We start from the raw sequence: 72,089 nt of genomic DNA, 5'->3' as shown, positions 1-72,089 counted from the left end.
GATGTCCTTATACAGTGCTCCAAACGAATGCCGTTTCAACTTCCAAGTTTGCCGAGAAAGCTGATGAGTGCTACTTTGTAGGCTATTTCGCCGAAAAAAGTGCTTATTGAGTCTACAACAAGAAAACCAGAGTAATCTTGGAATCATTCAACATTGATTGGCAGGAATTAAACCCTACTGATGCACACAACGGTCAAAACTGGATGTTCGATTATGAAAGTTTGTTTAAGCAGTTTCGTGGGATGTATGTAACACCAGTTGTTTCACCTGTTTCCCCTATTGTTTCTGCTCCTGTTCAATCTGAAAATGATCAATCAGTTTTGATGCAAGCTGTAATAAGAAGTCTGGAAGATGTTCATGTGGCTACCCATGCACCTGTACTAAATACTCCACTCGTGGCAAATCAACCAACAGCGACAAATGAGGTGCAGCCACTTATAGTTACTACTGATATGCCCACAGTCGAAGACACCTCCGATTCAAATACCTATTCGTATGTGTCAGCTGACAACGGGGAGAATGACTAGACTGATAAAACAGTGAATCCTCCGTCAGAACCTATTGTGGTGGAATCTGTTTCCACACCTCCCTCAGAAGAAAAACATCAAGGTGTTACAGAGGAGACAAATGAAGATGCAGCTCAGATTGAACCAGCCAACAACGACGCTTCTGACAACACCGACTCTACATCAGTACCAGCCATCGTTGTGCCTTTCTATGAGAATCCGTGGGAGGTTCCCATTAAAAAAGAACATCTGGGTGATGAACCTGAAACCAATGTTACTCAACCAAATGTTCTTGTTAATGTGACTACTGTTTTTCATCCCATAGATAGCTTATCAGTGGAACCAGAGGCAACACAAGTCGAGCATGTCGAACAGATTCCTCAATTGCCAGTTCATAGAAGACATCCGACTAAGAACATTATTGGAGATCCATCGACCGGTATCCAAACACGTAACACTTCTGGTAACATCAACAGGTGTCTTTTTGCTTGCTTTATTTCACAGGACGAACCCAAAGACTACAAAGTTGCATTGAAAGAAAACTCTTGGGTTGAAGCCATGGAAGAGGAACTATTGCAGTTCAAGAAGTTGAATGTTTAGAGACTGGTCAAGAAACCAGAAAATAAGAGACCGATTGGAACCAAGTAGGTGTTCCGAAATAAAAAGGACGAAAAGGGGGTTATCATAAGAAACAAAGCCCGACTTGTTGTACAAGGCTTTGGCAGTGAGAAGGAATTGATTATGATGAAGTTTATGCACCCGTGGCCAGATTAGAGGCAATCCGTATCTTTCCAGCCTACGCGTCGTATATGAACTTCAAAGAATATCAGATGGATGTGAAGACAGCCTTTTTGTATGGAAAGGTTAAGGAAGAAATCTATGTTAGCCAACCACCAGGTTTTGAGGATCCGGATCATCCTGATCATGTTTATCGTCTTGACAAGGCACTTTATGGTCTTCACCAAGCACCACGTGTATGGTATGCCACTTTGGCTAACCATCTGGTGAAAAATGGGTACAAAAGAGGTATTGTTGATCAAACACTCTTTGTCAAGAAGGTTAAAGGTGATCTGATTCTAGTGCAAGTTTATGTTGACGACATCATCTTTGGGTCTACGAATGAGAATCTGTGCAAGGAGTTTTCAGAAGTCATGCAAAAGTGATTTGTGAAGAGTTCATTGGGAGAAATAACTTTCTTCCTTGGCTTGCAAGTTGAACAGAAGATGGACGGGACTTTGATTCACAAAGAAAAGTACGTCCACGAAATTGTTCAAAAGTTTGGGTTCAAGCATTCATCTGCATTTATGAATCCAGTTGCTACACGACCTATCCTCGCTCCTGATCCATCGGGAAAGCCAGTCGATCAACACCTGGATAGGTCCATGATTGTCTCACTGATGTATCTCACTGCAAGTAGGTCGGACATCATGTTCCCTGTTTGCCAATGTGCATGATACCAATCTGATCCAAGAGAATCTCACATGACCGCTGTCAAACGTATTTTTAGATATCTCAAGGGAAGACCTCGATTGGGACTCCGGTATCTAAAAGAGTCTCCTCTGGAACTTCATGCATACACTGACAGTGATTACGGGGGATGCAACTTAGATCGAAAGTCGATATCAAGGGGTGTCAATTCCTGGGTGATAGATTGATTTCTTAGCAGTGCAAAGAGCAAGTCACTATGTCCACATCCACCGCTGAAGTTGAGTACATTGCCGCATCCAGTTGCTGTTCCCAAGTCATTTGGATCCCGCATCAGTTGCTGGATTACGGTTTGAATATCTATGATACCACGATCAAATGTGATAATGAGGCTGCCGTTGCGATTTTTAAAAACCCGGTCAAGCACTCAAAGACATAGACATCCGAATACACTTTATTCGTGATTGTTTTGATTGTAAGCTTGTCAACATAAAAAGGGTCCATACTGAATAAACTTTGCAGATCTCTTTACAAAATCTTTTAGTTGTGCCCGATTTTTGTTTCTCGTTGAATCGTTGGGCATGATTTCCTTTGAGTAAATTTTATCTTTTATTTTAAAATTGTTAATATTTTTAAAATATGTCACAATTTTAGAATGAGAAAATTGAGTTATCATTAACTCACCAAAAAAAAAAAAGATTTTCAAATTTACTTTAAGAAAAACAAAAACAAGTCATTTGACTTAACAAAAAGATTTTATATAATATTAATTTCATCTTTACTCCTATTCCAAGAAAATTCAAAAAGAATTCACTCGTTTAGAGGGAGCTCCTGCTTAGAGGGAGTCGGATAATTTAAGTTTTTTCTTAAGAATTTGATCCAACCTTTGGAAAATGATAGTACATTGGCATTTAATGATCCTAGCTCATGAAAAGAGTAGATAAAAAGGCTACAAGGTCACTCAATGATGTGTAGATAGGCTTGACAAACAAGTAAGTGTTAAGTGATATAAACCTAAATCCTTGCTGGTACTAGTGGCTACACGTTTAAGAAATGGTTGCATGATTCCGTTAAAGTCATATTCATGAAGGCAGAAATGTAACTAAACATGTCATACCCAAGCCTCTCTTTATCTGATCACCGTTGTCTTATGAAATAAGTGTCATTTTTAATTTTCATTAAGTCAATGTAAAGCCAATTTAAATGACTTGCGATATCAAATGAAGAAACCCCCTATATATTTATGGTCAAGATAATATTTAATGTCGGTGAGCAAAACCGGACACGAAACGAGAGCTTCGGGACGCGTGTTTAGCTTCAACGGAGGAGATCTTCTAGAATGGTTTATTTAGCTATAAATAGGGTCTTGTAGTCATATGTATGTGTGTGTTTGTATGGTGTAAATCACCCACCCAAAGGGAGCTCACCTTGGGTGGGGTCGGTTCGTTTAATCTATAAATCTTTCAACCGATAATGAGATCGTTCATATACGTCATATTATCTTTATATTATGTTCGGTCGTTTGATTTACCGCACCCGTCTCGAGCACTTATCAAGAACAAAGCCGTTCGTTGTCGGATCCGGTTTTGGAACCTACAATTGGTATCAGAGCGGGTCGAATCTTATGATTTAACTTTTTTCTTGATATTCGGGTTCTAATTTCGCGATTACCCGAATCGAGACGTTAAAGACCCGTTGAAGTTTGAAAATAAAGTTTGAAGATCTTGAAAAAAAAGTTGGAAATAAAGTGGGAAATAAGCGTGTTTGAAGATTCTCCTTGAAGATCCGAATGTACGGGATCTACAAGTGCCAGATCCGGGTGTTTCGGGAACCGTTCCGCCATACGCCGAGAATCCGGCGACCCTACGGTCCTTCCCGGCGACGATTCCGAGGTTGAAGATGTAAAAATCAAACTTCGATGTGTGTGAGCATCGCTGATCATGGCAACTTTTGGATAAAGATGTGACCGAGGGGTTTGCCGGTAACTGCGGGCGGTAGTGGTTGTGGCTGCATTTTTTCGGACATTCATTTTTCTGGCGACCCATTTTTCAGCTGTGAAGATGAACAGGGGCGGTGCCGGTGGTTGCAATGGCGGTAACTGAGGTGGCTATGGAGGAAGCCGTGTCGCGGTATGGTGAAGATGGGTCGTCGAAAACCTGAGGTAGTATGTGCCGGAATTCGTTTTTTCGACGAATGACGCTGGTTGAAGGTGTTTTCCCGGCAAGCACAGATGTGCTTGATGTATGCATATGGTGGCTGACATGTTGTACTAAGCTTCTTTCTTGGTCTCTTGGTAATTTTTTTGGGCCATGACCTACTGGGCTTACCCTTTTAATGGACCAACAAGCTCTCATCAGTTTCAGGCTGTAATGTTGAGTTTTGATTTAGGCCTGATTAAAAATATTGTCATGGGCTGCTAAACTAATTAATTTGGGCCGATTACGCAAAATAGTTTTGGGCAGTGAAATTGATAATGTTCAGATCGACCAAACTAAAGAAAGTCAAAATTGATCAGGTTTTCGTTATTGTTTAATTGTGTTCAAAGCTTATTATTTCTATATTATTTTCAAGGCGTTCGAGAAGTTGGATCCGTGTGGTAAACTTTGAACAAATTGGACAAGGATTTGGATTTAAAGAAGAAATATTGAGTTTTGTCATTTGATCGTTGAATACGGTTATTCGAAATCGACTTGCGGATATTTGAGCTCTTCTCGCTTAAGATCCGAGAGAATGGACAAAAAAGCTAGAATTACTTCATGAATGAATTAGGTGGGTCATACCTTGAGGGGGTGAATTGAAACGAAGAGGCTTCGATTTATCGGGTGATTTGTGAAGATGCGAGTTTATGGTTCAACAAAGTTTTTGATATCATAAGTCAAGGGGGTGATTTTAAAGCCAATTTAAATGACTTGCGATATCAAATGACGAAACCCGCTATATATTTATGGTCAAGATAATATTTAATGTCGGCGAGCAAAACTGGACACGAAACGAGAGCTTCGGGACGCGCATTTAGCTTCAACGGAGGAGATCTTCTAGAATGGTTTATTTGGTTATAAATAGGGTCTTTTAGTCATATGTATGTGTGTGTTTGTATGGTATAAATCACCCACCCAAGGGGAGCTCACCTTGGGTGGGGTCGGTTCGTTTAATCTATAAATCGTTCGACCGATAACGAGATCGTTCCTATACTTCATATTTTCTTTATATGATGTTCGGTCTTTTGATTTACTGCACCCGTCTCGAGCACTTATCAAGAACAAAGCCGTTCGTTGTTGGATCCGGTTTTGGGACCTACAGTCAAGAAAAGCGTCAAGAAAAGAAAGAAAAAAAAAACAAAAGAGACAGAAAAGAAAAAGAAAAAGGGTTAGAAATAGAGTTAGTTCTAGGAATTTTAACTTCTGCTTTATTTCTTCATTTATTTTGACTCAAGCCTTGGACTTTCTACGTTTGTAGTCATACAAGATCTGATTGTTAAGGCCCTGAGTCTTCTACTTTGTTTTATTTTCTTTCTTTTGTTCAAGCCTTGGACTTTCTCTGTGCGATAATATGGTATTATCCAACCTGATTGTTAAGGCCTGAACTTCTGCTATATTTTAATCTTTCTAGATCGAGTCAAGTGTACAAAGTGAAAGTGTCCAAAGTCTTAATAAGTGTACTGTGATCAAATAAGAAAGGCTTAAGTCAAATTGAGGTGATATGTCAACACAAACTAGGCCCGAGATATGATGGAATCAGTAACATGTATGATTAAATGGGGACCATACAAGTACCGTGCGTAATTGAACCTCAATTGTATCACGTTGACATCAAAACACTTTTCAAGTTTAAACAGGTGGACAATATCTACAATCGATGATGAACTTGTGTCAAAATTATATCAAAATTGAAACGAGATCTAGGGCTTTGCAAATCAATATGATTCCACGTTGCGATCGTTCTTATAAGTTAATCAATTGATCTAATGAAAATAATTATGTAAATTAAATTAAAATTAACTTTGATTTTACATACGTTTTATTTTTATTTTTATTTTTTTTTGTAAAATATTATCTATATTAATATTTTAAATTTTCATTTTAATGTTATTTTTAAATTTATTTTTAATTTTTGTTATTTTTTTTTGTTTTATTTTACTTTTAGTTTTACTTTATTATCCTTAGTTTATTTTATTTTACTTTATTTCATTTTGTCAAAGAGATCGTTGTTGCAAATGTTAACGGTTATGGACCGAAAAAAGAAAATCTAAAAATAAAAACAACCAAGTGCTTGGATTCGGTGATTAAATATTTTTCGAGTTTAAGTTTGTAAATATTTTTAAAGATCGTGTACTGAGAGTGTATTTTCGGTGAATACTCGCGATGTTTTGACCTTATCGCGAGATAGGCTGACCCTATATATAAGGGCCATGATGTTCGGTTTATTTGTACATATATTAGTATGTTAACTTAGTCGTTTTACTTGTTTAGTTTAGTAACTTTGGTACTTCATACATGTTTATTGTGTTTCAGGTCACAGGTACTTAACGTGCTTAATTTGGACCAGTACGAGCATGGAATGAAGACCCGAGATGTCTAGCACGCTTACCGAGGCAGTCATTTGGATTTGCTGAGAAAAGAGACCCATCGCGTAGCATGGTGGGTGTTGAAGGTGGGGCATCGCGCTACGCGATGCCCTGTAATTTGGCAGCGTTGACTTTGGTCCATCGTATAGCACGATGGACCAGGAGAGGAGTCCATTGCGCTACGCGATGGTCCCCAGAATCGTGAAAGTTAGGATTTGAGTTTATATTTCATTTTGACGACCCTAAACGCCATTCTTCACCTTCCAGGCGATTTTCAGAGCAGCAAGGAGAGCCACCATCACTTTCAATCATCTGCAGGCATCATACATGTCCTACTACATCATAACCGAAGCCCGAGAGATGCCGAGACGCGGCTAGATCTTTCAAGTCATACCCGGGATGTATAGTTTGTAATCTTTCCGTTATTTTCTCATATACTAGAATGATTGATTTCTAATTATCTTGATGTTAATCTATGAGTATTGATGTCTAGTATTATTGTGCATAAGTCAGTTTAGGTTTATTTCGATCAGAACGATTGGTGTGCCAGTTGCTATAATAATTACTTATAGGATTGTTTTGACCTGTTAATTGTGAGAAAGCATACGTTTGCCCTTAGTTGAGTCACACTGGCAGGGACTGTTTGATAACCCGTGCCATGTGTTAGCGAGCGTGGATGCCTAAGGTTTAACTGGTTAGTCAGTCTGTAGTTGACACAGGATAGTTTATCTGTTATGTGCATGAGTTTGCTGTTAGTTTGCTTACTTGAATTCCCGGGCGTGATTTGTCTTTGTTAATTGATTGAATACTTGATTACTTGTTTGCTTATTATAAAACATAAATTGTTTGCCAGTGTGATCAGCACTTTTATTGAACTACTTCATAATGTTAGGAATTGATTTCACTTCACGCTGACCACATAATCCTCGTGTTCGACACCCTACTTACCCTAGCTTGCTTAGGTGATTAGGACATTGATTTAATTGTTTTTGACTAGATATCGACAGTCTAGCATCAGGCCACCTAAAATATTTTTCGCTATTCACCATTTCACTTTACCAAATTCTCTCACTTTCTCTCACTACTTTTCTCTCAAACCCTAATTCTTTTATAGAGAATCACAACAAATCTAGCCTTGTTTATCACATATTGATCTTCAAGATGGAACCCACACCCTCAGTATACGATCATTCCTATCCATCTTTTACTTTTCTTTTCTGGGTTCAACCAGATCTAGACGAAAGGTTAATAGAACCGTCGCTCAGATCTAGATGTTAGATCTTCAATAGTGTTGTTGATATCATGCTATGCTACTGTCGTTAGGTCTTTGGGACATGAAAATCATCTTTGAATCTTAGTTTTAGTTTCAATTTGTACAGTTTGTAGATCTAGGGTTTGTTCATACTTACTGGGTGCGATTGAAGGTGTGAACGAAAGGGGTTTTGGTTCAAACTCTCCAGAAAGATAATTCGGGTCAAGGCGATCAGCTAGGAGGAAAAAGGAACAAAAATGGGCTAAGTAAAAGCTTTTTGCATAAGAGGATTTTTCGCAAAAATGTGAAGCGAATAAGAAATCTATTTCGCTTCGCATCGCCATGCGAAGCGAATTCCATTTCTCATTCACTTCGCACCACCATGCGATGCGAATTACACTCTTGTTCGCTTCGCATGAGCCATGCCAAGCGAATAGGAAATCTATTTTGCTTCGCATGTCTATGAGAAGCAAAGGGAAATTCTTATTCGCTTCGCACACCCTTGCGAAGTGAATTAAGCCTCATGCGAAATTCTAACACTTAGTAAAATTTTCAAGGATACTGGACTGTCTTGCTACTGGACTGTTTTGGGACTTATGGACTGTTTAACTCTAAGACCCATGTGGACATACAAACTTAATCTTTTATGGACATATTAACTTATGAAAAGACTTAAATTAACTTTTAAACTTATTAAAACAGAATTGTATATAATTAATTAACTATAAGTATATAATTAAGTTAAATACTTTGTGCATACTTAAAGCTTTGTATATAGGTCATCTTGTTTTTGTTTAAGTTAAAAATGATGATTCTCATGGTTTGATTTTAGGGGCATAACTTATTTTGTCCTCTCGAGGAGCCGAAAGACAGAAAAGATAAGGTGCTTACTTCCATGATCAAGGGGCTAAGGTAGTCACCTCTGGAATATGCCATTACTGCTGACTCTGCAATTTACTCTAAGTAGGTTACAAAATTTTGGGCAAATGCAGCACCTGCAGATGATGCTCTTTCAATCAACACAAAGGTGTCAGGAAAGACATTAAAGATTACGGAAGGAGACATCAGGCGAGCATTGAAGATTAAGGATGAGTCAGATTATCTATATGAGAAAGGAGATAGGGCCAAGCTTAGTGAGTTTGTGATTGATATGGGATATGATACTGAATGGAAGAGCTTTGAGAAGAAGCATCTGCCACAATATTGGAGATTCCTATTCCATGTGGTGATTCATAGTTTGTCAGACATGCGTGGTGGATTTGATTGTATGTGTGCAGATTGGGTACGAATTATGTATGCACTAACACATCGGGAAAAGTTAAATTATTCTAGGAGGCTGTTCTTGTGCATCCTAGCGAATGCAACCAATGAGTCTACTTGGCTTATGTATCCCAGATTCGTACAGCTATTACTGGATGATATGATTCCCAAGGTGCCCAGGCCAGCTCATAAGAAAGCTAAGGATAAGAAGTTGTTGCCTGAGCCTTACCATGCCCATGTAATCAGGCAGACAGTTTTTGGGCTTATGTTGAGTACTAAAGGAAAGGGTCATGTATATCAAAGAGAGAGACCAGGACCCAAGTTTGGCTTGTTTGAGGAGACCGAGCCTGCTGGGGATGAGGCTGATGTAGAAAGTGGGGAGCTTGTACCGTCTGAGCTAGAGATTGAAGCTGAACAAGGTGACTCATCTGGTGAAGCACCTGAAGATAGAACGAAGGCGAAACACAATTTGAAGCGGAAGGCTACCGACAAGCCTTCTGTTGGTGGTATTTCTGGTAAAAGCAAAAGGGGGTGAAGAAGAGGAGGAAGAGGAACATCAGCCCATGAAGCGTCTGAAGAAGCTTGCAGACTCCTAGAAGTCTTCCAAGCTCATTGTCAAGCTTTCCAGCAAAGGTAAGCCTTCCTCTACATCTGACCCACATGTAGTTTCACCTAAAACCTTAGCTAAAACCTTAAGAGACCTAGATATAGTAAAAATAAAGATTCTCGTTTACAAGAAACCGAAGCCCAGAGTCAAAACCAAAGCCAAATCAACAAAGACCCTACTTCATGATTCACCAGATTACTCACCTGAACCCTCACCCACACAACAAGACCAACCCATTTCCACATTCCTAGAGAACCTACCACCTTCCCCACCTCAACAACAACCTCAAACCGATCAACCACAACCAACCGAACCCTTACCCACCTCACCATTCACTTCACCCATATTTAGTTCACCAATTAAATCAACAAGCCTATGGACACAAACTTTCATTTCCTCACTACCAACATAATCTACACCACCCACCTTCACAACTTCACCACCAATTCTCTTTGAAACTCCTCCAGCCACAATCTTTTCACCCAAACCCATAGCGAAAGAAAGTATTCGACACCTCTAGTGTATGCTGATCCTATCCTCGATAGGATCATCGCCCTGGAGGAATCAAATGCTAAAAGGGCTGAACGTGAGTTGGTGCTGCTTGAGTATATTAAGACTCAAAAGTAGAAGGAGCTGGAGAATGCTGAAGAGAAAGCTGCCTTGGTCAACCGTATTGTGATCCTGGAGAAATCAAGGGATATGCACAAAGCCCTAATTGATAGTCAGAGATTGTGGATCAACACCCTCCAAACCAATTGTGACATTTGAGCCAAAACAAGGTACACCTCAGTACGTATTTACCGATTAAGCAAATAAACGTCTTTTGCGTAACAAACGAACGATTAATCGAACAGGTCGGGTTATGACCCAGATATCTCGGGGGGCCATCTATAAGTGATATACGATCTATACAAGCTAAAACATTATAAATATGGCCTTATTTTGAGAGCAAACAAGTTAAACGAAAATATGCTCGTTTAACTACCCGCTATAAATTTAAACGCGAAAGATAGTTACAAACCAAGCATTGTATCATCCGTTAAGCCGAAAAAGACTTACCAAACACTTATTTGAAATGTTTTAAATGACCCGTGAAAATATTTTTGATTTTTACAAACATATAGTATGTTTTTATAATTTTACACAAAACTAGCCAAAAAACATTTGTTTTCGCGTTGTTTAACGCACCCGATAAGTTTTTCGCGCCAAAATCCGAACCCGAACTAAATTTGGACTGGGCTTTTCGTATTTGGGCTTGAGAAACCAAATTATTGGGCCAAAACAGCCCATCATGGGCCCATGAAGGCTTCCGATCGGACAGCCCAACCCACCCCCCATTCTTTTTATAAAACTTGTTTTGGAAGCTTGTTTATCCATTTTGGTTTATAAAAACTGAGGTCCAAGCAGCTGCAAGCTGAAATTCCAGAAAACCTTCAAACCCTAAGGTAAAGAGCTTAAATAAGTAGCTTTTGAACTTGTTTAAACTTGTTTAATACCATAAAAACATGTCTTGGTTAATAAAAATCATTCCTAACCGTGTAAAAATCCTAAAAATGGTCCATAAACATGTTTTGATCATACACATGGTAAGGAACCTGTTTTGATAGTTTTTTTGGCCATAAACACGGATTAAAGGGTTGAAACGGCATTTTTACGGTTCAAAAGTTCGTTTTTGTGCACTAGCCGAAACCCTAAGTTAAGGGCTGTTATGTTGATGAAATATTGCTTGGTTTGTGATATAGGACTTGTACCTAGCTTTCTTAGAAGCACAAGAACCTGAAAACTTGATTAAAAAGTCGGAAACGAGCCAAACCCGCTAAGGTAATGCCGAAACACTCGCTTACGGGCTATTTAGGTTAAGATTGTGATGTGCATATTGTTACACCTTAAAATTTTTCAGGGACATCAGGGATCATGTCAATGAGTCTCTATTCAAATTTGGTAATTTTTCGACAATCCGAGAATATTTGGCGAATTTATTACCAAATTGGGACTTTTATTTGGGAAAAATAGCTAAAATACTTCAAAAATTATGAAAATTTTCTGGGAACTCAGATTTGATGTTATTTGATCACATATGAATTTTGGGATCATTTGGAGAAGTTTAAAGGTGTTTTGTTTATTTGCGTTCGTGTGAATTTTTATAGCCGAATTTGGGCCGAAAAGAATATTGCACGAACTTTTTACATTCTGGAATTGATACAGGTTGATTTGGGTCATTATTTGAGCATTCAGGAATTTTTGTGGAATTTTTGGAAATTGTTTGGGGTAAACGGACGATTTTCAGGCGAAATATAGCTGATAAAATAAATTTTTATAAATTAATAAATCGGTAAATAATTCCAGAAATATTTTTATAAAAATGTACATATTTTAATTGATAAGTGACTAAATTTTCATAATTTGATGATTAACGGTTAATTAATTATGCTAATTTGAATATTAAACAAATTCAGTTTTTATAAAAACCGGCAAGTTCGCGACCAACGAACCTGCGGGAACATCAAAACACCAAGAATGATCAAAAATCATATTTTTGGACTAATTAAGTGAAAACGAACTTTTCTATGAAAAACCTGGATAATCCGGATGGATTGTGCGCGTTTCTTCTTAAATCAAACTGAATAAACGGAAACGGGCCCCGTGGCTAATCCGGGACCCCAGTATGTGATCCTTCTTTATAAATTAATCATTTTATTAACCAATACATTTACCCAAGCTTATTTTCCCATAACTGTTTTCTGAACGCGTAAACGAACAACTTGGCCCAGCTGGGAAAACGGGAATCTGAGCCAAGTTCGGTTTTAAGTATTAAACATTGAACAACATCACAACCTAAGCCTATTGCCACTTTCTGGGCGTTCCAGTTACACCCAGATTAGTTATACAGCCCAGTTTAGTATTGAGATTATAATAATATTAAAATATTAATATTATTATAATATTGATTATAGGAACTACTGATAGCAGACCGATCAAACCACGAGCTGATACAGTACTGAATATCTACTAAACCGTGAGTTTCATGACCCCACTTTTAAACTGTTTTACGAACATTGGGGGTGAAAAGCATGTTTGCTTATATCTATATACTTATCTGAAACATTGTGATGATGTGAATTATCTAAGTGCTAACACACGAAAGTCCCCACTAACACAGTGATTAACTTCGAGCCGGTGGCTTGTGAATAGTACTATTGGTTTGACAAACCCAGGCGGGGCCAGCAAGGTTGCTGAAACATTATCCCGTTTGCACATGTCCATATTTTTACAAACCAGCTATGTAGTGTTAGACATAGCTACCGGGACATGTTTGGGCGGAAAGGGGCCACAGTGGTTGATTGAGCGTGGGAAATGGAGGCACGTAGCATGAACAGTCCAAGTTTCACTATAGCTTAGCATAATTACATCACATACATCATTTACATACATACATACTTATTTCATGATTACAAGTGTTGACTTGTGAATACTCATTACTGATTTCTTGAAACTTGTTAAACTCACCAACTCTAGTAGTTGACCCGTTTTAAACTGCTTTTCAGGTGTATCTAAATTGGAATGATTTGGTGACCTGTTACTTGCCTGAGGTGTGTGGTTGATGCTACGTGAATAGAAGCAAGGGCAATAGTAGTAAGAATGTATAGTTAACGAACTAGTTTTGTTTGTATCGCCTAGACTGTAAAACAATGATAGAACGAAGAAATGTAATATATTGTAAATTAGTTTGTAATGTTTCTTTATAAACAATGTGTTGATATCAGAGGTGTCTGTTACATTCCCGTTTTACGCTTCCGCATTGTGCTAGTCGGGGTGTGACAGAAGTTGGTATCAGAGCCATTGGTTATAAAGGATTAGGTTATCCATTAGGGTACCTAAAATATAACTGTAGGCTCGATTAACTCTGGGAAATATTTAAATAATAAATTAATATAATATACTGATGGATGTCGGGATGAACTTGTAGGGCAAGTGAGTTATTGTGGTCCGGAAATAATAACAGACTTGCTTGTATGAGGGAATTCGGGGAGAAATCGCGGAACGTGTGGTTAGGTAAAAGTGGCAACATATGTGTATAAAAGGTAATGTGAAAGTATATGTATATATATATATATATATATATATATATATATATATGTAACACTCATACGTGCTTATGTGAAACAAGGTGTATGAATACGTGTACGTACGATACTGTTGATGACGGTAAATTTTACTATGAATATTATATTCAATTATATTCAATATTGATTTAAATAATAATAATTAAAAATTTTAATAAAACTAATATTATATTCTGATATAATTAATATTAAATTTGGCTTAATTAATTAATCTCCTCGACAATAGTTAGCGATAACAATAGATATTATCCTTATAACTAACCTTTGTGCAGAGTCATGTCAAGGAATAACGAGTACGTACCGGAAGAAGAACCGGTAATGTAACACCCCGTAACCGCAGCGGAAACGTACACGGGATTCAACAGACACATCTGATATCAACAGCATTGTTTATAAAGAAAACACCACTACATTAATTTAAACGTATTACATTGTTCTGAGTTTCATAACCATCTAAGCATTATCACATGAGTGTTACCGATAATACATTATCATATTTAATGCAAAATATAGATCTCTAGACTTCCACAAAATAGCACACAGCATCGAACACATATCACTCATTCCGATTTGAGTGTACCTAGAAAGCATGTAAAGAAAACGGGTCAACTACGAATAGTTGGTGAGTTTCACTAATTTAAATAAACCATGACAAATCATTATAAAAATCATAAGTAAGTGATGTAATTATACTGAGTTCACAAGTGAAAAATCTATTAAGCCCAAAACATATCGATTAACCTCCGGGAACTCTGTTACCCCAGAATACCTTCAAATACCCCTGGGAACTCTGTTACCCCAGAAACACATTTAATAACCTCTGGGAACTCTATTACTCCAGAAACACATTTAATAACCTCTGAGAACTCGGTTACCCCAGAACACTGTTTCGGGCCTTACAATATTAGCAACTTAGTTAATTACCATCTTAATACATTACCGTACGATTTCCGTACAATAAACATTATATAAATACATTCGTTTCCATGCGATTAGCATGTACTTAAACACTTTGATAGAAACATGCTTTCCGCCCCGGGAAAATATTTAAAACAGTTCAGTAAAAAGGGGCTCGTGAAAACTCACCTTCTTGTGAGCAAGATGTACTACGGTGCACAGCTACTGGTACAGATCTGTAATACGATCCCCAAATCGTTACTACACAATTTCTATCAATATAACTTAAATTCGTGTTAACCGGTACGTCCGGGGACACTGTTAACCCAGTACCGTACACGATCCGGGGACCATGTTAACCCCGATACACTACTCAGGACTTAGATTGTGATATCACTTAGAGTTCTTTAGTCAAAACTACCGATAGTTTGTTTTCTCGTTTTGCGTGCCTAGCACGGTTATTCGTCTTTATGTTTTCAAAAAAATGAGTTTGACCACACACGACCCGAAAATAGTTGTTATTGATATTTCATTAAAGTGGTGAAATTAGAGCTCGGTTAGACACCTCGTTTGGCCGCGGGGCCCGTTTCCGTCTTTAATACACCGGAAACGGTTAAATCGGGTAAAATTACCCAAATCATCCGAATTATTTTCGGATGATTTATTTTTACTTGATTAACTTAGTTTCATGAAAATAGTCCATTTTTAAGGTTTTTATGCACCAGTCAGCTCGCTTAGGCGAACTTTGCCGGTTTTCTCGTTTTAAGCTTTAAAAGTTTGTTTTTAAGTTCCATTTAGCACAAATAAATATCCGTTTAGTCTCGGACCTTGAAATTTTGTACAAACCATATTTTGACAGTAAGGAATTTTATAAAATTTTTCCAGAATTAATTTTTATATCTAAGATTTATTTAACCATTTTTAAACGTCATTTAAACACCAAATATGTCGAAAATACCAAACGACCTTAGAAAAATCCCAAATTTTTCTGGGATGACCCCTGTCACCCACATAGTTCCCTGTAATATTTCCAGAACCAAAAATTCATTTTTCATGCCATTTTTACCAAAACCGAGCTAGAAATCCCTAGAACTCGTTTTACCGAAAAGCCTACTTAGACTTCTCCAATGAACCTGAAATTTTGTGTGTGACTTTTATATGTTATAAAAAGCTTATCTTAAATTTTCCAGAATTTTTCATGATGTTTAGCTATTTTTCACCATTTTTGGCCAAAACCGAGCATTAAATTCACCAAATATTCATCCTTTAACCAAAAATTACCAAAAGTTCACAGATCTCATATTTTCATGTGTAGATCATCTCTGTGAAATTTCGTGACCCAACTCTAGGTCTATCACAATCTGTCCAAAATCTCTAAATCACACGAAAACCGAACTATCTTGTGTTTTCTAGCGTTAGATCGCAAAGATCTTGGTTTCTAGCCTTTGCTAGCCACTAGATACAACACTTACAAGCACAACAACACCACACCAAGCAAGTTATACCCACAATCAAGCCATTTCTTTCATGGTTTCGATTAAAACATCAAAACATAGATTTTGACCGTAAAAATTCGTTTTTGACTCTTTTAACTACATCCTTGGACCAAGATCCTTTGTATAACTTGTATACATCCCTTGATCACACGAGAATCGGTTTCATCTCGGGTTTTCACCCATTTTTCATTTGAAACCTCATTTTCTCAAGATTATGGAATTAAAACTATGATTCAACCATTAAAATCATGTTTTACCTTGTGATTCTTGCTTAAACACTTGAGTTTTTGGATGAAGAATTGAAAGAAAGTGGTGGAGTTTGTTGAATGAAGTTGGAAAAAAGAAATGAAGGCCAAGGGGTTATCCCCCTTGGTCCGATCGGTATCATAAGGGGTGTGGGGTGGGGCCCACACCTTCAATACTAGCCACACATTCAGATTACGTAATCTGGATAATGTTGTGGATAATCTGGTTCAGTTCGTTTTTCGGTTAAATGCTTAATTCCGCTCAAAACGAGTCCAAAACAGTCGTTCTTTGGCTTAAAATTTAAATTTATATAAAACTGATTTAAAAACTTTAAAAACTTAAACCATGACGTTTATTGACTCAACACATCATATTGTCGGTCATTGTGCATCTTTTTCGGCTTGATCGATCGTCTCTTGCTTGGTTTGATGTTAAAGGTTTCGTTTAACGTACCGACGTACTAATAAATCGAAATCCTTTTTCTGTGCTATAATTCACTTATCCCGAAGCCTTAATACTTCGTAAACCTTACTAAACATTATATATTACATCTATGACGTAATCCCCGATTCGTTCGGGTTTCAATAACCGTTCATCGGTTAATCGTAATTCTAATTCGACTAACTGTTCATTCGAGTATAATTCGTACTGTGAATCTTATATACTCGTATAAACACATTATAATTCATATATTCAGTATTGAATAACACGTAAATAGTATATTCCGGCTAGGGTATACCTGAATTTGCCGGAATCGTTACATTCTCCCCCCGTTATAAAAATTTCGTACTCGAAATTTTACGCGTCAACTACTTCCTTTTGAGGAAATAGGTGGGGGTATTTCTTCCGAAATTCGTCCTTTCGTTCCCATGTATATTCTGGGCCTCGTTGCGAGTTCCATCTAACTTTGACCAACGAGATCTTATTGTGTCTAAGTTGCTTGATTTTCCCGTCTACAATTTCTATGGGCTCCTCTACAATGTTGAGCTTATTATTTATTTGAACACCCTCTAAGGGTAACACCGATGTCTCATCCGACAGACACCTTTTTAGGTTCGACACGTGAAACACGTTGTGAACTGCACTCAGTTCATCAGGCAGTTCTAATCGGTATGCTACAGGACCGATTTTCGCAGTAATATCGAATGGTCCAATATATCTAGGGGCTAACTTCCCCGCCTTTCCAAATCTAACCACACCCTTCCACGGTGACACTTTCAAATACACTTTATCACCTTTCTCGAATGATAACGGTTTTCTACGGTTATCGGCATAACTCTTCTGCCGATCCCGCGCGGCCTTCAGATTGTTTTTAATTTCAAGGATTTTGCTGGTCGTTTCCTGGACCAGATCTGATCTAATAACCTGTGTGTCGCCCACTTCAGTCCAGCAGAGTGGCGATCGACATTTCCGTCCATACAATGCTTCGTAAGGCGCTGCCTTTATACTGCTATGGTAACTATTATTATAGGAAAATTCAACAAGTGAGAGATGTTGATCCCAATTTCCCTTAAAATCCAGTACGCATGCACGAAGCAAATCCTCCAGTGTTTGGATGGTCCTCTCAGACTGACCGTCGGTCTGAGGGTGGTAGGCTGTGCTTAAATTAATACGCGTTCCCAGCGCTTCTTGCACAGCTTACCAAAGCTTGGAGGTGAAATGGCTATCGCGATCAGAGATGATTGAGATGGGTATCCCATGACGAGACACAATTTCATTTATATAAATCTGCGCAAGTCTCTCAGTGTTATAATTATTTCTAATCGGAATAAAATGTGCCGATTTGGTTAATCGATCTACGACTACCCAAATTGCATCATGTCCACGGGACGTCTTAGGGAGATGTGTCACAAAATCCATCGTGATCTGCTCCCACTTCCATTCGGGAATTTCCGGTTGTTGTAACATTCCCGAAGGTTTCTGGTGCTCCGCCTTAACCCTCGCACACGTCGTACACTTGCCGACGTATGTGGCTATATCCTTTTTCATACCCGGCCACCAGTAGAACTCCTTCACATCCTTGTACATCTTATCCGAACCCGGATGTATGGAATATTTTGATTTATGCGCTACGTCCATGATTAATTCACGAAGGTCATGGAGGGTCGGGATCCAAATCCGATTTTTAAAGTAGAGAATTTCGTCCTTGCGCTGTTCGAAATTCTTCTCGTTACCGAAAAGTCCCTCTTTTTCCAATTGTTCCTCTTCCAACGCCTCGCGTTGAGCGACTCGAATCAAATCCGAAAGGTTCGACTGGACTATCATTCCCAGCGCTCGCACTCGCAATGGCTTAATCCGATCCTTCCTACTCAAGGCATCGGCTACGACGTTAGCCTTGCCGGGGTGATAACGGATGTCACAGTCATAGTCGCTTAATAATTCGACCCACCTCCGTTGTCTCATATTCAGTTCTTTTTGATCGAATATGTGTTGCAAACTTTTATGATCGGTGAAGATGGTGCACTTTGTACCGTAGAGATAATGTCTCCAGATTTTAAGTGCGAAGATAACTGCTCCCAGTTCTAAGTCATGAGTGGTGTAATTTTTCTCGTGTATTTTTAACTGTCGAGAAACATAGGCTATGACCTTATTATTTTGCATCAACACGCATCCTAACCCTCTCCGGGATGCGTCACAATACACGACAAAACCATCGTCTCCGTCGGGGAGACTTAAGATCGGCGCTTGGCACAATCTTTGTTTTAGCGTTTGAAACGTCGTTTCCTGCTCTTCACCCAATTCATACTTTCGATCTTTTTGGGTCAGAAGGGTTAAAGGTTGGGCAATGCTGGAAAAGTTCTCTATAAATCGACGATAATATCCAGCTAAGCCTAAGAATTGGCGGATTTCCTTTGGCGATTTAGGCGCTTGCCAACTCTTAACTGCTTCAACCTTACTTGGATCAACGTGTATTCCTTGATGGTTTATAACGTGTCCAAGGAATTGCACTTCTTGTAACCAGAAGTTACACTTGGAGAATTTTGCAAACAACTTCTCCTGATTTAGAAGCTCTAAAATTAATCTCAAGTGTTGCTCGTGCTCTTCTTTACTTTTCGAGCAAATCAAAATATCGTCAATAAACACGATGATGAATTTATCGAGGTAGGGTTTACAGACTCGATTCATGAGATCCATGAATACTGCTGGCGCATTTGTTAGCCCGAAGGGCATAACTAAGAACTCGTAATGGCCGTAGCGAGTCCGGAATGCAGTTTTTGGGATATCCTCCTCCTGGATTCTAACCTGATGGTATCCCGATCTAAGATCTATTTTTGAGAAGTAGCTCGCACCTTGTAGCTGGTCGAACAGATCATCGATTCGGGGGAGAGGATACCTATTTTTGATTGTCAACTTGTTCAGCTCCCTGTAATCAATGCACATTCTAAGGCTTCCGTCCTTCTTTTTCACGAATAGTACCGGTGCACCCCACGGGGAATAACTAGGACGTATAAATCCTTTATCCAACAATTCTTGCAATTGGTTGGATAATTCTTGCATCTCTGATGGTGCAAGTCGGTAGGGTGCCTTAGCAACAGGGCCAGCTTGCAGTAATAGATCGATTCTGAATTCGACCTGTCGGGTTGGCGGTAATCCAGGAAGTTCTTCTGGGAAGACTTGTGGAAATTCGCGTACCACTGGAATATCGTCCACCCGTTTTTCCTCAGAATCAGTGGCCGTCAGGCTCGCTAGATACGCCACACACCCCTGACGTATATATTTTAACACCTTGAGGTGGGATATAAATGGTATCATGGTGCCGCATTTTTCTCCTTGCACTAATACCTCCTCGTCCTCCGACACCCGGATTTTGACGATTTTCTTTTCACAGTTTATTTCTACTTTGTTACGTGCTAACCAATCCATTCCCACTATCACGTCAAAACTACCCAATTCTACCGGTAACAAGTCAATCAGAAAGAATTGTTCGTTCAGAATAAAAGGGCAATTCCGAACTATCTGATTAACTATCATGGTTTTACCGTTAGCGACTTCTACGGTGTAAGGTTCTATGGTTTCACCAATAGGAAGGTTTGCTATCGAAAGGAATCTAACGGAGACAAAACTTCTATCGGCACCTGTATCAAATAATACAGAAGCGTAATGATCAGAGACGAGGAATGTACCTGTCACTACACTGGGGTCCTGGCGTGCCTCATTCGCCCCCATCACGAATGCTCGGCCTCGCGCCGGATTGGACGACGATGTCTGACCCGAGGGTTGCCTCCCGTTTCCTCCCTGGTTCAGTTTCGGACAGTGTCTTTTAAAGTGATCCGTGATGCCGCATTCATAGCAAGCACGGCTGGTGGTCACCATTTGGTTTCCTTGCGGGTTCTGCTGTCGGGCTGGTTGGGTCTTAAATGGCTGCGCACGGATAGATTGCGGTTGTCGGTTCAGGTTGTTCAGATTTGTCTTACAATTTGGTGCGTAGTGTCCAAACCTGCCACACCGGTGGCACACCACCTCTTTGCACACGCCACCATGGTGGTAACCACATTTCCCACACTTGGGAAACGTTCCCTTCTGCGGTTCTTGCCTTCCGCCCGAACTAGTCATGGCGTAGTTCTGGGCAGTGGGTCTAGCACGTTTACCTTGCTGCTTTTCCTGGGTCCTATGGTCATGTGAACTCCGCTTCCCCCCAGCGGACTCTCCTGCCACCTTTAGTGACACGCTTCTTACGAAATCATACGTGACGATACCAGCTTGCGTCACCGCACCCTCATACATCTGGTGTCCCCCAGAATTGACTATACTCCTTACTACTGGAGTTAGTCCCCAAATATAACGCTCCACCCTCTTCGACTCTGGGGTGACCAACCATGGTACCAATCGCGCCAACTCATTAAACCGGTTCGTATAACCCAAGTGGTCCGCCCCCTGCATCTCCAGATTCCACAATTCATTTTCTAATTTCTGCAATTCGTTTCTCGGGCAGAAATGTTCCAATACAAGAGCCTTGAGCTCTGTCCAGGTCATGCGGTTTGTCGTCGCCTGACCGCGAGTCTGCACTATCGTGTTCCACCATGTCAAGGCATGGTCCGTGAATGTGCAGGCAGCATACTTAACAACACAATCCTCGGGGCAGTTGCTGATATTCACCACGGATTCTATTTTCTCGATCCATTTAACTAATCCATTTGGTCCTTCAGACCCGCTAAACTCTAGAGGTTTGCACAACATAAAGTCCTTGATCGAACATCCCCTGGATGCACGAATCGGTTCCGTACGGTTCGTCTCTACCGTAGGTATAGGGCCATTACTGTCTGTAACGACCACCCTAGGCGGTGCGTCATTATTCGGAATCGTGTTATCATTCTGCGGAGGATTAGTATTTCGTTCCCCATCAGTGGTCGTTTGATTGCTCGGAGGGTTTGGATTGGCCGAATTGTTAATACTGGCGGCGATGCGCGATACTATATCCGGTATCGCCGCCTCTAACTGTTGAGCAATCAAACGACTCACGTCCACTTCCGACAATTGGGCTGAACGTTTTGGTGCCATTCTACACAACATCAAGAAAATATATATAATCAATACAAGTTCCAATCATAAAACACAACAAACATTCCATTCATTAATAAACGTTAATACATATTACACAAACATCCGTTCATATTACTTTCCTGTCACTATTACATTAGATAAGTTTTCCTACATAGGGCCTATGTCGGCATCATCTGGACATAACCCGCAACGGGTCAGTGCTTGAATGATACCCAAAAGTATCTATACTGATATGCCCCAAAAGAGACCCACCCTAAGGGCCAGTGGTTGTATTATAACTAAACAAGATTCACTCCATGTTAGCATCACCACTAACTGCTTACACAGAGTATCAAAAAAATGGTCCCTGTCTATCCCCAACCCAACACAACTAAACACGGTGGTAAACCAACCCCACCAACATCGCCACCAACACCACCAACACAGCCATCATAACCCGAACCCGCATCTCCATCCGGCCAAGCATCCATTGGGAGTATGAGCACTCCCTCTTCAGCTGGGCAATCGCATACTGATGGTCCAGTATGCAATCACCCAAGTACATCCTCCTCTGGACTCCTACCGTCAGGGCGGCGGAGTGCTCATTCACCTGTTCGGTGAGCACTCGGAGCCAGGCCGCCGCGTCCCGTTCCTGTCTCGGAAGACCCCACACAGGTGGAGTCGCAGGCTCGGGCCGAGAGCTGGAGAACTCGCCCCTGCGAGTAGCAGGTCTGGGTGGGGGCGAGATAGGTCGGACAGGTGGGATACTGATCCGCGCCGTGAGGCGGGGTCCGAATCCGGGGGGTGCAGGGGCGGCCTGTGGTGCGGGTGGGGTCGGGGATCTGGCAATCCTAGCTGGGGAGGACTGGCCGGAACTCCTAAGGCTAGCCTCGCTAGGCTCTGTGCTAGATGCTACGAGTGGGCTCCCGGAGTCCCCGGAGCTGACCTCCTCCGGGTCCTCCTCAATCGACAAACTGGGGGTTCTTGACATTTTACCTGCACACAAGTTAACAAACATATAGTTCTTTCCATAGTGTAAATCATAATCAAATTAATATACACTTACTTATACAACTTGACCACATAACAATATTATCACATATTTGCACGTATGTTGCCAATGTTACCTATTAAAATCCCCCGTGACTTTCCCTGAATTCCCTCGTGCAGACAAGTCTGTTATTATGTTCCGGACCATAATAACCCACTTGTCCATCCAAGTTCATCCCGATCTCGTCACAATATATTATTAGTTGATATTCAGATTCTATAATACTTGAGCTACTGGTTATATCTTAGGTATCTTTTAAAGACATCCTAATTCTTTATAACCAATGGCTCTTATACCAAGTTCTGTAACACTCCGTAACCGCAGCGGAAACGTACACGGGATGCAACAGACACATCTGATATCAACAGCATTGTTTATAAAGAAAACACCACTACATTAATTTAAACGTATTACATTGTTCTGAGTTTCATAACCATCTAAGCGTTATCACATGAGTTTACCGATAGTACATTATCATATTTAATGCAAAATATAGATCTCTAGACTTCCACAAAATAGCACACAGCATCGAACACATATCACTCATTCCGATTTGAGTGTACCTAGAAAGCATGTAAAGAAAACGGGTCAACTACGAATAGTTGGTGAGTTTCACTAATTTAAATAAACCATGACAAATCATTATATAAATCATAAGTAAGTGATGTAATTATACTGAGTTCACAAGTGAAAACTCTATTAAGCCCAAAACATATCGATTAACCTCCGGGAACTCTGTTACCCCAGAATACCTTCAAATACCCCTGGGAACTCTGTTACCCCAGAAACACATTTAATAACCTCTGGGAACTCTGTTACCCCAGAAACACATTTAATAACCTCTGGGAACTCGGTTACCCCAGAACACTGTTTCGGGCCTTACAATATTAGCAACTTAGTTAATTACCATCTTAATACATTACCGTACGATTTCCGTACAATAAACATTATATAAATACATTCGTTTCCATGCGATTAGCATGTACTTAAACACTTTGATAGAAACATGCTTTCCGCCCCGGGAAAATATTTAAAACAGTTCAGTAAAAAGGGGCTCGTGAAAACTCACCTTCTTGTGAGCAAGATGTACTACGGTGCACAGCTACTGGTACAGATCTGTAATACGATCCCCAAATCGTTACTACACAATTTCTATCAATATAACTTAAATTCGTGTTAACCGGTACGTCCGGGGACACTGTTAACCCAGTACCGTACACGATCCGGGGACCATGTTAACCCCGATACACTACTCAGGACTTAGATTGTGATATCACTTAGAGTTCTTTAGTCAAAACTACCGATAGTTTGTTTTCTCGTTTTGCGTGCCTAGCACGGTTATTCGTCTTTATGTTTTCAAAAAAATGAGTTTGACCACACACGACCCGAAAATAGTTGTTATTGATATTTTCATTAAAGTGGTGAAATTAGAGCTCGGTTAGACACCTCGTTTGGCCGCGGGGCCCGTTTCCGTCTTTAATACACCGGAAACGGTTAAATCGGGTAAAATTACCCAAATCATCCGAATTATTTTCGGATAATTTATTTTTACTTGATTAACTTAGTTTCATGAAAATAGTCCATTTTTAAGGTTTTTATGCACCAGTCAGCTCGCTTAGGCGAACTTTGCCGGTTTTCTCGTTTTAAGCTTTAAAAGTTTGTTTTTAAGTTCCATTTAGCACAAATAAATATCCGTTTAGTCTCGGACCTTGAAATTTTGTACAAACCATATTTTGACAGTAAGGAATTTTATAAAATTTTTCCAGAATTAATTTTTATATCTAAGATTTATTTAACCATTTTTAAACGTCATTTAAACACCAAATATGTCGAAAATACCAAACGACCTTCGAAAAATCCCAAATTTTTCTGGAATAACCCCTGTCACCCACATAGTTCCCTGTAATTTTTCCAGAACCAAAAACTCATTTTTCATGCCATGTTTACCAAAACCGAGCTAGAAATCCCTAGAACTCGTTTTACCGAAAAGCCTACTTAGACTTCTCCAATGAACCTGAAATTTTGTGTGTGACTTTTATATGTTATAAAAAGCTTATCTTAAATTTTCCAGAATTGTTCATGATGTTTAGCTATTTTTCACCATTTTTGGCCAAAACCGAGCATTAAATTCACCAAATATTCATCCTTTAACCAAAAATTACCAAAAGTTCACAGATCTCATATTTTCATGTGTAGATCATCTCTGTGAAATTTCGTGACCCAACTCTAGGTCTATCACAATCTGTCCAAAATCTCTAAATCACACGAAAACCGAACTATCTTGTGTTTTCTAGCGTTAGATCGCAAAGATCTTGGTTTCTAGCCTTTGCTAGCCACTAGATACAACACTTACAAGCACAACAACACCACACCAAGCAAGTTATACCCACAATCAAGCCATTTCTTTCATGGTTTCGATTAAAACATCAAAACATAGATTTTGACCGTAAAAATTCGTTTTTGACTCTTTTAACTACATCCTTGGACCAAGATCCTTTGTATAACTTGTATACATCCCTTGATCACACGAGAATCGGTTTCATCTCGGGTTTTCACCCATTTTTCATTTGAAACCTCATTTTCTCAAGATTATGGAATTAAAACTATGATTCAACCATTAAAATCATGTTTTACCTTGTGATTCTTGCTTAAACACTTGAGTTTTTGGATGAAGAATTGAAAGAAAGTGGTGGAGTTTGTTGAATGAAGTTGGAAAAAAGAAATGAAGGCCAAGGGGTTATCCCCCTTGGTCCGATCGGTATCATAAGGGGTGTGGGGTGGGGCCCACACCTTCAATACTAGCCACACATTCAGATTACGTAATCTGGATAATGTTGTGGATAATCTGGTTCAGTTCGTTTTTCGGTTAAATGCTTAATTCCGCTCAAAACGAGTCCAAAACAGTCGTTCTTCGGCTTAAAATTTAAATTTATAAAAAACTGATTTAAAAACTTTAAAAACTTAAACCATGATGTTTATTGACTCAACACATCATATTGTCGGTCATTGTGCATCTTTTTCGGCTTGATCGATCGTCTCTTGCTTGGTTTGATGTTAAAGGTTTCGTTTAACGTACCGACGTACTAATAAATCGAAATCCTTTTTCTGTGCTATAATTCACTTATCCCGAAGCCTTAATACTTCGTAAACCTTACTAAACATTATATATTACATCTATGACGTAATCCCCGATTCGTTCGGGTTTCAATAACCGTTCATCGGTTAATCGTAATTCTAATTCGACTAACTGTTCATTCGAGTATAATTCGTACTGTGAATCTTATATACTCGTATAAACACATTATAATTCATATATTCAGTATTGAATAAAATGTAAATAGTATATTCCGGCTAGGGTATACCTGAATTTGCCGGAATCGTTACAGGTAATCTCTGTTGAGAAGGATCCAAAGGAGGAATCCGAGGAAGAATCAGAGGAGGATCCAGAAGAGGAGGACCCAGAAGAAGAACCGGAGGAGGAGGAGGAAGAGGTGGAAGAAGAAGTTATCTGTAGAGAGCTACCCAGGAATGTGCCTGATCTGTCCGGCTACATATGTGATAGTTATCCACCCAGGTCACCACGCAGGGATCAAAACGAAGTTAACATTCTGTATCGTTCACCTGCTAGAGTAGCCCGATCACCCACTCCACCCATTCACCTGTCGCCGACGACTTTAGCTACTGCGCGAGTCCGGCAGACTGCTCGTATTCGGGTAACCCGGATTGACCTTACCTCGATTCCATTCAGATCTACCCACGACCGGGGAGAACCTTCAAGCCCTAGGGTAGATACTTCATCTTCTCGTTCATTGATTATACCTACCCCTCGCCTTGACCTCCCAAACGCAGGAAACAACTCTTGGATGGCTATCCTGACTGACTGTGTGATAGACCACTCGATAGCCATAGCTAACATTAACTAGGAGAGGAGGAACGTGACCCAGTACTTATCGACGTTACATTAGGTAGTACTGAACTTGCAGCAGTCAGATGCCTACCACCACTGGTGTTTGGATAGGGTGACAGTTCGGTTGTGGAACTGTTACTGGGTGATTACGGTGCTGTTATTTTTATGTTTGTGGTTAGCCTATCGTCTGTATGGATAGATGCGGAATATTACAATTATGTGTACATGATCTTTTGATACTCCATGTATGTATATAGTAGTATGTTATGTTAACGTGGAGCACAATTTTGTACATTATTACAAGCACTGACCCTTATAGGGTTAAGTCTAACAGTCACTTAGTGACAGATTTTGATATATACATGCAAGCACTGGCCTTTATCATGCTAAGTCTATATACTTTTGATATCAATGTACAAAACAATTTGTGAAATGTCAGTATGTTATCTGGTTTACTTGTACAACATTTATTGTGATTATTATTACACAGTGCCGTAGACTGGAATTAGTACTAATTGGCTTATAATTGTTTATCATTATAGAATGGCCCCAAAGAAAGCAAACCCTATGACTGAGACCGAAATAGCCGAGATGATTGCTTGGCAAATGCAGGCAGTGATCCCACTTATCGTAACACAAGTAACTGCTGGTGTAAACGCAAATATGCAAACAAACCAACAACAAAACAATAATGCTCCCCCAACCAACACTGAAAAAGTTACAAATAACAATCCCCCACCTAATACAAATACCCCTACCAATGCAAATAATCCCCCACTGAACCCAAACAATAACAATAACAACCCTAATCCCCCTCGAAGGGAATATTCGATCAAAAACTTTATGGCCTGTAAACCGATTGATTTCAAGGTCACTGAAGGGCCAAACGGGTTAATCAAATGGATCGAAAAGACTTAATCTGTCCTCAATATCAGCAATTGTCCACCCGAAAACATTGTCAAGTATGTTGCTTCTACTTTTACGGATCATGCTTTGATGTGGTGGAACACTACGGTACAGATAAAAGGTCAAGATACGGTGAATCGCATGACATGGGCTGAACTCAAAACACTGATGCTGGAACATTTATGCCCAAGGAACGAAATTCAAAGGTTAGAACATGAACTTTGGAGTTTGGAGATGAAAGGAGCGGATCATTTAGGATACACGAACCGCTTCAATGAATTGGCCCGTTTAGTACCATGGTTAGTAACTCCTGAAGATAAACGAGTTGAGCGTTATATTTGGGGTTTAGCCCTAGAAGTGAGGAGTTTGGTGAACTCTGTTGGCCATACATCATTTGAGAATGTCGTGACTCAGGCCGGCATCGTAACTTTCGACTTGGTAAGAAGCGGAGTGTTGAGAATGGCCGGGGAATCATCGGGTATGAAGCGAACCAATTATGGATCAGGATCATAAGGAAGGCCAGCAAATAAGCGTGCACGCCTGACAATACAAAATTATGTCATGAGCAGTTCTGAAGTGAAACGAGACAGGTACAAGGGACCGTGGCCAAAATGTGATAAATGTAGTTTTCATCATGTGGGCGAGTGTAGACCGATAATATGTCAAAGGTGTGGAAGGACTGGACACAATGGTGGTCCCAATTGCCGAATTGGTATGGAGATTGCAAACCGACCAGCCCAGACAACCCAACCCCGTCGTCCCCAACTACCGAGACCACAACCAATTCGTCAGCAACCAGCTCAGCAAAACTCAACTGTAGTGAATCGCCGTGCTTTTTTTGAATGTGGGAGTACGGAACACTTTAGAAGGGACTGCCCCAAGCTGAATCGAGGAGCAGTCACCGGTCGAAACCAAGCATCGACTTCAAATGCGCCTCGGGGACGCGCGTTTGTTATCGGGTCTGGAGAAGCACGACAAGACCCGAACGTGGTATGGACTGGTTAACCAAGTATAAGACGGAGATTGTGTGTAACGACAAGACGGTTAAAATTCCCTTTTCGAATGGTGAGGTGATTATGGTACAGGGAGAGAAGTCTGGTTCGATATTACCTCTCGTGTCTCATCTCAAAGTGTTGAAATGTTTACGCCAAGGTTGTATGGCATTTTTGGCAAACGTGACTATAAAGAAACCTGATGAGAAATGCATAGAAGAGATTCCCGTTGTACGTGAATACCTCGATGTTTTTCCTGACGATTTACCCAGATTACCACCAAATCGACAAGTTGAATTCCACATAGACTTAATACCAGGATCAGCCCCATTGCTAAGGCACCTTACCGGTTGGCACCCTCTGAAATGCAAGAATTATCCAACCAATTGCAAGAGTTGTTAGATAAGGGTTTCATTCGTCCCAGTTATTCTCCTTGGGGAGCACCGGTATTGTTCGTAAAGAAGAAGGATGGAAGTTTTAGAATGTGCATCGATTACCAGGAATTAAACAAAGTTACCATCAAAAACTGATACCCTCTTCCACGAATAGATGACTTGTTTGACCAACTCCAAGGGGCAAACTATTTCTCGAAAATTGACCTTCGATCCGGTTACCAACAAGTTAAAATCCAAGAGGAAGACGTGTCTAAAACGGCGTTCCGAACTGGTTATGGCCACTACGAATTTTTAGTTATGCTTTTCGGAATGACTAATGCTCCCACAGTTTTCATGGACCTTATGAATCGAGTTTGTAAACCGTACATCGACAAATTCGTTATCGTGTTTATGGATGACATTTTGATATATTCGAAAACCAAGGAGGAACACGAGCAGCATTTACGAACTATTTTGGAGCTGTAGAGGCAGGAAAAGTTGTATGCCAAGCTGTCAAAGTGTGAATTTTGGCTACAAGAAGTACAATTTCTAGGGCACGTTGTTAACCGACACGGTATCCATGTAGACCCGAGTAAGATTGAAGCCATCAAAAATTGGCAAGCCCCACAGTCACCGAAAGAGATTCGCCAATTTTTGGGTTTAGCTGGGTATTATCGGCGTTTTATTGCTATTTTTCCAGCATAGCCCAACCTTTAACTCTTTTGACTCAAAAAGATCGTGCTTACGTTTGGGGAGAAGAACAAGAAGCGGCTTTTCAATTGCTAAAACAGAAACTATGCCAAGCCCCGATACTAAGTCTTCCAGAGGGAACTGATGATCTGGTTGTTTATTGCGACGCGTCCCGGAAAGGGTTGGGATGTGTACTTATGCAAAGAAACAAAGTCATAGCATACGCTTATCGACAATTAAAGGTGCACGAGAAGAATTATACCACCCATGAATTGGAACTGGGCCCGGTTATTTTTGCGCTCAAGATTTGGAGGCACTATTTGTATGGCACAAAGTGTACAGTATACACTGACCACAAAAGCCTACAGCACCTTTTTGACCAGAAAGAATTAAACATGAGGCAAAGGAGATGGGTAGAGCTGTTGAATGACTATGACTGTGAGATTCGATATCACCTGGGCAAGGCTAATATAGTAGCAGATGCTTTGGGTAGAAAAGAAAGGATCAAACCACTACGGGTCCGAACACTTAGAATGATCGTCCAAACCAGTCTCACCGAGCAAATTCGTATTGCTCAAAACGAAGCTCTAAAAGGAGATCACTTGGAAGATGAAAACTTGCATGGGACCAAACAACATTTTGAAGAAAGAACTGACGAAATTCTATACTACAAAAATCGAGTTTGGATTCCTACTTTTAGTAATCTGCGTGACTTGATCATGGACGAAGCCCATAAGTCCAAATACTCCATTTACCCAGGAACAGATAAGATGTACAAGGACTTGAAGGAATATTATTGGTGGCCCGGTATGCAGAAGGATATAGCCACGTATGTCAGTAAATGTTTAAGTTGTGCGAGGGTTAAGGCTGAATATCAAAAACCTTCAGGAATGTTGCACCAACCGGAAATACCACAATGGAAATGGGAACAGATTACCATGGATTTTGTAACACACCTCCCTAAAACTTCCCGAGGAAATGATGCAATATGGGTGATAGTTGACCGATTAACCAAGTCCGCACACTTCCTTCCAATCCGAACCACTTACACAACCGAAAAACTTGCTCACATCTACATCAATGAAATCGTATCCCGACACGGCGTACCCGTTTCAATTATTTCTGATCGCGATAGCCATTTCACCTCTCGTTTTTGGCAAGCCGTACAAGAAGCCTTGGGAACCCGAATTGACCTAAGCACCGCCTACTATCCCCAAACCGACGGTCAATCTGAGCGAACCATTCAAACCTTAGAAGATTTGCTTCGCGCTTGTGTACTAGACTTCGGTGGAAACTGGGATCAACATCTTCCACTGTTTGAATTTTTGTACAACAATAGCTATCACAGTAGCATTCAAGCGGGACCATATGAAGCTCTGTACGGACGGAAATGTAGATCACCCTTATGTTGGACTGAGGTTGGAGATACCCAAATTACACGATCTCACTTGATTCAAGAAACCACCGACAAAATCCGTAAAATCACAAACAAATTGAAAATTGCCCGAGATCGACAGAAAAGCTATGCTGATGTTCGTAGAAAACCGTTATCCTTTGAAATAGGCGACAAAGTTTTTCTAAAAGTATCCCTGTGGAAAGGCGTCATTCGATTCGGAAAAACCGGTAAACTAGCCCCGCGATACATTGGGCCATATGAAGTCATTTCTAAGATAGGTCCGGTAGCTTACCGACTGAAACTTCCTGTGGAGTTTAGTTCTATTCACGATGTCTTTCATGTTTCGAACCTGAAAAAGTGTCTTACTGACGAAACCGAAATCGTACCATTAAAAGACTTAAACATAAACGAAAAACTGAATTTCGTTGAAGAACCGGTGGAAATATTAGAGGGAAAAATAAAACAATTAAGACACAACAAAATCTCTCTAGTAATAGTTCGGTGGAATTCACAAAGGGGACCCGAATTCACGTGGGAGCGGAAATCTGAATTCAAAAAGAAATACCCGCACCTGTTTCCAAACAAAGACAAAGTTGAATAACCGAATTTCGGGGACGAAATTTTCTGACGGGGGGAGAATGTGACATTTGAGCCAAAACAAGGTACACCTCAGTACGTATTTACCGATTAAGCAAATAAACGTCTTTTGCGTAACAAACGAACGATTAATCGAACGGGTCGGGTTATGACCAGATATCTCGGGGGGCCATCTATAAGTGATATACGATCTATACAAGCTAAAACATTAGAAATATGGCCTTAGTTTGATAGCAAACAAGTTAAACGAAAATATACTCGTTTAACTACCTGCTATAGATTTAAACGCGAAAAATAGTTACAAACCAAGCATTGTATCATCCGTTAAGCCGAAAAAGACTTACCAAACACTTATTTGAAATGTTTTAAGTGATCCGTGAAAATATTTTTGATTTTTACAAACATATAGTATGTTTTTATAATTTTACACAAAACTAGTCGAAAAACACTTGTTTTCGCGTTGTTTAACGCACCCGATAAGTTTTTCGCACCAAAAACCGAACCCGAACTAAATTTGAACTGGGATTTTCGTATTTGGGCTTGAGAAACCAGATTATTGGGCCAAAACAGCCCATCATGGGCCCATGAAGGCTTCCGATCGGACAGCCCAACCCACCCCCCATTCTTTTTATAAAACTTGTTTTGGAAGCTTGTTTATCCATTTTGGTTTATAAAAACTGAGGTCCAAGCAGCTGCAAGATGAAATTCCAGAAAACCTTCAAACCCTAAGGTAAAGAGCTTAAATAAGTAGCTTTTGAAATTGTTTAAACTTGTTTAATACCATAAAAACATGTCTTAGTTACTAAAAATCATTCCTAACCGTGTAAAAATCCTAAAAATGGTCTATAAACATGTTTTGATCATACACATGGTAAGGAACCTGTTTTGATAGTTTTTTTTGGCCATAAACACGGATTAAAGGGTTGAAACGGCGTTTTTACGGTTCAAAAGTTCGTTTTTGTGCACTAGCCGAAACCCTAAGTTAAGGGCTGTTATGTTGATGAAATATTGCTTGGTTTTTGATATAGGACTTGTACCTAGCTTTCTTAGAACCACAAGAACCTGAAAACTTGATTAAAAAGTCGGAAACGAGCCAAACCCGCTAAGGTAATGCCGAAACACTCGCTTACGAGCTATTTAGGTTAAGGTTGTGATTTGCATATTGTAACGCCTTAAAATTTTTCAGGGACATCAGGGATCTTGTCAATGAGTCCCTATTCAAATTTGGTAATTTTTCGACCATCCGAGAATATTTGGCGAATTTATTACCAAATTGGGACGTTTATTTGGGAAAAATAGCTAAAATACTTCAAAAATTATGAAAATTTTCTGGGAACTCAGATTTGATGTATTTTGATCACATATGAATTTTGGGATCATTTGGAGAAGTTTAAAGGTGTTTTGTTTATTTGCGTTCGTGTGAATTTTTATAGCCGAATTTGGGCCGAAAAGAATATTGCACGAGCTTTTTACATTCTGGAATTGATACAAGTTGATTTGGGACATGATTTGAGCATTCAGAAATTTTTGTGGAATTTTTGGAAATTTTTTGGGGTAAACGGACGATTTTCAGGCGAAATATAGCTGATGAAATAAATTTTTATAAATTAATAAATCAGTAAATAATTCCAGAAATATTTTTATAAAAATGTACATATTTTAATTGATAAGTGGCTAAATTTTCATAATTTAATGATTAACGGTTAATTAATTATGCTAATTTGAATATTAAACAAATTCAGTTTTTATAAAAACCGGCAAGTTCGCGACCAACGAACCTCCGGGAACATCAAAACACCAAGAATGATCAAAAATCATATTTTTGGACTAATTAAGGGAAAACGAACTTTTCTATGAAAAACCTGGATAATCCGGATGGATTGTGCGCGTTTCTTCTTAAATCAAACTGAATAAACGGAAACGGGCCCCGTGGCTAATCCGGGACCCCAGTATGTGATCCTTCTTTATAATTTAATCATTTTATTAACCAATACATTTACCCAAGCTTATTTTCCCATAACTGTTTTCTGAACGCGTAAACGAACAACTTGGCCCAGCTGGGAAAACGGGAATCTGAGCCAAGTTCGGTTTTAAGTATTAAACATTGAACAACATCACAACCTAAGCCTATTGCCATTGCCATTTTCTGGGCGTTCCAGTTACACCCAGATTAGTTATACAGCCCAGTTTAGTATTGAGATTATAATAATATTAAAATATTAATATTAGTATAATATTGATTATAGGAACTATTGATAGCAGACCGATCAAAACACGAGCTGATACAGTACTGAATATCTACTAAACCGTGAGTTTCATGACCCCATTTTTAAACTGTTTTACGAACATTGGGGGTGAAAAGCATGTTTGCTTATATCTATATACTTATCTGAAACATTGTGATGATTTGAATTATCTAAGTGCTAACACACGAAATTCCCCACTAACACAGTGATTAACTTCGAGCCGGTGGCTTGTGAATAGTACTATTGGTTTGACAAACCCAGGCGGGGCCAGCAAGGTTGCTGAGACATTTTCCCGTTTGCACATGTCCATATTTTTACAAACAAGCTATGTAGTGTTAGACATAGCTACCGGGGCATGTTGTGGGCAGAAAGGGGCCACAGTGGTTGATTGAGCGTGGGAAATGGAGACACGCAGCACGAACAGTCCAGGCTTCACTGTAGCTTAGCATAATTACATCAAATACATCATTTACATACATACATACTTATTTCATGATTACAAGTGTTGACTTGTGAATACTCATTACTGATTTCTTGAAACTTGTGAAACTCACTAACTCTAGTAGTTGACCCGTTTTAAAGTGCTTTTCAGGTCTACCTAAATTGGAATGATTTGGTGACCTGTTACTTGCCTGAGGTGTGTGGTTGATGCTACGTGAATAGAAGCAATGGCGATAGTAGTAAGAATGTATAGTTAACGAACTAGTTTTGTTTGTTTCGCCTAGACTGTAAAACAATGATAGAACGAAGAAATGTAATATAAACAATGTGTTGATAAACAATGTGTAGTTTGTAATGTATAGTTTGTAATGTTTCTTTATAAACAATGTGTTGATATCGGAGGTGTCTGTTACATTCCCGTTTTACGCTTCCGCATTGTACTAGTCGGGGTGTGACACCAATATTAATCATCAACAAGAACTTCTAAACCGCGAGACTTTGGCAAAAACAAATCTAAGGGCCGAGCACTTAAGTGTGGCAAATCGAGTTGAAACCCTTGAAAGAAACTTATCGGGCGCCACTGCTCTTGAGGCTCGTTTGTTTAAAAATATTGAGGATACCACAACGGAGTGGGATATTCAGATGGAGGCTACTACCTATAGAGTATCTATGCTAGAGGGACAGTTAGCCTCATTCGCCTCTCTCGGAACACTCATTGTTGAAAACAAAGAATTCAGATCCGAAATTGAGGCTATCCGAGCTAAAATTGCAGCACAAGATTGTCTAAATGAGCTGCAAATGAAGACGAATGAAGAGTTGGTCAGCAAGTATCAAGCTGCCTCAGATATGATGGAAATGCGGGATGATGATTTCCATGCTCTGGAGGACAGACTTGACACGGTTTTTGGAAGTTGGAGAAGGTCAGGTCAGACTTCTCAGATGGGCGGACCACAACCTACCGCAGGTCCAAGTGTGGCCTTGCGAGGTGAACAGGTTGTTGGTTCCGAATGAGAGGCAACTGTGGGTCATATTATACCAAAGACTGGCCAAGCCGAAAGCAGAGTGGGAACCAGCTTGGGACTTGAACATACTGAACAAGCTCAAGCTCAAGCCCATGCTGGTGGAGATGATGAAGGTGATGATGGTGATGACGAAAACGAAAGTGAAGACTTTGATGACGAAGATATTGAGGACGTGGACGATAATGTCCACGACAGTTTTATGAAGATGATGACAATGATGACAATCAAGGAGGTGGTGGTGGATACTCGGGAGCTGGGGCTGCGGGTGGAGGTGGAGGTGGAAGTAACACTCAATCACCTCCACATGTTCAAGAATCACACGATAATCCCACCGCTACCGCTATAAAAGTTAGGGAGGATGACTCTAGAGTCCAAAGTTTATATAATGAGTTGTTTGATGTTTCAGGGAAGTTGCATCCCCCATAATAACTGTCAGTGTATGCATGAAGTTCTAGAGGAGACTCTTTTGGATACCAGAGTCCCAATCGAGGTCTTCCCTTGAAATATCTGAAAATCCGTTTGACAGCGATCATGTGAGATTCTCTTGGATCCGATTGGTATCGTGCACACTGACAAACAGGGAACATGATGTCCGGTCTGCTTATAGTGAGATACATCAGTGAGCCAATCATGGACCTATACAGGTGTTGATCGAATGGTTTTCCCGATGGATCAGGAGCGGGTATTGTCGTGTAGCGATTGGAGTCGTAAATGCAGATGAGTCCTTGAACCCAAACTTCTGAAAAATGTTGTGGACGTACTTATTCTGGTAAATTAAAGTCCTGTCCGTCTTCTGTTCAACTTGCAAACCAAGAAAGAAAGTCATTTCTCCCAATGAACTCATCTCAAATTGCTTTTGCATGACTTCTAAAAACTCCTTGCACAGATTCTCATTCGTAGACCCAAAGATGATGTCGTCAACATAAACTTGCACTAGAATAAGATCACCCTTAACCTTCTTGACAAAGAGTGTTTCATCAAGAAGACCTCTTTTGTACCCATTCTTCACCAGATGGTCAGCTAGAGTGGCATACCATGCACGTGGTGCTTGGTGAAGACCATAAAGTGCCTTGTCAAGACGATAAACGTGATCAGGATGATCCGGATCTTCAAAACCTGGAGGTTGGTTGACATAAATTTCTTCCTTAACCTTTCCATACAAAAAGGTTGTCTTCAAGTTCATTTGATATACTTTGAAGTTCATATACGACGCGTAGGAAAAAAAGTTATGGATTGCTCTAATCTGGCCACGGGTGCATAAACTTCATCATAATCAAGTCCCTCGTATTGCCAAAAGCCTTGTACAACAAGCCGAGCTTTGTTTCTAATGATAACCCCCTTGTCGTCCTTTTTATTTCGGAACACCCATTTCGTTCCAATAGGTCTTTTATTTTTTGGTTTCTTGACCAGTCTCCAAACATTCAACTTCTTGAACTGCAACAGTTCCTCTTGCATGGCTTCAACCGAAGAATTTTCTTTTAATGCAAATTTGTAGTCTTTGGGTTCGACCTGTGAAATAAAACAAGAAAAGAGACACCTGTTGATGTTACCAGAAGTGCTATGTGTTTGGATACCGGCCGATGGATATCTAATTATGTTCATAGATGTCTTCTGTGAATTGGTAATTGAGGAATTTGTTCGACATGCTCGACTGGTGTTCCCTTTAGCTTTACTGATAAGCTATCTATGGGATGAAAAACAACACTCACATTAACAGGAACATTTGGTTGAGCAACATTGGTTTCAGGTTCTTCAACCAAATGTTCTTGATTAATGGGACCCTCCCACAGATTCTCATAGAAAGGTACAACGATGGCTGGTACTGATATAGAGTCAGTGTTGTCAGAAGATTCGTTGTTGGCTGGTTCAATCTGAGCTGCCTCTTCATTTGTCTCCTCCGCAGCACCTTGATGTTCTTCTTCAGAGGTAGGTGTGGGAACATATTCCACAACAGTAGGCTCTGACGGAGGATTCACTGGTTGATCAGTCTGGTCATTCTCCACGTTGTCAGCTGACACATACGAATCGGTATCTGAATCAAAGGTGTCTTCGACTATGGGCATACCAATAGTAACTGTAAGTGGCTGCACCTCACTTACCGCGGTTGGTTGATTATCCACTGGTGGAGCATTCAGTATAGGTGAAGGGGTAGCCACATAAACATCTTCCAGACCTCTCAATACGGCATGCAACAGGATTGACTGCTCATGTTTAGATTGAATAGGAGTAGAAACAACAGGGGAAATAGGTGAAACAACTGTGTTACATACATCCCACGAAACTGCTTGAACAAACTTTCATAGTCAAACATCCAGTTTGGACCATTGTGTGCATCAGTAGGGTTTAATTCTTGCCAATCAATGTTGAATAATTCCAAGATTACTTTGGTTTTCTTGTTGTAGACTAGATAAGAACTTTTGTCGGCTGAATAGCCTATAAAGTAGCACTCATCAGCTTTCTCAGCAAACTTGGAAGTTGAAATGACATTCGTTTGGAGCACTGTGCAAGGACATCCAAACGTTCTAAAGAAGTTAACCCTTGGCTTCGTTCCATAAAAGACTTCATAAGGAGTCTTGTTCAATCTCTTGTTTAGCAACACACGGTTTTGGGTAAAGCAGGCAGCATTGATTGCTTCACCCCAGAAAAACAAAGGAAGTTTTGAATATGACAGCATTGTTCTTGCAGCTTCTACCAATGGCTGATTCCAAGATTACAATGAGTTTGGTGAGTCATTTTCTTAGGTTTGGGATAAACCTTAGGAAATGCCTGACCAAACACACTATTTAAATCTTTTTGTTGCTTGTGCCAGTTCTTGCAATGTCTTGCAAGATGAGAAAGATTTCCACATACAAATCAACACTTTCTTTGGTTGCATTTATAGACTTCTTGCTCACTGAAGCATGTGTGATTTGACATATAAGGTGATGTATGTAACCTCTATCTATCTGATAATCATGATCATTTGAAAACTGAGTAGCAAAATAATTTGAATGCCTAGGTTTCTAACAAGAGTAGTAACAGGCACTATCAAATTGATCATTATGTTGAGAATTTTTGTTGTGATTTTTATTTGAGAAAATAAAGTTCTCTTAGGTGGCATGTATTTACAAGATGTGCTTGGTTTTTCATTTTCAAAACTACATTTCTGTTTTCTCAAATTCTCAAAATGATGATCAGTTGATGAGCAGCTAGGACCACTTTGTTCATCAACTTTGTCTTCAATCGTTTCATCAAAAATTGTTTCACGATCCGATTCAGATGAAAAACATTCATTTCATTACAATCATTTTTACAACTTTCATTACTCGAAGTTTCACACAATACAAGATTAGATCCTGACTTCAAACTTTCCAAAATAGATTCACACACTTTATTACAAACTGGATTGTTAATTGATTTTGTTAGATCCACACAAGATTCAAACGTAGTTCTAACTCTCCATTTTTCTTACAACCCAAGTTAACTTTCCCACATTCACCATTGTTTACATCACCTGCTTCACAAGACACATTGATGTTAGATTTATCAGATGGTTGGACTGGAGCTGTAGTTTGTGAGACAGGAGGAACAAATTTCACAGGTTTTGGTATTCTACCAACCCTGTATGACATTTCTTCCTCATGAGAAGTATTATAGCCGAAGTGAGGCAAGCTGGTATAATTATCCTTTAGAGGTGGAGGTACAGCAGTATAATCATACCCTAGCCCAGCCTTCAACTTAGTACTTCTCTGGGCTCCAATAATATCATCTAATTTCTCTGATGATGTTTCAAATCTTTTGACTATCTTTTCTTGTTTCCTTTTATCAGAAGCCTCAAGTTTCAGAATTTCAATTTCATCTTTTAACTTAGAAACTATTTTCTTATAGTATATTACTTCTTGTTCAGTTTGAAAAATTTTAAGTCTCAGAATTGCTGCATCATCATGATGAGTTTCTATTTTCTCAATGTAAATCTTATCAGCTTTCACATATTCAGTGTTCAATTCTTTGAGTTTTGAGATTTCTTTCAAAGTCTCATTATGATTGTGTCTATAAAAATTAACCTTGTTAATACATGCTTGAGAGCAAAGATTTCTGAACACCTCATCGTCATGTGATACATGAGAACCTGCACCCGAAGATGAAGACGCTTCGTTGTTTGAAGAAAAAGCCATTCCAGCCATGTTAAGAGGATTTTCAGCTCCTAAAACTGGTCATCCCAATCCTTGCCGGTATGAACCTCTTCTTGAGAGACAAGGGCTTTTGAATTTGAGCTTGATTTTCCCTTGCGTGGATGATTCCCAGTTCTTGGAACTGAAGTGCTGGGCTTTTGTACCATGTTCCTTTTCCCAGCTGACCTGCTGTTTTCTTCATCAGACATTTCCATCACCTGAATGTCATTTGCTGGTTTTGGAGGATTTGTGCACTCTCTTGAAAAGTGACCCAGTTCATTACAATTGTAACACCTCAACTTCTTTTTATTAAACCTGATTCTTTTCTTGTCAGAGTCATTTAAACTATTCTTTCCGTACTTCTTCATAAAGTTTGTTGCCCTGTGAACTGCCATTGCCATCTGATACTTGATATCCATTTTCTTGAGATCTTTCTTGTTGATATCTTTCAGATCACCTTGTTCAAATTGTGGTGGCAACAGCTTTCCTTGCAACAATTCTTCATGACTTGAAAGAAAAGCTCGAACAATTGCAACGTTGGAGTCATTTAACAAAGGAAGTGCTTCACAGTAGCTGGAACTCTGACTTTGCTGTGTTTTTGAAGAGGAAGTGATTCCATGGGCTTTCAAGGCTTGTTCAACTACACTATCAATAGCCTTTTGAAATGAGCTTGAACTAGATGACACAGATTGATTGCCAGTAGACACAGATTGATTGCTAGTTGAGATAAAAGCTGTCTTCTGTGGAGGCACAACTGAAGAGTACTTTGGAGTGTTTACTGGGTACATGTTTTGCTAGGATTTGCTTATGAAAGCAGTAGGGATTGTAGTTCAAGTATTCATCCCAGCTTGGTTCAGAGAACTCAAATGGTTGTTCATCCTCATTTGCTCATCCATTTCAAATGACTTGATGGTAGATATCAAATCAGTGTTTGGAATGAGATTCAAGTTAGTGGTTCTCTTAATTGTCACAGTATTGGTACTCCAGGTATAAGGCAAAGAGTTCATCAACTTGTGGTTGACTTCAGAATTCATGATGTTGACATCAGCAGCTCTGATTCTTACTAATAGCTTTTCAAACCTCTTTATTAAGTCCCCCACACTTTCACCTTGACGATAGTTGAACATGTTAAACTCTTCCTTCAACAAAGCCTTCTTATTTTCCTTTATCTCAGCATTTCCCTCAATCTTCTCAACCAGTGCATCCCATAAACCTTTGGCAGTTGTATTTTCACGAAGAGTCTCAGTGATTTCATTGGAGAGACAGACAGTCAGAGTGAGATATGCTTTCTTATCTTGTTCCAACAAAGTCCTATCATTTTGATCATAACTTTCCACGGGCTTTGGTTGTTCCCCATTGGGAGTAGTCAACATGGGAACGTGAGGACCTACTTCAAAACATCTCATCAACTCAGATTTTGTCAAAGCAATAAAGTTCATGAATCTTCATTTGAAATCAACAAAGTTGTCATCCAATGTCATAAATTTTGGAGGTTTTGTGGTGGTTCCCGTTTGATTCTTAAGCAACAAGTACCCCTTCAACAACTCAGAATCGGTATTAGACATGATTCCAACAGTTTCAAACACCAAAAGTCTTCAAACAGATGAGATTTTCACAAAACAGAACAAGTAATTCGCAAAGGATGCGAAATAGAAAAAATTTCAAACAATTCGCAAGGTATACGAAGCGAATTGTTTGTATGCGATGCAAATAAACAGGTTATTCGCTTCATATAAATTTTCTATGCGAATCTGGTTGTGATGCAAAATTCTTGTTATGTGAAGCGAACTTCTATATGCGAAGCGAAGTTTTCTCAGGCGATGAGAACTTATGATGCGAAGCGAAAAATGTTGCGAAGCGAAGTTTTAAGCGTAGCGAAGCGAAATACTTTGCGAAGTGAAGTCTCTTGCGAAGCAAAATACTTTGCGAAGCGAACTATCTTGCGATGCGAAATACATATCTTCTAGAATCAATCTTTTTGGGGATCTGTTTACCTAACATGTCAGATCTTGTCTAAGGTTAGTACAACAACCCCATGGTATATGCGAATGCGAATTTTTAATACTTCTTTTGAGCAAATTTCAAACCCGATTTCAAGAGATTTAGCTACTTTTAAGCCTATGATTTTCACCAAGAACACATTACACCATTTTGTTCAACTTATGAACCCGAATATTTTTTTATTTTTGTGGTTTTTCTTTGCAAGAACATTTTGTTTTCACTTTATCAAGATCTTAACCCAAGGCTGTGATCCAAAAATCTCAACTAGTGAGCCGAAGCTCTAATACCAATAGTAGGTCCCGACGGGGTGGATCTAACAACTATTCTCGGATCAACCAAACTCGATGCTAGTGGAATATCACACCAAGCCACCTTTGGTCTCGGATCTTGAAGGTTATTTGCGAGTAGGGAGTGAGAGTGAGAGTAAGAGAGAAAGACGGAAAGATAGAAGATAAGAATTGGACAAAAGCTTGGTTTCTCATGACATGCTTCCATATTTATAGGAAGCATGCATAAGAACTTTGGTTTATTTCATTTTGCCCATTGGGCTTGTTTACGAGGCCTAAGGCCCAATTACATATAAAAAGAACATAATAAGCCCAAACATACACAACACAAGCCCAAATACATATATGCTCCAATACAAAAGACTTAAATAAACAAAACGGGGCCTAACAAAAGTTGAAAAACTTTGTTGACGTCGAAGTCAAAGATCTGATACCAAAGACTTCCATGAATGATTTCTTAGACGATAAAGAAAGGAGATCGGTTCATGATCTGGGTATGGTCCACGAGTTATGTGTTACCAAAGACCAACATAAAAGTTTGTGACTCCCCGACGCGTTCAAAACGCTCTTAAGACGAATACTTGCTCTAAAAGGCTCCATTTCCATAAATGAAACCATGTAAATATATAAAATGATAAAAGGAAAACGAAACCAAGAAACCACTAAGAGCCATATTTCCCTACCTCTTTGAAAATGAAAAGGATAAAACCTGTTTGGTGTTATTGTGTTATGATTGTAGGTCCCGAAACCGGATCCGACAACGAATGGCTTTGTTCATGATAGGTGCTCGAGAAGGGTGCAGTGAAACAAACGACCGAACATAAATAATATAACGATAAAATAAAGGAACGATCTCGTAACCGGTACAAAAGATTAGATAATAAACCATCGAACCGATCCCACCCAAGGTGAGCTCCCCTTAGGTGGTTGTTTACACCAACAAGAACACACACAAATAAGAACAACAAAGTCTCTATTTATAGCCTAACACATAATCTAGAAGTTCTCCTCCGTTGAAGCTAAACGCGTGTGCCGAAGCTCTCGTCTCGTGTCCGAAATTCTCGCCAATTAAATTATTAACTTGACCGTTAATATACAATAGGTTTCGTAATTTGATATTGCAAGTCACAACTTTTTGGTCTTACAATCACCCCCTTGACTTGTGATCTCAAAACTTTGTCTCACCGTATCTCGCATCTTCACAAATAACCCGATAAATCGATGCCTCTTCATTTCAATTCACCCCCTCAAGGTATGATCTACCTATATTTAATCTTGAAGTAGTTCTCGCTTCTTCGTATCTTAAGTTGTATATAGGCATGAGATGAGCTCGAATATTCACAAATCGATCTCGAATTACTGGATTCAATGATCAAATGAACAAAACTTATTAATTCGTTCGAAGTTCACCTTTCGGATCCAACTTCTCGAACGCCTTAGAAATAAAAAGCTTTGAACACGGTTAAAAAAGACGAAAAACCCGATCAATTTGACTTTCTTCAGATTCGGTCAACAACGAAAAGTAGATAACTTACTCGCCCAAAAACCATCTTGCAAGCATGTGGCTCGGTTTATTATTTCATGTAGTATTGACTCATATGTTAAAAGAATTACCTTTGTTTTGGATCAGGCCAAAAATGAAAGCAAGTCCAATTCTTGATATGTTTTAAACAGTCCACAGATGGTCCATATCAGCCCAAGCCCATTTCAGTGTACTCAGCCCATTCATCCCAACATGGAGAATTCTTATCATCTAGAGAAACCCTAGTTGCAAGTTGCAACATCAGCCGCCAAAATATCAGTACCAGCTGCCGGAAAACCAAACACCCGCAACCACTCCCTTCACCGGAAAAATGACCTCCGGCACCTCAGGCCAGCCATATTCCGCACCTCAGCCGCCTGTCATATCTCCGACAACCTCTTCCTTCAATGGTGGTCACTACCACGGCCATAACCCCGCCGGAAACGCGATTTCGGAGGCCGGCCGATCGCTGGAAAAACGCACCGCCGAAAACCCCCTTTCCGGCCACCACCGCACCCTCCAACATCATACACACAGTCACCGCAGCCACCCACACACCACAGTGGCCTCCGTCATCAATTTTTCACTTTATTCTCGGCCACCGAAAAAAGAATTCCGGTGACCACCACCGTGCGCCGCCGTCACCAAACGCCACCTGCAACCTTTCTGGCTGGAAAATTGTTCTCCGGCCAACACCCTATGCCAACAGCCACTCGCCTCCACTGCCATGCGAACGAGGTCACTGGCCACCCTCCGCTCTTCATAGAAACCCAATAAACTAGGCTGAGATTCCAGATCTACACACGAGACGAACTTTAAGCAACTTTATTTCCCCAAATCTTCAAACGTTATTTCCAAACCTTCAACGTTATTTCCAAAACATCAACGGAATTAGCGTCTCGGTTCGGGTAATAGCGGAAATAGAACCCGAATATCAAGAACAAAGTTGAATCATAAGATTCGACCCGCTTTGATACCAATTGTAGGTCCCGAAACCGGATCCGACAACGAACGGCTTTGTTCTTGATAGGTGCTCGAGACGGGTGCGGTGAAATAAACGACCGAACATAAATAATATAACGATAAAATAAAGGAACGATCTCGTGACCGGTACAAAAGATTAGATAATAAACGATCGAACCGATCCCACCCAAGGTGAGCTCCCCTTTGGTGGTTGTTTACACCAACAAAAACACACACAAATAAGAACAACAAAGTCTCTATTTATAGCCTAACACATAATCTAGAAGTTCTCCACCGTTGAAGCTAAACGCGCGTGCCGAAGCTCTCATCCCGTGTCCGAAATTCTCGCCCACTTTAATTATTAACTTGACCGTTAATATATAATGGGTTTCGTAATTTGATATCGCAAGTCACAACTTTTTGGCCTTACAATGATAAAGCAAGCGATTGCTGATATTGGAAATAGCCTCAATAAAAAGATGTTATTTAAAGCCTCAAATCTATCAGTCTCTTTTGTTTAGAGGTAGAGTAGTTGGGTTTCTAATGATGTGTGGGTGTTTTAAGTGTTTTATGTTTGCAATCGATCAACACCTTTACCGGTCAACTCTTGTTGCTCTTTCAAGAAATATTTAGGTGGTTTCGGTAACTTGTAGGCTTTGCAGTGACTACAAGGAAACTAGCAACCATATTCTTGTGGGTTGTCACTTTGCTACCTTAGTTCAGCAATGTAATTGGTGCTATTTACCTTCAATCTATGCTTACTCGATGAGTTCCTGCTTTGCTAAAATTCATGAATATAGTAACTTAGGTTATCACAAAACTAAGGTTGGATCATTGAAAACAAGGAAAAATGTCATTTTTGAAAACAGACCGGCTTGCTCGTCCAAGACTATAGTGAACATCAACTCGTTGAGATTTTCTCGAATAAAAAACTGATCTTCCTTCAAAAGTATTGTGGGGAAGATTGGTATAATTTCAATTAATAATTTGGTTGTTTAGTTTAGTTTCTAAAAATAAAATATATAATAATAAATCTATATTAAGAAAACATGTATATTAGAATATCATTTTCATTGAAAAAGAACAAAGTGGAACACAAATCTACGACAAGTGTTCTTATGATTGAAAGTACAAAAGCCTATGTGTGTCCTTTTGGTTTTTTTTTTCATTCTCATCTGACACAATAAATTCAATATAGATTTTCTCCTGGCTACATTTGTGTCCACTTTCATTTTCTCTCTCTATACCGTATACACCTCTTCGCACCGCTCATTCTCTCTCTAAACAACACCATTTTCAGCTTCTTGAACTCAATTCAATCATCTAAAGGCTTCTGGTTTCTTGATCTTAACCCTCATCAGGCTTGATGTGTTGTAAGATCTGAAATCTGCTCAGTTTGAGTATAGGGCATTATTTTATGCTTGCAGAAATTGTGATTAAAGGTCGATTAATATTGTGAAATGGTGATGATTTTGAGGTTCAATTTTGGGTGTTTTTTGTGAATTTGTTGAAGCGTTTTGGTTGTTATAAATTTAGTGTAAACTTCTGTGTAGAATCTTTGTTGTAAGATGAATCGTAGGGTTAGAAAAAGAACCCAAAAGTTGGATTTATCAGATCAACCAGAAACAGAGGGTGCGGATTGTTTTAAAGTGAGTGAAGATGGATTTGCTGATTGGATTAGATTACATGATGATATAGTAGTTAAGGTTTTCACTCATTTAAGTTATCGTGATCGAGCAAATTTGTCATCAAGTTGCAGAAGTTGGAATTCACTTGGATCTTCATTGCGTTTATGGCAATCATTAGATCTGCGTGGTCACAAAATCCAGTCGGGCCTAATGAATTTGCTTTCCACAAGGTGCTCAAGTCTAAAAAAACTTAGGTTTCATGGATGCGATAGTATGGATTCATTAAGTAGTCTCAGAGCCAAAGCTATGAGAGATTTAAGAGCTACTCATTGTCGGATGATAACCGATTCAAATCTTGCACACATTGTCGCCCATCATACGCTTCTTGAAAGCATTGAACTCGGGCCTACTTCCTGTGATAACATAACAAGCGAGGGTATAGTCGCTTTAGCTTTAGGTTGCCCTAAGCTAAAGAAACTTAGGCTTTTGGGGGTACAGCATGTGAATGCTGTGGCCATAACTGCGTTGGCTACTCATTGCCCGATTCTTCAAGAAGTTGGGTTTATCAATTGTCTAACCATCGATGGAGCGGCGGCGTTAGAAAATGTTGTGTCACTTCGTTTTCTTTCGGTTGCGGGGGCCACAGACTTAGACTGGAATTTGGCTAGTAAATCTTGGTGCAACCTTCCTCATTTAGAAGGCTTAGTTGTTTCTAGAACCAATGTGGTTCCAAAGGCTGTTATGAGGTTGATTATGTCTTTACAAAGGTTGAAACTTTTGTGTGCATTTGAATGTCCTTCATTAGAGCTTGCCACCGCTCTTCATACCCAGGCTAGACGTTTCGGTATAATGATGCTCGGTTACTTTAACAACACTTTTAAAGAACTCTCTCGTATATTTCCCGGCACTTTGTTTGAATGGAGAAACCAGTTGGGGAAGAAAGACAGGATTTTAGATGAGTTTTTGACGTGGATTGAGTGGATTCTCTCACATGTGTTTTTAGAGATAGCTGGGATTAACCCACCCGGGTTCGAGTCATTTTGGGTCAATCAAGGGGTAAATCTCCTGCTCAATTTATTGCAGAGTTCTCAAGAAGATGTTCAAGAATATGCAGCCATCGGGCTTGGAGATTTCACGGTGGGGGTTAATGACGTAGCGAGGGTTGATGCAGTAATTGGTGAAGCAATCATGAAAGATGGCGGTGTTGAGCTTCTTCTAGGTCTTGCAACATCTTTGACAGAAGAGATCCAACAAGTATCAACAAAGGTTGAATATTTTGTGTTTTCTTAGTTTATTTATCACAAAAAGAGAAATAATATAATTGTTTATTATAGACAATATCAAATCTTTCGGTGGATCCGGCTTTTGCAACGTCTGTTGTGGGGCATGGTGGGATCAGCATTCTTGCTAGCTTAACAAAATCTATGCACATATGGGTGGCTAGAGAGGCTGCTGGAGGGCTGCGGAATCTTTCTGTCTATGATGAGCATAAGGTTTTTAGTTTTATTATTTGTTGGTCAAATTTCAAAGCTTTGACTCGGTTAAAATCTTTACTAATGCGGGTAATCTTGATTAAAGGATCTATCGCTGAATCTAATGACATTAAAGGCTTAGTTGGCTTAATCTTGAAGTGGCGTAGATCCTTCAATGGAACTCTGGTACGTGTCTAGATTTTGTGTCACGTGTTACAAATGAGGAAATTGTATATTACAAAATATTTTGCTTTTTAGGATCGGGCGACGGCTGCACTTGCCACTTTGGCAACTGATGATAAGTGTGGCATAGAAATTGCTGCAGTCGGTGGTATTAGTGCTTTAGTAACAATTGTTCGCGATTGCTAGCGCATGAACGTGCAAAGAGAGGAAATATCAGAATAATATCGTCTGCTGGTAAAAGAACAAGTTAATTAATGTATAAAGCGAAATAATTAACAAAAATGTGATAGCTTATTTTGGTATAGGCAACCCGAGTATTGTCTAATTTATTAGAGGATGATACAAATCGAGAAAACATTGCATTAGCTGGCGGCGTTGAAGCCTTGGTATGATATTTTATCCAGTGATCACTTTAGCTTCTGGTACCTTTGTTTATTGAACACTTTGGTTGTATTGAAGATATATGTTTCATTACAGGTTGCTCTTGTGAAAACGTGTATAATTATAAATGTCAGTCCAAGTCTTCAAGTGAGAGCGGCTGGTGCTCTATAGGCTCTGTCGGCTTCAGAAGCCAATAGGTATATGCAAGTATTAACCCTTCACATTTCTTGTAAAACTTATGTCAATTATTGATGTAACTATGTATACCTTAACTCACTAAGTAACCATTTGTATCCTACAAGTATCAAAAATGATTAAAAAAACATGCAACTTTCTATACGATGTTTAGATTTGTATATGATCCCACAATTGCAGAAAATCTATGAATTTATAATTTGTTTCATTTCTACTAGTATTGCAATTGGACGACAGGGGGGCATCACCGCACTCATAAGGCTGGCAACAATAACTCAAAGAGAAGTGAGTGGCTGTTTCTCTTTTTAGATTCTGTAAAGGCTTATGTTTTTATTACTTTTACTCTTTAAGAAACTCACTTCTTGTTTGTTATGTTTGATATGAAAATAAATTGTCATTTTATAAATAAAAGCATTCAAATATTGCTATAAAATATTAGGACGTCAAATTGATGGCTGCTGGGGCTCTTTGGAGACTAGCATTCAACCCAGGAAACGCTTTGCAAATAGTGGCCGAATATCGGGGCATTGTGTTCTTGCTTTATATTTGTTCAACAGGGTGCAAAAGGGCTCGTTTCATGGCGGCTATAGCATTTGCATGCATGTTTGATGGCAGGTACAAATTTGATGTTATATATTTCTTGACATTTTTTTTATCAAATTTCTATACTGTTTGTTTCACCTTGTACACAGACTGGAAGAATATTCTCGGGGTGTAGCAGAAGGCGGTTTAAAGACTATTAACTTTATAAAAACTAGAATGATACCAATCTTGAAGGACATTGAACTTGTTTTAAAGACCTATGTTGACCTACATGTGTTTACTGGCGTCTCTTTATCATCGGCTGCTGCTCAGTTGGAACAAGTAGCGGACTCTGCTCGCATTATTGAAGTAGGTCAACTGCAATGCAAGCAAGCCCAAAATGAACGGTTTGTGTTGATGTTGCGTCATAACTCTCCCGTGCTGAAATCGTGGGCTGCATTTGCTCTTTTTCAGTTCAAACTCAACATTCTTCTTATTATAACAAAACTAGATATTAATATATATTGATTATAAATAAAATTACAGTTTACTGTTCCGGGTGGGCGGTATGCACGCCACCATGTGAACCTGTTGCAAGAGTTGGGTGCATCGTGCGTTCTTAGGGTCAGCGCTGCTGCGAATGCTGGTCCGTTAGAGGCAAAGGTATTTGCAAAAATTGTGCTCAGGAACCTGGAGCACCAAGAAACGTCTTCAGGATAGAAGTGTTGTATAGCAAGTTAAAAAGTAATATAGTCAACATGAATGTCAGCAGTGATACTCTTTTCTTTTCATATATATGCTTGTTTTGAGTGTTGTTTGTGTTTGAAAATCTTCATTTTTTTCAGATATCATAGTTACATGGGTTTTAATCTTGTAAAGTTGTAATGTTTTGGGTTTGATTTAGACTACATTTTGAACTTTGAATTTCTTGTGGTACGCATAAATAAATATAATTAGTTGATAGCGGCCGTACGTATGGTGCAATGGCGAAGAATCCAAGCTTCTTTCTTTGGTAAGTGATCCTAAACCTGTAAGTAAATCTGCACCAAAAACAACATTAAAATCACTTTCCATCTCAGCATTCCGATCCCTCGTTTCCTTTGCAGCATCTCTAGAGTATGGATAATCACGAGCTGTATATATTGTCAATATCACCATGTGGAGCAGATTTTTTTGCCTGCTCCACCACCACCACCATCATCTTACCATCTTCTTCTTCTTCATCATCACCAACAACATCATCACGAACACTCGAACCACCAACGACACCACCAGATCACCACACTACAAGAAATTCGACTTTTAGCGGCGATAAATGTCGCAGCTAAGGTACCGAATGTAGCCGCTAAAAGTATTGGTGGCGACATACTGAGTCGCCGCTAATACCTTGTCGTAAATGAGCTCTAGAAGACATTTGGCGGCGGCATTGCTATTTTTTTTAGAATTTCGATCTTTTTGTTGCTAAAAAAATACATGCAGATTTTTTTCTAAATGCGTACCGTAACCATTGGATATATATAAACATAAAAAAGTACGTAAACGCCAAAGGTCAAATGTTTCATTCAAGTCAACCATAAAACTAACAATTAAAACACTAAACTAACTAGTCCATATCATCATTCTCCTCCCTCATCCGTATCATCCTGTTGTCTTTATGTGATGCCTCTCTCAATTTTATAAAGCATACTTGTAACACCCCGGCTTTAAGCGGAATACGCCTAGGTGTAACGTACAGATCATTCATAAGCTCGTAAAGCTATTAAAGCGACATTGATTATATTTAATTCATTTCAGATCATCAAAAATACACACATTGTTCATAAATAAAAGAAAACAATAACATTTAATCGAAAAAGTAAATAAGTTCTTTATTTTAAATATCCTAAGGCAAACTAATGATCTTTGTCCTTAGCACATCATCGGTTCAACCTGTAACATGTTGAAAATAATATATTTTGTCAACAATTAAGTTGGTGAGTTTTCATAAGTTTTTGCGTATACATATATATAGGAAACTCGCGATTCAACAATCGTAATGCAATAATTATTCAAGTGTAAAGTAAATGAAATCAAATAATGTCGTCCTCCCGTTCATTTAGCCGAAGCCGTTGAAGTCAAGGAAATGAGAACCACCTTACGTAAACAACCGAAGTCGTAACGTTAGACGGCGGGGGTACGTTCCGTCGGATCCTCCCACTATGTGTATGCGTTTGCGCTAACTTCCACCATAAAAAAATAATCACATTGCAAGCAAGTTTACGTATAATCATAAACAATATGCACGAATAATATTAACATGTACTATGTAGGTCCTGACGTGGGTGGATCTAACAGTATTCTTGGATCAACTGAGCTTAGTGCTAGCGGAAATCACACTAAGCCACCTAAGCAGTCTCGGATCTTGAGATATTATTTTCGGGTGGTTTAAGAGAAAGAAAGAGAGCCGAGAAAGAAGAAGGAGAGGTTGCAAAAGTTTTCTCTTGGATTAATTTACTTCAAAAATGAACAACCGCAACTTCTCATGGCATGCTTCCTATTTATAGGGAAGCATGCATGAGAAGTAGAATACATCACATGCCCAATGGGCTCTACAACTTATTTCTCTTGGGCTATTACATTCAATATTAACAACTAAAGCCCGAAACATATAATTACAATACAAAAGACTAAAACAAAATGGGACTAACAACCTCCCTCTAGTCTTTAGTATTGGAACCCGTCGGTGTCGTAATCCAGCCAGCCGTCCTCGGGTAGTGGAAGTTCAACAACTTTTCTAACAAATTTGTTGAAGGCTTCCACTATCCGGTCTGTGTTCTAACGACCGATGTCCTCGACGGTTCCTAGGGGTGAATTGTAGAGCTTCTTGATGTCTTCTATGTGCAGCCCCATTAGCTCTGCTCGTCAAATACGCGAATTTCAGGCAGATCTTTGCAGCGTATGACGGCCTCCCTTGTCGTGTTGTCGAATTCCCAGCCAATGAAGTCTCGGAGGATGTTGGGAATAAAGGGCTCTCCATGATAGATGATATGACAATTATTTGGTGCCCTGTATCTCCAGATTGTTCGTGGCTCTTCGGTAGCTGGGTCTATTTCTCTTGGGTTCTTGTACTTCCGACCCTTATTTGGCTCAAAATCCTTGTAGTCGACCCTCGATTGATGATGAAGGTAATCTGGGATCCAACTATCCAAAGTGCTCCCAACTGCACCATGACCTAGAGCTTTTCGAAGATAATTGAGGTCAAGCTCTGGTAGTAACTTCAGCTCATGATGGTTGAGATAAATCAGATCACCACTGTATCGCCTAATCGCCCAACACGCATTCTCCATATTATACTTTGCATATATAATCAGCGAGTCATCGTGGTAAGGATAGATGAGATCACGGGCACATGCACGACTTGACACTATATGGTTCTTTCTCTTCCTCTTTGGTGGTTTCTGTGTCAAGTCGTCAGTTGGGTTGGAGATGGGATCAGTAGCTGGAGTTTCTGAAGCTTGAACTTTAGCAGGAGGAGTGTCTGGGTTGGGTGAGTAGTTGATGTAGTCATCTTCAACCCTCGCTTTAGTATTCTGATCAACAAGATGCTCCAAGTTCATTCCTGCTTCGATAAAGTCATCCATAACACCTGCAAAGTCATCAGGAAACAAATCTTTATACATGTCAGTGATCTGTGTGTCATGCTCCCTGACTTTGCCAGCTGAGTCGTGAGAAGCAGGGTCTTGAACATCATATTGAGTGTGTGAAGGTGATTGAGTGTTATCTCCACCTCCACTTCCTGCTGCTCCGGCTTCTCCGTTTCCACCGCCTCCACCCTCATCATCACCGTCGTTATCATCATCAAAACTATCATGAACGTCATCGTCTTCATCATCATCATCTTCTTCATCTTCGTCATCATCATCATTTCCGCCACCAACACCGCTAGACTGGCCACCCTGTTGTACTAATTAACCAACAGTCGCCCCACCCTCGGATAGTACAGCCTGAACTCCTCGCATGGTCACAGATGGACCTGCGGTAGGCTGTGAACTACCGACTTGAGAAGTCTCACCAGAACTTCTCCAAGCCCCAAACACCGCGTCCAGCCTATCCTCCAGACCATGAAATTCATCTTCTTGAATGCCCATAAGATCTGAGGCCGCCTGGTACTTACTCACTATGTCTTCATTCGTCTTGAGTTGTAGCTCATTCAGACGATCTTGTTCCTTGATCTTTTCTTGTATGGCCTCCATTTCTGCTCTGAGCGTATCGAGAGAGGCGGGAGGAAGCAAGCTGATTTTCCAAATTTGCAACTCTTGAGTTTGTGGCTTCCTTTTCAACATCCCACCTTCTCGTTGCATCTTCGATCTTCTTGTTTACACTAGATCTGAGAGCACTAGCACTTGGTAAGTCTCTTTTAAGTGTAGTCAGCGTATCTCCAAGTCTTGAGTGATCTGCTCTCAAATTAGCATTTTTAGAGGCCTCACGGTTCATTAATGCTTGTAGGTTTTGTATTCGGATATGGAAGGTGTTTGTCAACAATCTTTGATTTTCAGCAAGAGCGTCACTTGCCTCCTTCTGCTCTTCTAACACCCTTATCCTTTCCCACAGAGCCGCCTTTTCTTCCTCATCCTCTAACACCTTTTGTTTCATCTCCTTAATGAACTTGAGGAGCACAATTCTCTTTCCGCCCTCTTAGCTTTGGATTCCTCCAGTGCGACGATCCTATCGAGGATAGGATTGGCGTATGCTGGAGTTGTCGAAGACATCCCTCGGGAAATGGGTTTTGGTGAGATAATGGTGGATGGTGGAGTGGTGGACATGATGGGTGGTGAGGTTGTTGGCAAAGGTAAGGTGATGGCTTTGGTAATGATTGGTGAAGTTGTAGTGGTGGGTGGTGTTGGTTGTGTTATAGATGGTGTGACGGTTTGGGTTGGGGAAGTTATAACGGTTTTTGTCCATAAGCTTATTGTTTATATTGGTGAGCTGAAAACTGATGAGGTGAATATGGAGGAGGTTGGTTGGGTAGGTGGTGTTGATATTTGAGAAGGTTCGGGTTAGGTTTGTTGTTGTGGTGGTGAGGGTGGTAAGGATGGTACTTGAGGTAGGAATGTTGAAATGGGTTGGTCTGTTGGTGAAGGTTTGGGTGAGGAGTCTGGTGACTCGTGGAGTAGGGTTTTGGTTTTCTTGGCTTTGGTTTTCTTTCTGGTTTTTGGTTTCTTGTAGGTAGGGATTTGTATCTTGGTTACGTCTAGTGTCTTGAGGGCTTGGGCCAGGGCTTCTTTGGTGATTTTCGGTTGGTCAGGTGGTTTGTCTTGTGAGGGAGTCTTGACAAGAAACTTGGTTGACTTCTGGGATTCCCCAAGTTTCCTCAAACGCTTCAGGGGCAGCTGGTCTTCTTCTTCTTCTTCCTCAAGTTCTATGACTTTGCCTTTTTCAGCCTCTTTCCTCTTTATGTCGTGCTTGGCCTTTGTTCAATCCTCGTCCGGCTCATCACTGGAATCTTGTTCTGCCCCGACCTCTTTATGTCGTGCTTGGCCTTTGTTCGTGCATGTCACAGCAGTGGATGACGGCCTCACCGGTTGTATTATCAAACTCCCAACCAATGAAGTCACGGAGAGTGTTGGGAAGGAAGGGTTCACCATGATAAATTTCATGACAGTCTTTTAGCGCCCTATATCTCCGCATGGTTCGTGGCTCTTTGGTGGCTGGGTCTATCTCTCGTGGGTTCCTGTACTTGCGACCCTTATTGACTTCAAAATCCTTGTAGCCCACTTCTGATTGCCGATGCAGATGAGTCTTGACCCAGTCTTCCAATGTATCATCATACTCACCACGGCCTAGAGCATTTCGAAGATAGTTTATGTCAAGCTCAGGTAACGACTTCAGCTCGTGGTGGTTGAGATAGATTAGATCTCAGCTAACTCTTCTTATAGCCTAACAGCTATTCTCCTTATCGTACTTCGCATAAACAATCAACCAAGTCGTCAGGACAAGGGTAGTTGAGCAGGCGGGCACAAGCACGACTTGACACAATGTGGGTCTTTCTCTTCTTCTTTGGTGGTTCGTGTGTCAAGCCTGCGGCTGGATCAGAGACGGGCCCTATTGCAGGGCCCTCTGAAGCTTGAGCTGGTGGCGTGTCAGGATTCGGCGAGTAGTTGATGTAGTCATCACTTGTTTCTACTGCCTCCTCCGTTCCTGCAATTAAGTCTGCCAAGCTCTTCCAAACTTTAATAAAATCATCCATCATCCCTGTAATATTACCTGCAAAAACATCTTCAGGAAACAACTGCTTATACATGCTGTCAATACGTGAGTCATGTTCCCTGACTTTGCTTGCAGAGTCGTATGCAGCAGGGTCTTGTATGTGTTCCTGAGTGTGTGGAGGTGATTGAGTGTTAACTCCACCTCCACCTCCTGCTGCACCGGCTCCTCCGTGTCCACCATTTCCTCCATTATTATTGTTATCATCATCATCATTGTCTTCATCAAAACTGTCGTGGACGTTTTCGTCTTCGTCCTCATGTTCATCATTTTCACCATCATCATCATCACCATCGTTACCTTCATCTTCACCACCAGCTTGAGCCTGAGGGGGTACATGTTGTTCAGGTCCCAAGCTGGTACTAACTCCATTTACGGCTTGGCCAACCTGTTGTACAATACGACCAACAGTTGCCTCGCCCTCCAATCCCTCAACCTGAACTCCTCGCAGGGCCACACTTGGCCCCGCAGTAGGCTGTGATCCTCCAGTCCCAGAGGTCTCACCAGATCTCCTCTAACTCTTGAACATAGCATCTAGCCTGTCTTCCAGCCCGTGGAAGTCATTATCATGTATACCCATCAGATCAGAGGCTGCTTAATGCTTGCTTATGAATTCTTCATTGAGTTTTGACTGGCGTTCATTGATACGTTCTTGCTCAGCCAGTTTTGCTTGAAGGGTCTCAATCTGAGCTTGAAATTGTGTAGTCTAAGAAATAAGTGCGTTAATAGATTTAAATGAGTCCAACTGACCTTCAAGAGCAGAGACCCTGGAGTTGGTGGCCTCTTTTTCAACATCCCACTTTCTTGTAGCATCCTCTATCATTTTCTTCAAGCTTTCTTCAAGAGCATTAGCACCTGGTAAGTTCCTCTCAAGATTAGCCACTCTATCACCAAGCCTTGAGTGGTCTGCCCTCAGGTTAGCATTTTGCGAAGTTTCATGATTCAACAGTAAATGCTGATTCTGGATTTGGGTGTGGAGTGTGTTGAGCAGGAGGCGTTGACTTTCAATTTTGGCCTCGTTTAACTCCTTCTCTTCTTCCAAAACCAGTACCCTTGCCCTCAACTGCTCTTTCTCCTTTTCATCCTCCATCCCTTTTTTCTTCATGTCTTTAATAAACGTTAGGAGCACCATCTCGCGTTCAACCCTCTTCGCGTTAGATTCCTCCAGTGCGACGATCCTATCGAGGATAGGATCGGCGTACACCGGAGGTGTCAAAGACTTCCCTTTGGTGATGGGTTTTTGGTGAGAATATTGTAGAAGTGGGGTCATGGACAGGATGGGTGGTGAGGTTGTTTGTACATGTAGGATAATGGATTGGGTTGGTGGTGGTGAGGTTGTTTGGACAGGTGATGTTGTAATGGATGGTAATTGGGTTGGTATATATGAGGTTGTGGAAGTGGGTGGTTTTGAGAATATGGAAGTGTACGGTATGGGTTCTAAGTTTAGAGGTGTCGGTTGTTTTGGTGGTGGTGAGGTAATTACGGTTTGGCTCCATAAGCTTGTGGTTTGGATTGGTGAGCTGAATATGGAGGATGTGAATATTGAGGTGGATGTGGGTTCAGTGGTAGGTTATGTGGGTGGTGTTGTGGTTTGAGATGGCTCGGTTTTGGTTGGTTGTTCGGGTGGATTTGTAGGTTGTGGTTGTGATTGTGGTGTTGAGGTTTGTGGTTGGTATTGAGGTGGTGAGGGTGGTACTTGTGACAGGAAGGTTGAGATAGGTTGGTCTTTTGGTGAGGGTTCGGGAGAGGAGTCAGGTAAAAGAGTTTTGGTTTTCTTGGCTTTGGACTTGGTTCGGGTTTTGCGTTTCTTATAGACGGGAATTTGAATCTTTCCCAAATCTAGGTCTTTAAGTACTTTGGCTAAGTTGTCTTGTGTGATTACAGTGGTTCAGAGGTGGAGGAAGGCTTACCTTTCGTGGGAAGCTTGACGATGAGCTTGGAGGACTTCTGGGAATCTCCAAGCTTCCTCAGATGCTTCAAGGGCTGAACGTCCTCTTCTTCTTCATCTTCAGGCTCCTTTCCTTTACTAGAAGAACCACCAACAGAAGGCTTGTCGGCTGTCTTAAGCTTCAAATCGTGTTTAGCCTTTGTTCTATCCTCAGGTGGCTCATCAGACGAGTCAGCTTGTTCTGCCTTAACATCAGGCTCAGACTCAACCATCTCTCCACTTTCAACAGAAGCTTCATTCCCAGCAGGTTCTGTATCTTTAAACAATCCAAACTTAAGACCCGGTCGTGGTCCTTCATACTGATGCCCCTTCCCTTTGGTGCTCAATAACACACCAAAGATCGACAGCTTGATCTTGTTCACATGATAGGGCTCTGGAAGGGACTTCTTGTCTTTTGCCTTCTTGTGAGGAGGCCTGGGTACCGCATGCATCATATCGTCTATAAGCATCTGTACAAATCTCAGGTACATATGCCATGAGGGGTCATTCTTCACATTAGCCATCATACACAAGAATATTCTTCGTGAATAGTTGAACTTTTCTCGAGTTGTCAACGCAAACATAATCCTTACCCAATCGACTCTCATGCTATCAAATCCTCCACGAATATCAGCAAAGCAATGAGTCACAACGTGGAAGAGAAACCTCCAATATGGTGGGAGTTGTTTCTTCTCCAAGCTCTTCCATTTGGTGTCATATCCCATCTGAGTCAAAAATCTGCCAAATTTGCCCTGTCACCTTTTTCATATGTATAGTCTGGCTCGTCAGTGATCTTTAACACCCGTTTTATATCTCCTTCGGTTATCGTCAATTCCTTCCCAGCAACTTTGGTTGTAAACGAGAGAGCATCCTTATCAACCTTTGCAAAAGCCTAGAAGTCCAACCTGTTTAGAAATTAATGAGTTCATTATATACAGTCTTTGAATGTCCAAAACGGTCCAAGGGTAAAACAGTCCAATAATGTTCAAACAGTCCAGTAGCATTAAGTTCAGATTTCTGAAAATTTTGCTAAGTAAGGATTTTTGCATGGCTGTTTTTTCGCTTCGCATGGGGTGCGAAGCGAAACAGATGGTATTTCGCTTCGCATGTCCAGACGAAGCGAAACAGAATGGGTTTCGTTTCGCATGTCTAGGCGAAGCGAAACAGAAGATGTTTCGCTTCGTATGTCCAGGCGTAGCGAAACAGAAGGGGGTTACGCTTCGCATGTCCACGCGAAGCGAAACAGAAGATGTTTCGCTTTGCATGTCCAGGCGAAGCGAATCAGATGTATTTCGCTTTGCATGTCCACGCGAAGCGTAAACCTTGCCCATGCGAAAAAACTTAGTTATCCCATTTTTGCTTCCTTTTCTTCCTTGGGTGTCGCCCAGACTCTAATTGGGTTTCTTGAATGTTTAAAACCAAAACCCTTTGGATTTCCTGGTCAATTGAACCCTTTAACATATGAACTAACCCTAGATCTACAAACTTTACAAAATAACCTAAAAACCAACAATTTATGATGATTAATAAGTTTTAGATGCTTAATACCAGTTTATAGTCATTATTTTAACACCGGATATAAAGATCTATCCTCAGATCTAGGCCGACGGTTTATTACAACCCCGTCTAGATGTGCGTGAACCCAGAAAATAAGAAGAATGGTAGATCGATGATGCTTATGAAGTTATACCATGGGTGTGGGATCTGGATTCATCACCAAAGATGATATAGAGGCTGGATTGTTGAAAGTTTAAATGAAAAGTTAGGGTTTAAGAGTAAAAAGGAAGAGAGAGAAAAGAGAGTATATGTGAAATGTTTTAGGTAAATAGTGAAGGATATTTTAGTTGACCCATATATATAGGGTGAGTCTATCTCGCGATAAGGTCAAAACATTGTGAGTATTCACCGAGAGTTTCACTCTCGGTCCTCGGTCTTTAAAAACATTTGTATATTCAAACCTGAAAAACATTTACCCACCGAATCCAAGCACTCGTTTGTTTTTCTTAATTTTCTTTTGTCAGTCCGTAACTGTTAACGTTTGCATGGATGATCTCTTTTAGCAAAACAAAATAAAATAAAGTAAAATTTGTTTAAAAAATAAGAAAAAAAATAAAAATATAAATAAAATGAAATAAAATTAAAAATAAAATCTAAAATATTTAAAATATAAAGATAAATAATATTTTAGAAAACAAAAACAAAACTAAAATAAAATAAAACAGAATAAAATTTAAAATAAGTATAAATTCAAAGTTAAAAATTTAATTAATTTACATAAAATCGTTAAGAACGATCACAACGTGGAATTATATTGATTTACAATGCCCTAGATCGCGTTTCCATTTTGATATTATTGTGACACAAGTTCATCATCAATTATAGATATTGTCCACTTGTTAAACTTGACAAGTGTTTTGATGTTAATATGATACATTTAAGATTCAATTAGGCATGATACTTATGTGGTCCCCACTTAGTCAGACATGTTGCTGATTCCATCATGCCTCGGGCTTACTTTGTGTTAACATATCACCTCAACTTGATTTAAACCTTTTATATTTGATCACAGTACTCTTATTAACATACTTGACACTTTGTACTTTGTACACTCGACATTTTATGCTTTGCACACTTGACTTGATCTAGAAAAGTTAAAATAAAGTAGAAGATTTAGGGGCTTAACAATCAGATCTTGTATGACTACAAACAGAGAAAGTCCAAGGCTTGAATCAAAATAAATGAAGAAATAAAGCAGAAGTTAAAATCCTAAATGACCCTTTTTCTGATTTTTCATTTTGTTTTGTTTTTTTTTTGTTTTTCTTTTTCTTTTCTTCACTCTTTTGTTTTTCTTTTTGTCGCCTTTCTATGAGGCTTTTCTTGACTCAAATAAAAATTAAAAATTGACAATTATTTCATAAGACCACTGTGATCAGTTAAAGAGAGGCTTGGGTATGACACGTGTAATTACATTTTATCCTTCATTGATATGACTTTAACGGAATCATGCAACCGCTTCATAAACGTATAGCCACTATCATCGGCAATAGTTTAAGTTTATATCACCCAACACTTTCTTGTTTGTCAAGCCTATCTACACATCGATGAATGACCTTGTAGCCTTTTGATCTAATCTTTTGACGCGCTAGAATCATTACATACCAATGTAACATCACTTTCCACATAGTCGGATCAAATTCTTAATTGAAAATTTTAAATATCCGACTCCCTCTACGAAGGAGCTCCCTCTAAACGGGATAAGTCTTTTAGAGTTTTCTTGAAATTTTCTTAAATGGGAGTAAAGAAGAAATTAATATTATATATAAAAATAAAATCTTTTTGTTAAGTCAAGTGACTTGATTTTGGATTTTCTTAAGTAAATTGAAAATCTTTTTGGTGAGTTAAAGTTAACTCATTTTCTCCCTCTAAAATTATGACATATTTGAAAAATATTTACAATTTTAAAACAAAAGATACAATTTACTCAAAAGAAATCATGCCCAATGACTCAACAAGATACAAAAATCGGGCACGACTAAAAGCTTTGGTAAAGAGATCTGCAAAGTTATAATCAGAATGGACGCTTTTTTATATCGACAAGCTTACGATCAAAACAATCACGAAAAAACTGTATTCTGATGTCGATGTGCTTAGTCTTTGAGTGCTGGACCTGGTTTTTAACAATAGCAATGGCAGCCTCATTATCACATTTAATCGTGGTTCCATAGAAATTCAAACCGTAATCCGGCAGCTGATGCTGGATCCATATCACTTGAGAGCAGAAGCTGGATGCGGCAATGTACTCGGCTTCTGCTGTGGAGGTGGACACAGTGACTTGCTTCTTGCACTGCCATGAGAGCAACCGATCTCCTAGGAATTGACATCCCACCTGATGTTTATTTTCTGTCCAAGTTGCATCCCCTAGAATCACTATCGATGTAAGCATGAAGTTCCAAGGGAGTCTCCTTTGGATACCAAAGACCCAAACGAGGTCTACCCTTCAAGTATCTGAAAATACGCTTAACAGCCGTCATGTGGGATTCCCCCGGGTCTGACTGATATCTGGAACACTGACAAATAGGGAACATGATGTCCGGTCTGCTTGCAATGAGATACATCAGGGAACCAATCATTGATCTATATAGGTGTTGATCGAATTGTTTTCCTAATGGACCAGGAGCGAGAACAGGTCGTGTAGCGATTGGTGTCATGAAAGCCGTTGAGTCCTTGAATCCAAATTTTTTAACAATGTCATGAACGTACTTTTCTTGGTGAATCAAAGTCCCGTCATTCTTTTGCTCAACTTGTAAGCCCAGGAAGAAAGTCATCTCCCCTAAGGAACTCATCTCAAATCGCTTATGCATAATCTCAGAAAACTCCTTGCACAGATCCTCATTCATGAACTCGAAGATAATGTCATCAACATATACTTGGACGAGAATCAATTCACCCTTAACCTTCTTGACAAAGAGAGTTTTATCAACAATACCTCTCTTGTACCCATTCTTCACTAAATGATCAGCCAGTGTGGCATACCATGCACGAGGTGGTGAAGACCATAAAGTGCTTCGTCAAGACGGTAAACGTCATCAGGATGACTTGGATCTTCAAAACCTGGAGGTTGACTGTCGTAGATCTCTTCTTTTACTTTCTCGTACAAGAAAGTAGTCTTCACATCCGTTTGATACACTTCGAAGTTCATGTACGACGTTTATGCCCGAAAGATACGAATTGCTTCTAATCTGGCTACCGGTGCATAGACTTCATCGTTATCAAGACCTTCACGTTGCCAAAAGCCTTGCACAACAAGCCGGGCTTTATTCTAATGATTAACCCTTGTTATCTTTCTTATTCCTGAACATCCATTTCGTACCGATCGGCTTCTTATGTTCTGGCTTCTTCACTAGCCTCCAAACATTCAACTTCTTGAACTGTAACAGCTCTTCTTACATTGCTTCAACCCAGGAGTATTCTTTCAATGCAACTTTGTAGTCCTTGGGCTGTACCTGTGAAATAAAATAAGCAAAAATAAATCTGTTAATAGTACCAGAGGTGTCGCGTGTTTGGATGCCAGCGGACGGATCTCCGATTATGTTCTTAGTCGGATGTCGACGGTGAATTGGCAACTGTGGAATTTGGTCAACATGCTCGACTGGTGTTGCTTCTAGCTCAATTGATAAGCTCTCTATGGGATGAAAGACTATAGTCACATTGACAGGAGCATTTGGTTGAGGATTACTTGCATCTTCTTCTTGATCAACTAAGCGTCTTGAGCAATGGGACCTTCCCATAGGTTGTCATAGAGAGGCACCACTACGGCCGGAACTGACGTTGAGTCGGTGCTTCCAGAAGCTCCATTCTGAACAGGTTCATTCTGCACGTTAGCTTGATTAGTCTCCTCAGCATTACCATGATTTTCTTCATCAGAGGGAGGTATAGGAACAGATTCAACTACACTTGGTTCTGCTGGAGGATCCACTGCTTGATAAGTCTGGACATTTTCAACATGATCTTCCACATTGTCAGCAGAGATGTACGAATCCGTATCTGAATCAGTGGTGTCTTCAACAATGGGCACTTCAATCACCGGGGCTGGTTGGTTAGCCACGGGTGGAACATTAAGTACAGGTGCAGGTGCAGCTACTTGAACATCTTCCAGACCTCTCAAAACAGTGCGCATTAATATTGCCTGATCGTGTTCAGATTGAGCTTGCGTTGTCGCAACAGCGGGAATAGGAGAAACAGCCGGTGCTGTATACATTCCTCAAAACTGCTTGAACAGTCCTTCATAGTCAAACATCCAAATTGGACCAGTGTGTGCATCGCTAGGGTTCAATTCTTACCAGTCTATGTTGTACGATTCCAAGATCACTCGAGTTTTCTTGTTGTAGACATGATAAGCACTTTTGTCAGCAGAATAACCAAAAAAGTAGCACTCATCCGTTTTTTCAGCAAACTTGGAAGTTGTAGTGACGGTTTGTTTGGAGCACGGTGCAAGGACATCCAAATGTCCTGAAGAAATTGACCCTTGGCTTGTTTCCATAAAAGACTTCATAAGGTGTCTTATTTAATCTTTTATTTAGCAACACACGATTCTGGGTAAAGCAGGCAGTGTTGATAGCTTCACCCCAGAAAAACAAAGGAAGTTTGGAGTATGACAACATGGTTCTAGCAACTTCAACCAATGTGCGGTTTCGTCTTTCAGTCATCCCATTTTGTTCGGGAGTGTAAGGTGCGCTGAACAGACGAACAATTCCCTTGTTGTGACAGAAATCATTGACGGTTTTGTTGCAGAAGTCTGTTCCGTGATCATTTCTTATACACTTCACTCTCTTATCAGTTTGGTTCTCAACCAAAATGAGGAACCTGAGTAGAAACTGAGCCGTCTCATCCTTGTGTCCTATTAGAAAAGTCCAACTGAAATGCGAAAAATCATCAGTAATAACCAGACAATAGGCTTTTCGACCTATTTCAATTGGTTGAATGGGACTGAAGAGGTCCATATGTAACAGTTGAAGAGTGGAGCTTATGGAATTGACAGTCTTGGGTCTGTGAGGGAGTTTGTCTTGTTTGCATTTTGAGCAAGATAAACATTTTTCAGCACAGTGAAAAGATTTTACGGGCAAACCTCTCACATGGTCACCTTTAACTAATTTATTCAAGTTTTTAAAGTTGACGTGACCCAAGCGTCGATGCCATAAGGATGAATCGGTCTCCGAGGCCTTGGACAACAAACAAGAAGTAGCACGCATGGAATAATTACTTCTCATGTCCAGAATGTAAGCATCATTGTGCCTCGAAGTACGCAACAGAATCCATTCTTCTGGGACTTTAAAACCAGGTTTAAGAATAAGACACTTGTTTTCTGTGAAAAGGATAGAGTAATGCTTATCGTAGATTTGTGACACGCTGAGAAGATTGTGATTGAGCTGTTCGACCAGGTTGACTTCATCAAAGGTCAATGTACCATTGGAGACCTTTCCTTGCTTTGTTATTTCTCCTCCAACGTCACCGGCAAAAGAGACGTGTCCACCGTCGAATGGTTTGATGTCAAATAACAGGGACTCATCTCCTGTCATATGTCGGGTGCAGCCACTGTCCAAGTATAAAATACTATTGACAGGCCTACCAGGCAGACCCTACACACATGAACCGCTAGTTAGTGGAGGGTTTCTCGAAACGTACTTGTCTCGGGAAAATTAAACAGAAAATCACCCGGTTTAATTTTATGATTCTTAAAAGTATAATCTTTTGGAGAATTGGAATCAGAAGAGCAATCCCTCGAGGAACTTGAATTATGATTTCCTCGGTTTCGAAACGGTTTTCTGGATTGCCTTCTCTTGGGTTTGGACTTTACAACAAAGTCCTCGGTATGTTTCTTGTTGAAAACATTTGAAGGGCCCTTTGGCTTTTCAGTTTCCGAACCCTTCGCTATCCTTTTCCTTTCCCTCTGGGTTAGCCAAAATGGTTTCTTTATTTTCTTCTCACTTTTGGGTTTAAATCCAGCTCACTGGCAGTGAAGTGAGTTTGGTTAAACATTTTCTTAGCATTGAGTCTGACCTTAGGAAATGCCTGACCAAACATACTGTTTAAATCCTTTTGTTGTTTATGCCAGTTTTTGCAATGTCTCGCAAGATGAGAAGGATTTCCACAAACGAAGTAACACTTTCGTTGGTTACACTTATAGACATCATGATCACTGAGATATGTGGGATAGGGTGAGGTGGACTGGCTAACATGTTGGTAACCTCTATCTGAACGATAATTGTAAACAGTTGAATGATGAGTTGCAAAATAATTTGATTGCCTAGGTTTCTGTCGAGAGTAGTAATAGGCACTATCAAATTGATCATAAAATTGAGAACTGTTTTTACAATTTGTATTTTGAGAAAATGAGGTTTTCTTAGGTGGCACATATTTACAGGAAGTGCTTGGTTTTTCTTTTTCAAAATTTGATTCTTGTTTATTCATGTTCTCAATATCATGATCAATTGATGAGCAACTAGGATTAGTCTGTTAATCAACTTTGTCTTCAATGGTTTCGTTAAAAACAGTTTCACATTCTAAATCAGAAGAAGAACATTCACTTTCATTACAAACATCTTTACAACTTTCATCACTAGAAGTTTCACAAAATACAGCTTTTGATCCTGACATTAGACTTCCCAACGTAGATTCACAAACTTTATTACAAACAGGATTGTTAATTGACTTTGTTAGACCCATACAAGACTCAAAATGGGGTTCTAACTCTCCATTTCGCTTACAACCCTGGTTAACCTTCCCAAAATCACCATCAATTATATCACCTGCTCCACAAGACACATTGACGTTAGACTTATCAAATGATTGAATTGGAGCAGCAGTTTTTGATGCTGCAGGAACAAATTTCACTGGTTTTGGTACTCTACCAATCCCATATGCCATCTCTTCCTCGGGAGAAGTATAATAGCTAAAGTGGGGCAAGCTAGTATAATTATCATTCATCGGTGGAGGTACCGCTGAATAATCATATCCTATCCCCGCTTTAACTTTAGTACTTCTCTGGGCTACAATAAGATCATCCAATTTCTCAGATGATGCTTCAAATCTATCAATTTGTTTTTCTTTTTTCTTTTTATCAGAAGCATGAAGTTTTAACTTTTCAATTTCATATTTTAATTCATTAACTATGTTTTTATAATATATAACATCATGCTCCTTTTCAAAAATTTTAAGTTTAAGATTTGCCACATCATTACGATGAGTATCAATCTTCTCAACATAAATCTTGTCAACCTTTACATATTCAGCATTTAATTGTGGAAAATTTGCATTTTCTTTCAAAACTTCGTTTTGATGATATCTATAATATGTAACCTTATCAATACAAGCCTGAGAACAGAGATTGTGATTTACCTCATCGAGTGGTGATGCATCAGAACTTGCAGCTGAAGATGAAGAAGCTTGATTGTTGGAAGAGAAAGCCATGCCAGCCATGTTGAGAGGATTACTCAGCTCCTGAAATTGATCCTCCCAATCCACAATTTGGATCTCCTTTTGAGAGACAAGAGCTTTTGAATTTGATCCTTGATTGCCCTTGTGTGGATGACCTCCAATTCTTGGAGTTGAGCTGCTTGGCTTGTGCACTTCATGCTTCTTCCCAGCTGCCTTGCTGTTTTCTTCATTGGTCACCTCAGTCACTCGAATGTCGTTTGCTGGTTTGGAAGGGTTTATGCACTCCCTTGCAAAGTGACCCATCTCACCATAGTTGTAGCACCGAACTTGTCTTTATCAAAACCAATTCTCTTCCTATTAGAATACTTGAAAGTATCTTTCCTATATGTTTTCATGAAGTTGATGGCTCTATGAACTTCCATAGCCATTTGGTAATCGATGTCCATCTTCTCGAGATCCTTTTGGTTAATTTCTTTTAAATCTCCAGCTTCAAATTGAGGCGGAAACAACTTTCCTTGTATCAATTCTTCGTGACTTGACAGAAATGCATGAACCAGTATTATGTTTGTATCGTTCAGCATTGGAAGGGCTTCACAGTAGCTTGAACTTTTGCTTTGCTTATTCCTTGACGAAGATGAAATTCCTTGGGCCTTCAAGGCTTGCTCAACTGCACTATCAACTGCTTTCTGAAACGAGCTAGACTCATATGACCCGAACTGACTTCCCGTTGAGATAAATGTTGTAGTCTATGATGGAAAACTTGAGGAGTACTTTGGAGTGGTCACAGGATACAGATTCTGTTGGGTTTTGCTTATAAAAGCAGTAGTGTAACGATTCCGACTAAACCAGGTATACCCTAACCGGTAGACAATAGTTACGTTATATTTAATGTCGGGTACATGAATTACCATAGTAATTATACGAGAATACATGGTTCACTGTATTGATTGTACGTGAATATATAGTTCATCGTATTGAATATGCGATTAATCGATCGATAGTTATTGAAACCCGAACGAATCGAGGGTTCAATTATAGACGATATCTATAATATTTAGTGATGTTTACGAAGTATTAAAGCTTCGGAATAAGTGAATTGAAGCACAGAAAAAGAATTTCGATTTAATGGTACGTCGGTGCGTAAAACGAAACCTTTAATACCAAACCAAGCAAGAGACGATCGATCAAGCCGAAAAAGATGCGCAATTATTAATAATATGATGTTTTAAGATAATAAATGTCATGGTTTAAGTTTTTAAATCGGTTTTATATAAATTTCATTTTTAAGCCGAAAAACGACCGTTTTAGCCTCGTTTTAACCCGAATTAAACATTTAACCGAAAAACGAACTGAACCAGATTATCCAAAACATTATCCGGATTGCGAAAATCCAAATGAGTGGCCAAGAATGGAGAGGTGGGTCCCACCCCACCTCCCCTTTAATCCCGATCGGACCAAGGGGATTCCACCCCATTGCCTCATTTTTTTTATAACAACCATAGCTTGATTCTTCAATTCTCTCCACATTTCCACTCAAAAACCGAGATTTTAGCAAGAAAACCGAGGTAAAAAGTCGAGTTATTTACGTTTCCATCTTCGTTTCTTGAGTTTATTTGCAAGAAAATGAGGTTTCAAAGATGAAAACCGATTCTTGCATGCTCAAGTGATGTATACGGGTTATACAGGGGATCTTGGTCTAAGAAAGGAGTTAAACGAAGCAAAAACGAATTTTTACGGTTTAAACTTTAGTTTTGAAACAATAACCGAAACTATAGTGTAAGAGGCTTGATCGTGAGTGTAACTTGTTTGGTATTGTGGTATGTTAGTTGTAGGTTCTGTATTTAGTGGTAGATAAGGCGGAAAGACGAGTTTGTAGCTTGTAGTGGCGGAAAACGAAAGGTATATTCGGTTTATGTTCGGTTATGGATTTTTGGACAGATTGTTGATGGTTTAGAGTTAGGTCATGAAATTTTACAGAGGTGTTAAATACATGAAAATATGAGTTCTGTGAATTTTTGGTAATTTTTGGACAAAGGATGAATATTTGGTGAATTTAATGCTCGGTTTTGGCTAAAAATGGTGAAAAATAGTTAAATATAATGAAAAATTCTGGAAAATTGCAGATAAGCTTTTTATAACATGTATAAGTTACACACAAAATTTTAGGTCAGTTGGAGAAGTCTAAGTAGGTTTTTCGGTTAAACAAGTTCTAGGGTTTTCTAGCTCGGTTTTAGTGAAAATGGCATGTAAAATAAGATTTTGGTTCTGGAAAAATTACAGGGGACTATGTGGATGGCAGGGGACATCCAGGAAAAATTTGGGATTTTTCTAAGTTCGTTTGGTATTTACGACATATTTAGTTTTAAATGGTGTTTAAAAATAGATAAATAATATTTAAATATAAAAATTAATTCTGGAAATATTTTTATAAATTTCCCCACTGTCAAAATGTTATTTGTGCAAAATCTCAAGATCCGAGGTTGAACGGATATTTATTTGGAATAAAAGTGAACTTTTATAATATAAAACGCGTAAACCAGCAAAGTTCGGTAGACGAACTGACTGGTGTATAAAAACCCTAAAAATGAACTATTTTCATATAGCTGAGTTAAACAAGTAAAAATAAATCATCCGAAAATAATTCGGATGATTTGGGTAATTTTAAACGATTTAACAGTTTCCGGTGCACCAAAGACGGAAACGGGTCCCGCGGCCAATCGGGGCGTCTAAACCGAGCTCTAATTTCACAACTTTAATTAAACTATCAGTCAACCACTATTTTCGGGTCGTGTGTGACCAAACTCATTTTCGAAACGTAAAAACGGATAACCGTGCTAGGCACGCAAAACGAGAAAAACGACTAATAGAAATTTGACTAGTGAACTCTAAACGATATCACAATCTGAGTCCGGAGAAGTGTTTCTGGGTTAACATTGCCCCCGGAATGGGTACAGTACTGGGTTAACAGTGTCCCCAGATGTACTGGTTAACACGGTTAAAGATTATATAAACTATAATTGTATAATAACGATCGTAGAGATCATATTACAGATTGGACGTGTTAACTGATAATGATTGTTGTTACCTGCTTGCATGTGCTAAGGTGAGTTTCACGAGCCCCTTTTTCTGAATTGTTTTTAAATATTTTCCCGGGGCGGAAGCATGTTACTACAGAAATGTTTAAGTACATACTGAACGCATGGATTTGCGTGTATTTACATATATTTTATTGTATGGGAATCGTACGGAAATGTACTAAGATGGTAATTGTCTGAGTTGCTAACATTCTAAGGCCTCGGAACACGAGTGATTAACTGAAAGCCGGTAGAGTGTGAATAGTACTATTGGTCTGACAAACCCAACTGGTCCGGCATGGATTTGCTGATGTTTCTCAGCCAGTTGCACATGTCTATTTTGTTGTTATATATATTTTTGCTATGTAATGTTAGGCATAGCGGTTTGGGGCAGGTCCGTGGGCGGAGTATGCCACGGGGGTTGTTTGTGGATAGTCAGAGGTTTCACTTGTGGGCTCAGTATAATTAAATCGATAATATTATATTATGATATGGATTTATCATGGTTTACTCAAATTGTGAAACTCACCAACTATTCGTAGTTGACCCGTTTTCTCACATGCTTTTCAGGTACAATTAAGATGAAGTGATTGCTTACGTGCTAAGTGCTTGATATGTGTAAGATTTGCGTGCGGGACGTTAGGATACATTATAATAAATAGAATTATGTATTGTATTGCATGATGTGTGTATCACCTAGACGGTAATGAAATACGAGATAATGTAATTTGAAGTATATTAATGTATTCAGTTTTCTTTATAAACAATGTGGTTGATATCAGAGGTGTCTGTTGCATCCCGTTTACATTTCCGCTGCGGTTACGGGGTGTTACAAGTAGGCATTGTTGATGCAGTACTCATCCCAGCTTGATTAAGAGAACTCAAATGATTGTTCATTCTCATTTGCTCATCCAATTCAAATGACTTGATTGTTGAAATCAAATCAGTGTTCGTCATTGCATTCAAATTTGTGGTTCTCTTGATCGTGATTGTGTTAGTACTCCAACTATACGGCAAGGAATTCATCAACTTGTGGTTGACTTCTGAGTTGGTGATGTTGACACTGGCAGCTCTCATTCTAACCATCATCTTTTCAAACCTTTTTACCAAGTCTAACACAGCTTCCCCTTGATGATGGTTGAACATATTGAAATCTTCTTTCAATAGGGCTTTCTTGTTTTCCTTGATTTTAGCGTTGCTGTCAACCTTCTCAACAAGTGCATCCCATAAACCCTTTGCATTTCTGTGTTCAAGTAGAGTCTTAGTGATCTCATCTGTAAGACAAACGGTTAAAGTGAGATATGCTTTCTTGTCTTGTTCTATAAAGGTTCTATCATTATCATCATAGTTTTCAGGAGTCTGTAGTTGTTCCCCAGCTTGAGTGACGGTCACGGGAACATGAGGACCTTGCTCAAAGCATCTCATTAAGTCAGAGCCAGTCAACGAGATGAAATTCATAAACCTCTATTTAATCGGCAAAGTTATCATCTAAAGTCATATACTTTGGAGGCTTAGTAGGTGTTCCCACTTGGTTCTCTAACAACAAATACCCTTTCAACAGTTCTGAATCAGTACTAGCCATGGTTGCAACAGTCTCAAATACTTAAAAACTTCAACAGATTTGAATTTTAACCAGAATAAGAATTTCGCGCGAAATGGTTTTTCAAGCGAACAGAAAAAGGTCTCACGTGAAGCGAAAAACCATGAGAAGCGAAATGACCAACAGTGATGCGAAGCGAAGCAATCACGCGAAGCGAAAAGCCATGCGAAGCGAAATCACCACACGAAGAGAAACACCATGCGAAGCGAAACAGTTGTCCGAAGTGAAAACTATGCGAAGCGAAAAAATCTCTGATGCGAAAAAGTTTTAGATCTTCCAGAAACAATCTTTCTTTGATCTGTTCCACCTAACTTTGTCAGTTCTTGTCGAAAGTTGGTACACAAACTTTCATGTCAAGCGAAGCGAAATTCTTAACTTATCATTTTTGACAACTTTTGAGACCTGTAACCTTGAGTTTAACACTTTTAAACCCAGAACTTTTAGATCTAAAGCTAGTACACTAGTTATTTTCACCAAGAACACACTCTAAGACATGATTATCAACTTGAGACCGATTCTTTTTCTAATTTTGTTATTTTTCTTGTTTTTGTGGTTTTTCTTTGCAAGAAGCTTATCTTTCTTTTGCTCAAGATCAAAACCTAAGGTTTTGATCCAAAAACCCTCAACTAGTGAGCCGAAGCTCTGATACCAATTGTAGGTCCCGATGCGGGTGGATCTAACAACAATCTTTGGATCAACCGGACTTAGTGCTAGAGGAAATCACACCAAGTCACCTAAGTGGTCTCGGATCTTGAGAAGTTATTTTCAGGTTTAGAGAGGAAGAGTGAGAGAGAAAACGATTAGAAAGAGAGAGAGGAAAGAACTAGAGAGAAAGTAAGAATGTGTAAGTGAGAAAGTTCTTGGCAAAAAGTCGTATTTCTCATGGCATGCTCCCTATTTATAGAGGAGCATGCATGAGAAGTATTGTCACACCCGGCCCTGAGCGGCGGAAACAGCCGGGCGCGCGCGAGTGGGGATTGATAATTAAGCACGGGCCATTGCAAACATTCAAAGATTTTCATTGCGTAAGAAATGTTTAATACATTACATTGTTTAAAAGTTACATAAAAACATCCAAGTATAAAACTGAAGATTTCCTCGCCATATCCCCTTGCGCGGCGGGTAACCGTGCGCATCGAGGGGATAAAACCAAAATCTTCCAAAAAGCTTGTTTTAGATGTTCAGCGTGTGGTGCTCTAAGTGTGACTCCATGCGCTACCTAGTTATCTCCTGAAAGACACGTAAAAACATTTGAATCAGTATAAACTGAGTGAGTTCACAAGTTTTAGTAACTTGATAAATCGTATTGCATCATAATCATTCTGAAACATAATTCTGTTAGCCTCATTAAAACACATGCTTGGTAAAACATAGCTCTATCAATATATTCTGGTAAAATCGTTCCGCGGGTTACGCGCGAACATTTCTGGGAACTGTGCTCGTCTATGCAAAGTGGCGCTGCCACTACGAGCTAAACATAAGTAATACCGTCCCGCGGGTTACGCGCGAACGTTTCAGGAAAATGT

At 39.7% G+C, this 72,089-nt stretch overlaps 1 pseudogene; it reads left to right on the top strand.

Moving 5' to 3' along the window:
* The first annotated feature begins 45,972 nt into the window (after positions 1 to 45,972).
* On the top strand, positions 45,973 to 49,505 carry LOC143539417 (protein ARABIDILLO 1-like; annotated as a pseudogene).
* The last annotated feature ends 22,584 nt before the right edge of the window (positions 49,506 to 72,089 follow it).

Source organism: Bidens hawaiensis, unplaced genomic scaffold (genome assembly GCF_021521415.1).
Source record: "Bidens hawaiensis isolate Kalapana, Puna unplaced genomic scaffold, B.hawaiensis_p1.1 tig00011894_1, whole genome shotgun sequence".
NCBI classification, from domain to species: Eukaryota; Viridiplantae; Streptophyta; class Magnoliopsida; order Asterales; family Asteraceae; genus Bidens; species Bidens hawaiensis.
This window is presented reverse-complemented; position numbering and strand designations above follow the sequence as displayed.